This window comes from Camelus ferus, chromosome 19, assembly GCF_009834535.1.
Source record: "Camelus ferus isolate YT-003-E chromosome 19, BCGSAC_Cfer_1.0, whole genome shotgun sequence".
Classification (NCBI taxonomy): Eukaryota; Metazoa; Chordata; class Mammalia; order Artiodactyla; family Camelidae; genus Camelus; species Camelus ferus.
The window spans coordinates 43563500-43635588 of record NC_045714.1 but is presented as its reverse complement, the minus strand read 5'-3'; positions in this window follow the sequence as shown (position 1 = coordinate 43635588).

Here is a 72089-nt window from a genome sequence, read left to right as displayed (position 1 = left end):
GCAATAATGGAACGGGTTGCAGGAGAAACTTTTACTCTGGTTTCTCACAATGATTCCTAGTGCCGGTTTGAAGTTCCTGCAGTTTTCAGTGTAAAACCGAGTTGGATGTAGAAACCTCCCATATATATGTATGGAGTGTAGTTTGCAACTTAATAGAAACTATTTTTTCCCAACAAGCTAGGTGAAGGACGGCTTTCCACACACACTTATCTCTCAGAACTGAGCTTGTGGACAGACGTTCGTTCATCTAGCACAAAAGGAACTTTGGAAAGATGACTTATACTCTGGGGTAGAATTCTGTTTCCTATTGCCGGTTGGAATTTCCTGCAGTTTTCACTGTAAAACAGATTTGGATCTAGTACTTCCCCATATATATGTATGGAGTGAATTTGTAACTTAATAGAAACTGTGGTGTCCCAACAAGCAAGTTGAAGGAAGGCTTTCACACACAATTATCTCTCAGAACTGAGCATGTGGAGAAAAGTTCGTTCATCTAGCACAAGTGGAACGGGTTGCAAGGAGAAACTTTTACACTGGTTTCTCAGTCTGTTTCCTAGTGCGGGTTTGAATTTCTGAAGTTTTCACTGTAAAAACCGAGTTGGAGCTTAGTACCTCCCCATATATATGTATGGGTGTAGTTTGTAACTGAAAAGAAAAACTTTGTGATCCCAACAGGATAGGTGAAGGAAGGCTTTCACACACAATTATCCCTCTGAACTGAGCATGTGGAGAGAAGTTCGTTCATCTAGCACAAGTTGAACCAGTTGCAGGAGAAAACTTTTACTGGTTTCTCAGTGTTTCCTCTGCCGGTTTGAGTTCCTGCAGTTTTCAAAGTGAAAAAAGAGTGGAGCTAGTACCAACCCATATATACGTATGGGCGTAGTTTGCAACTGAAAAAAAACTTTGTTTCCCAACAAGCTAGGTGAATGACGGCTTTCACACACACTTATCTCTCAGAACTGAGCATGTGGAGAGACGTTCGTTCATCAAGCAATAATGGAACGGGTTGGCAGGAGAAACTTTTACTCTGGTTTCTCACAATGATTCCTAGTGCGGTTGAAGTTCCTGCAGTTTTCAGTGTAAACCGAGTTGGATGTAGAACCTTCCCATATATGTATGGAGTGTAGTTTGCAACTTAATAGAAACTATTTTTTCCCAACAAGCTAGGTGAAGGACGGCTTTCACACACACTTATCTCTCAGAACTGTGCATGTGAAGTGAGGTTCATTCATCTAGCACAAATGGAACGATTGGCAAAGAAGAAACTTTTACTCTGGTCTCTCAGTCGTTTCCTAGAGCCGGTATGAAGTTCCTGAAGTTTTCAGTGAAAACCGAGTTGGATCTAGTACCTCCCCTTATTATGTATGGAGTGTAGTTTGTAACTAAAAAGAAAAACTTTGTTATCCCAACAAGATATGTGAGAACGGCTTTCACTCACACTTATCTCTCTGAACTGAGCATGTGGAGAGACGTTTCGCTCATCTAGCAAAAAAGAACGGGTTGCAGGAGACATTTTACTCTGGTTTCTCAGGCTGTTTCTACTGCCGTTTTGATCTTCCTGCAGTTTTCTCTGTAAAACCGATTTGGAGCTTTTACCAACCCATATATATTTATGGATTGTAGTTTGCAACTGAAAAGAACTATGTGTTCCCAAAACAAGATACGTGAAGGACGGCTTTCACAATGAGCATGTGGAGAGACGTTTGTTCATCTAGCACAAAGTGAACGGGTTGCAGGAGAAACTTCTTCTCTGGTTTCTCAGTCGGCTTCCTAGTACCGGTTTGATGTTCCTGCAGTTTTCACTGTTAAAACCGAGTTGAAGCTAGTACCAACCCATATATATATATGGATTCTAGTTTGCAACTGAAAAGAAACATTTTGTTCCCAACAAGCCTAGGTGAAGGACGGTTTTCACACACAACTATCCCTCAGAACTGAGCATGTGGAGAGACGTTCGTTCATCTAGCACAAAAGGAACGTTGGGAAGATGACTTATACTCTGGGGTAGATGTCTGTTTCTTATTGCCGGTTGGAATTTCCTGCAGTTTTCACTGTAAAACAGATTTCGATCTAGTACTTCCCAATATATATATATGGAGTGAAGTTTGTAACTTAATAGAAACTGTGTGTTCCCAACAAGCAAGTTGAAGGAAGGCTTTCAAACACAATTATCTCTCAGAACTGAGCATGTGGAGAGAAGTTCGTTCATCTAGCATAAGTGGAAAGGGTTGCAGGGGAAACTTTTACACTGGTTTCTCAGTCTGTTTCCTAGTGCGGTTTGAAGTTTCTGAAGTTTCCACTGTAAAACCTAGTTGGAGATAGTACCTCCCCATATATGTATGGAGTGTAGTTTGTAACTGAAAGAAAAACTTTGTGATACCAACATGATAGGTGATGGAAGGCTTTCACACACACTTATCTCTCTGAACTGAGCATGTGGAGAAGTTCGTTCATCTAGCACAAGTGGAACGAGTTGCAGGAGAACTTTACACTGGTTTCTCAGTCTGTTTCCTACTGCCGGTTTGATGTTCCTGCAGTTTCACCGTAATACAGAGTTGGAGCTAGTACCAACCCATATATATGTATGGAGCGTAGTTGCAACTGAAAAAAAGTTTGTGTTCCCAACAAGCTAGGTGAAAGACGGCTTTCACACACACTTACTCTCAGAACTGAGCATGTGGAGAGACGTTCGTTCATCAAGCACTAATGGAACGGGATGCAGGGGAAACTTTTACTCTGGTTTCTCACAATGATTCCTAGTGCCGGTTTGAAGTTCCTGCAGTTTTCAGTGAAAAAACGAGTTGGATGTAGAACCTTCCCATATATATGTATGGAGTGTAGTTTGCAACTAATAGAAACTTTTTCCCAACAAGCTAGGTGAAGGACGGCTTTCACACACACTTATCTCTCAGAACTGAGCTTGTGGACAGACGTTCGTTCATCTAGCACAAAAGGAACGTTGGAAAGATGACTTATACTCTGGGGTAGAATTCTGTTTCCTATTGCCGGTTGGAATTTCCTGCAGTTTTCACTGTAAAACAGATTTGGATCTAGTACTTCCCCATATATATGTATGGAGTGAATTTGTAACTTAATAGAAACTGTGTGTTCCCAACAAGCAAGTTGAAGGACGGCTTTCACACACAATTATCTCTCAGAACTGAGCATGTGGAGAAAAGTTCGTTCATCTAGCACAAGTGGAACGGGTTGCAGGAGAAACTTTTACACTGGTTTCTCAGTCTGTTTCCTAGTGCGGGTTTGAATTTTCTGAAGTTTTCACTGTAAAACCGAGTTGGAGCTAGTACCTCCCCATATATATGTATGGAGTGTAGTTTGTAACTGAAAAGAAAAAACTTTGTGATCCCAACAGGATAGGTGAAGGAAGGCTTTCACACACACTTATCCCTCTGAACTGAGCATGTGGAGAGAAGTTCGTTCATCTAGCACAAGTGCAACCAGTTGCAGGAGAAACTTTTCCACTGGTTCCTCAGTCTGTTTCCTTCTGCCGGTTTGATGTTCCTGCAGTTTTCAAAGTAAAACAGAGTTGGAGCTAGTACCAACCCATATATGTATGGAGCGTAGTTTGCAACTGAAAAGAAACTTTGTGTTCCCAACAAGCTAGGTGAATGACGGCTTTCACACACACTTATCTCTCAGAACTGAGCATGTGGAGAGACGTTCGTTCATCAAGCAATAATGGAACGGGTTGCAGGAGAAACTTTTACTCTGGTTTCTCACAATGTTCCTAGTGCCGGTTTGAAGTTCCTGCAGTTTTCAGTGTAAAACCGAGTTGGATGTAGAACCTTCCCATATATATGTATGGAGTGTAGTTTGCAACTTAATAGAAACTATTTTTTCCCAACAAGCTAGGTGAAGGACGGCTTTCACACACACTTATCTCTCAGAACTGAGCTTGTGGACAGACGTTCGTTCATCTAGCACAAAAGGAACTTTGGAAAGATGACTTATACTCTGGGGTAGAATTCTGTTTCCTATTGCCGGTTGGAATTTCCTGCAGTTTTCACTGTAAAACAGATTTGGATCTAGTACTTCCCCATATATATGTATGGAGTGAATTTGTACTTAATAGAAACTGTGTGTTCCCAACAAGCAAGTTGAAGGAAGGCTTTCACACACAATTATCTCTCAGAACTGAGCATGTGGAGAAAAGTTCGTTCATCTAGCACAAGTGGAACGGGTTGCGGAGAAACTTTTACACTGGTTTCTCAGTCTGTTTCCTAGTGCGGGTTTGAATTTTCTGAAGTTTTCACTGTAAAAACCGAGTTGGAGCTAGTACCTCCCCATATATATGTATGGAGTGTAGTTTGTAACTGAAAAGAAAAACTTTGTGATCCCAACAGGATAGGTGAAGGAAGGCTTTCACACACAATTATCCTCTGAACTGAGCATGTGGAGAGAAGTCGTTCATCTAGCACAAGTGCAACCAGTTGCAGGAGAAACTTTTCCACTGGTTTCTCAGTCTGTTCCTTCTGCGGTTTGATGTTCCTGCAGTTTTCAAAGTAAAACAGAGTTGGAGCTAGTACCAACCCATATATACGTATGGAGCGTAGTTTGCAACTGAAAATAAACTTTGTGTTCCCAACAAGCTAGGTGAATGACGGCTTTCACACACACTTATCTCTCAGAACTGAGCATGTGGAGAGACGTTCGTTCATCAAGCAATAATGGAACGGGTTGCAGGAGAAACTTTTACTCTGGTTTCTCACAATGATTCCTAGTGCTGGTTTGAAGTTCCTGCAGTTTTCAGTGTAAAACCGAGTTGGATGTAGAACCTCCATATATATGTATGGAGTGTAGTTTGCAACTTAATAGAAACTATTTTTTCCCAACAAGCTAGGTGAAGGACGGCTTTCACACACACTTATCTCTCAGAACTGTGCATGTGAAGTGAGGTTCATTCATCTAGCACAAATGGAACGATTGGCAAGAGAAACTTTTACTCTGGTCTCTCAGTCTGTTTCCTAGAGCCGGTATGAAGTTCCTGAAGTTTTCAGTGTAAAACCGAGTTGGATCTAGTACCTCCCCTTATATATGTATGGAGTGTAGTTTGTAACTAAAAAGAAAAACTTTGTTATCCCAACAAGATATGTGAAGAACGGCTTTCACTCACACTTATCTCTCTGAACTGAGCATGTGGAGAGACGTTCGCTCATCTAGCAAAAAAGAACGGGTTGCAGGAGACAATTTTACTCTGGTTTCTCAGGCTGTTTCCTACTGCCGTTTTGATCTTCCTGCAGTTTTCTCTGTAAAACCGATTTGGAGCTTTTACCAACCCATATATATTTATGGATTGTAGTTTGCAACTGAAAAGAACCTATGTGTTCCCAACAAGATACGTGAAGGACGGCTTTCACAATTGAGCATGTGGAGAGACGTTTGTTCATCTAGCACAAAGTGAACGGTTGCAGGAGAAACTTCTTCTCTGGTTTCTCAGTCGGCTTCCTAGTACCGGTTTGATGTTCCTGCAGTTTTCACTGTAAAACCGAGTTGAAGCTAGTACCAACCCATATATATATATGGATTCTAGTTTGCAACTGAAAAGAAACATTTTGTTCCCAACAACCTAGGTGAAGGACGGTTTTCACAACAAACTATCCCTCAGAACTGAGCATGTGGAGAGACGTTCGTTCATCTAGCACAAAAGGAACGTTGGGAAGATGACTTATACTCTGGGGTAGATGTCTGTTTCTTATTGCCGGTTGGAATTTCCTGCAGTTTTCACTGTAAAACAGATTTCGATCTAGTACTTCCCAATATATATATATGGAGTGAAGTTTGTAACTTAATAGAAACTGTGTGTTCCCAACAAGCAAGTTGAAGGAAGGCTTTCAAACACAATTATCTCTCAGAACTGAGCATGTGGAGAGAAGTTCGTTCATCTAGCATAAGTGGAAAGGGTTGCAGGGGAAACTTTTACACTGGTTTCTCAGTCTGTTTCCTAGTGCCGGTTTGAAGTTTCTGAAGTTTCCACTGTAAAACCTAGTTGGAGATAGTACCTCCCCCATATATGTATGGAGTGTAGTTTGTAACTGAAAAGAAAAACTTTGTGATACCAACATGATAGGTGATGGAAGGCTTTCACACACTATCTCTCTGAACTGAGCATGTGGAGAGAAGTTCGTTCATCTAGCACAAGTGGAACGAGTTGCAGGAGAAACTTTACACTGGTTTCTCAGTCTGTTTCCTACTGCCGGTTTGATGTTCCTGCAGTTTTCACCGTAATACAGAGTTGGAGCTAGTACCAACCCATATATATGTATGGAGCGTAGGTTGCAACTGAAAAAAAGTTTGTGTTCCCAACAAGCTAGGTGAAAGACGGCTTTCACACACACTTATCTCTCAGAACTGAGCATGTGGAGAGAAGTTCGTTCATCAAGCACTAATGGAACGGGATGCAGGGGAAACTTTTACTCTGGTTTCTCACAATGATTCCTAGTGCCCGGTTTGAAGTTCCTGCAGTTTTCAGTGAAAAAACCGAGTTGGATGTAGAACCTTCCCATATATATGTATGGAGTGTAGTTTGCAACTTAATAGAAAACTATTTTTTCCCAACAAGCTAGGTGAGGACGGCTTTCACACACACTTATCTCTCAGAACTGAGCTTGTGGACAGACGTTCGTTCATCTAGCACAAAAGGAACGTTGGAAAGATGACTTATACTCTGGGTAGAATTCTGTTTCCTATTGCCGGTTGGAATTTCCTGCAGTTTTCACTGTAAAACAGATTTGGATCTAGTACTTCCCCATATATATGTATGGAGTGAATTTGTAACTTAATAGAAACTGTGTGTTCCCAACAAGCAAGTTGAAGGACGGCTTTCACACACAATTATCTCTCAGAACTGAGCATGTGGAGAAAAGTTTCATCTAGCACAAGTGGAACGGGTTGCAGGAGAAAACTTTTACACTGGTTTCTCAGTCTTTTCCTAGTGCGGGTTTGAATTTTCTGAAGTTTTCACTGTAAAACCGAGTTGGAGCTAGTACCTCCCCATATATATGTATGGAGTGTAGTTTGTAACTGAAAAGAAAAACTTTGTGATCCCAACAGGATAGGTGAAGGAAGGCTTTCACACACACTTATCCCTCTGAACTGAGCATGTGGAGAGAAGTTCGTTCATCTAGCACAAGTGCAACCAGTTGCAGGAGAAACTTTTCCACTGGTTCCTCAGTCTGTTTCCTTCTGCCGGTTTGATGTTCTGCAGTTTTCAAAGTAAAACAGAGTTGGAGCTAGTACCAACCCATATATATGTATGGAGCGTAGTTTGCAACTGAAAAGAAACTTTGTGTTCCCAACAAGCTAGGTGAATGACGGCTTTCACACACACTTATCTCTCAGAACTGAGCATGTGGAGAGACGTTCGTTCATCAAGCAATAATGGAACGGGTTGCAGGAGAAACTTTTACTCTGGTTTCTCACAATGATTCCTAGTGCCGGTTTGAAGTTCCTGCAGTTTTCAGTGTAAAATCGAGTTGGATGTAGAACCTTCCCATATATATTTATGGAGTGTAGTTTGCAACTTAATAGAAACTATTTTTTCCCAACAAGCTAGGTGAAGGACGGCTTTCACACACACTTATCTCTCAGAACTGAGCATGTGGACAGACGTTCGTTCATCAAGCACTAAGGAACGGGTTGCAGGAGAAACTTTACTCTGGTTCTCACATGATTCCTAGTGCCGGTTTGAAGTTCCTGCAGTTTTCAGTGTAAAACCGAGTTGGATGTAGAACCTTCCCACATATATGTATGGAGTGTAGTTTGTAACTTAATAGAAACTATTTTTTCCAACAAGCAAGGTGAAGGAGGCTTTCACACACAATTACTCTCAGAATTCAGACGTGGAGAACGTTCGTTATCTAGCACAAGTGAGTGGGATGCAGGAGAACACTTTACTGTGGTTTCTCATGCTTAGTAGTGCCGGGTTTGAAGTTCTGCAAGTTTCACTGTAAAACCGAGTTGGAGCTAGTACCAACCCATATATATATGGAGTGTAGTTTGACTAATAAAGAAACTTTGTGTTCCCAACATGCTAGGTGAAGGTCAGCTTCACACAGTCAATATCTCAGAACTGAGCTTGTGTAGAGACGTTCGTTCATCTAGCACAAAGGGAACGGTTTGGAGGAGAAATTTCCTCTGGTTTCTCAGTCAGTTTCCTGTGACTGGGTTTGATGTTCCTGTTCAGTTTTAAAGTAAAAACAGAGTTGGACCTGGACCCAACCCATATATATTTATGGATTGTAGTTTGCAACTGCAAAAAACTTTGTATGTTCCCAACAAGCTAGGTGAAGGCGACGCTTCACACACACTTATCTCTCAGAACTGAGCATGTGGAGAGACTTTCCGTTCATCAAGCACTAATGGAACGGTGCAGGAGAAACTTTATACTCTGGTAGAAGTCTGTTTCCTAGTGCCGGTTTGAATTTCCTGCGTTTTCACTGTAAAACCGAGTTTGACTAGTACTTCCCATATATATGTATGGAGTGTAGTTTCTTATTAATCGAAACTTTTTCCCAACAAGCTAGGTGAAGGACGGCTTTCACACACACTTATCTCTCAGAACTGTGCATGTGAAGTGAGGTTCATTCATCTAGCACAAATGGAACGATTGGCAAGAGAAACTTTTACTCTGGTCTCTCAGTCTGTTTCCTAGAGCCCGGTATGAAGTTCCTGAAGTTTTCAGTGTAAAACCGAGTTGGATCTAGTACCTCCCCTTATATATGTATGGAGTGTAGTTTGTAACTAAAAAGAAAACTTTGTTATCCCAACAAGATGTGAGAACGGCTTTCACTCACACTTATCTCTCTGAACTGAGCATGTGGAGAGACGTTTCGCTCATCTAGCAAAAAGAACGGGTTGCAGGAGACAATTTTACTCTGGTTTCTCAGGCTGTTTCCTTACTGCCGTTTTGATCTTCCTGCAGTTTTCTCCTGTATAAAACCGATTTGGAGCTTTTACCCAACCCATATATATTTATGGATTGTAGTTTGCAACTGAAAAGAACCTATGTGTTCCCAACAATATACGTGAAGGACGGCTTTCACAATTGAGCATGTGGAGAGACGTTAGTTCATCTCGCACAAAGTGAACGGGTTGCAGGAGAAACTTGTTCTCTGGTTTCTCAGTCGGCTTCCTAGTACCGGTTTGATGTTCCTGCAGTTTCACTGTAAAACCGAGTGAAGCTAGTACCAACCCATATATATATATGGATTCTAGTTTGCAACTGAAAAGAAACATTTTGTTCCCAACAACCTAGGTGAAGGACGGTTTTCACACACAACTATCCCTCAGAACTGAGCATGTGGAGAGACGTTCGTTCATCTAGCACAAAAGGAACGTTGGGAAGATGACTTATACTCTGGGGGTAGATGTCTGTTTCTTATTGCCGGTTGGAATTTCCTGCAGTTTTCACTGTAAAAAGATTTCGATCTAGTACTTCCCAATATATATATATGGAGTGAAGTTTGTAACTTAATAGAAACTGTGTGTTCCCAACAAGCAAGTTGAAGGAAGGCTTTCAAACACAATTATCTCTCAGAACTGAGCATGTGGAGAGAAGTTCGTTCATCTAGCATAAGTGGAAAGGGTTTGCAGGGGAAACTTTTACACTGGTTTCTCAGTCTGTTTCCTAGTGCCGGTTTGAAGTTTCTGAAGTTTCCACTGTACAACCTAGTTGGAGATAGTACCTCCCCATATATATGTATGGAGGTGTAGTTTGTAACTGAAAGAAAAACTTTGTGATACCAACATGATAGGTGATGGAAGGCTTTCACACAACTTATCTCTCTGAACTGAGCATGTGGAGAGAAGTTCGTTCATCTAGCACAAGTGGAACGAGTTGCAGGAGGAGAAACTTTTACACTGGTTTCTCAGTCTGTTTCCTACTGCCGGTTTGATGTTCCTGCAGTTTTCACCGTAATACAGAGTTGGAGCTAGTACCAACCCATATATATGTATGGAGCGTAGGTTGCAACTGAAAAAAAGTTTGTGTTCCCAACAGCTAGGTGAAAGACGGCTTTCACACACACTTATCTCTCAGAACTGAGCATGTGGAGAGACGTTCGTTCATCAAGCACTAATGGAACGGGATGCAGGGGAAACTTTTACTCTGGTTTCTCACAATGATTCCTAGTGCCGGTTTGAAGTTCCTGCAGTTTTCAGTGAAAAACCGAGTTGGATGTAGAACCTTCCCATATATATGTATGGAGTGTAGTTTGCAACTTAATAGAAACTATTTTTTCCCAACAAGCTAGGTGAAGGACGGCTTTCACACACACTTATCTCTCAGAACTGAGCTTGTGGACAGACGTTCGTTCATCTAGCACAAAAGGAACGTTGGAAAGATGACTTATACTCTGGGGTAGAATTCTGTTTCCTATTGCCGGTTGGAATTTCCTGCAGTTTTCACTGTAAAACAGATTTGGATCTAGTACTTCCCCATATATATGTATGGAGTGAATTTGTAACTTAATAGAACTGTGTGTTCCCAACAAGCAAGTTGAAGGACGGCTTTCACACACAATTATCTCTCAGAACTGAGCATGTGGAGAAAAGTTCGTTCATCTAGCACAAGTGGAACGGGTTGCAGGAGAAACTTTTACACTGGTTTCTCAGTCTGTTTCCTAGTGCGGGTTTGAATTTTCTGAAGTTTTCACTGTAAAACCGAGTTGGAGCTAGTACCCTCCCCATATATATGTATGGAGTGTAGTTTGTAACTGAAAAGAAAAACTTTGTGATCCCAACAGGATAGGTGAAGGAAGGCTTTCACACACACTTATCCCTCTGAACTGAGCATGTGGAGAGAAGTTCGTTCATCTAGCACAAGTGCAACCAGTTGCAGGAGAAACTTTTCCACTGGTTCCTCAGTCTGTTTCCTTCTGCCGGTTTGATGTTCCTGCAGTTTTCAAAGTAAAACAGAGTTGGAGCTAGTACCACCCATATATATGTATGGAGCGTAGTTGCAACTGAAAGGAAACTTTGTGTTCCCAACAAGCTAGGTGAATGACGGCTTTCACACACACTTATCTCTCAGAACTGAGCATGTGGAGAGACGTTCGTTCATCAAGCAATAATGGAACGGGTTGCAGGAGAAACTTTTACTCTGGTTTCTCACAATGATTCCTAGTGCCGGTTTGAAGTTCCTGCAGTTTTCAGTGTAAAACCGAGTTGGATGTAGAACCTTCCCATATATATGTATGGAGTGTAGTTTGCAACTTAATAGAAACTATTTTTTCCCAACAAGCTAGGTGAAGGACGGCTTTCACACACACTATCTCTCAGAACTGAGCTTGTGGACAGACGTTCGTTCATCTAGCACAAAAGGAACTTTGGAAAGATGACTTATACTCTGGGGTAGAATTCTGTTTCCTATTGCCGGTTGGAATTTCCTGCAGTTTTCACTGTAAAACAGATTTGGATCTAGTACTTCCCATATATATGTATGGAGTGAATTTGTAACTTAATAGAAACTGTGTGTTCCCAACAAGCAAGTTGAAGGAAGGCTTTCACACACAATTATCTCTCAGAACTGAGCATGTGGAGAAAAGTTCGTTCATCTAGCACAAGTGGAACGGGTTGCAGGAGAAACTTTTACACTGGTTTCTCAGTCTGTTTCCTAGTGCGGGTTTGAATTTTCTGAAGTTTTCACTGTAAAACCGAGTTGGAGCTAGTACCTCCCCATAATATGTATGGAGTGTAGTTTGTAACTGAAAAGAAAAACTTTGTGATCCCAACAGGATAGGTGAAGGAAGGCTTTCACACACAATTATCCCTCTGAACTGAGCATGTGGAGAGAAGTTCGTTCATCTAGCACAAGTGCAACCAGTTGCAGGAGAAACTTTTCCACTGGTTTCTCAGTCTGTTTCCTTTCTGCCGGTTTGATGTTCCTGCAGTTTTCAAAGTAAAACAGAGTTGGAGCTAGTACCAACCCATATATACGTATGGAGCGTAGTTTGCAACTGAAAATAAACTTTGTGTTCCCAACAAGCTAGGTGAATGACGGCTTTCACACACACTTATCTCTCAGAACTGAGCATGTGGAGAGACGTTCGTTCATCAAGCAATAATGGAACGGGTTGCAGGAGAAACTTTTACTCTGGTTTCTCACAATGATTCCTAGTGCTGGTTTGAAGTTCCTGCAGTTTTCAGTGTAAAACCGAGTTGGATGTAGAACCTTCCCATATATATGTATGGAGTGTAGTTTGCAACTTAATAGAAACTATTTTTTTCCCAACAAGCTAGGTGAAGGACGGCTTTCACACACACTTATCTCTCAGAACTGTGCATGTGAAGTGAGGTTCATTCATCTAGCACAAATGGAACGATTGGCAAGAGAAACTTTTTACTCTGGTCTCTCAGTCTGTTTCCTAGAGCCGGTATGAAGTTCCTGAAGTTTTCAGTTGTAAAACCGAGTTGGATCTAGTACCTCCCCTATATTATGTATGGAGTGTAGTTTGTAACTAAAAGAAAAACTTTGTTATCCCAACAAGATATGTGAGAACGGCTTTCACTCACACTTCTCTCTGAACTGAGCATGTGGAGAGACGTTCGCTCATCTAGCAAAAAAGAACGGGTTTGCAGGAGGACAATTTTACTCTGGTTTCTCAGGCTGTTCCTACTGCCGTTTTGATCTTCCTGCAGTTTTTCTCTGTAAAACCGATTTGGAGCTTTACCAACCCCATATATATTTATGGATTGTAGTTTGCAACTGAAAAGAACCTATGTGTTCCCAACAAGATATGTGAAGGACGGCTTTCACAATTGAGCATGTGGAGAGACGTTTGTTCATCTAGCACAAAGTGAACGGGTTGCAGGAGAAAACTCTTCTCTGGTTTCTCAGTCGGCTTCCTAGTACCGGTTTGATGTTCCTGCCAGTTTTCACTGTATAAACCGAGTTGAAGCTAGTACCAACCCATATATATATATGGATTCTAGTTTGCAACTGAAAAGAAACATTTTGTTCCCAACAACCTAGGTGAAGGACGGTTTTTCACACACAACTATCCCTCAGAACTGAGCATGTGGAGAGACGTTCGTTCATCTAGCACAAAAGGAACGTTGGGAAGATGACTTATACTCTGGGGTAGATGTCTGTTTCTTATTGCCGGTTGGAATTTCCTGCAGTTTTCACTGTAAAACAGATTTCGATCTAGTACTTCCCAATATATATATATGGAGTGAAGTTTGTAACTTAATAGAAACTGTGTGTTCCCAACAAGCAAGTTGAAGGAAGGCTTTCAAACACAATTATCTCTCAGAACTGAGCATGTGGAGAGAAGTTCGTTCATCTAGCATAAGTGGAAAGGGTTGCAGGGGAAACTTTTACACTGGTTTCTCAGTCTGTTTCCTAGTGCCGGTTTGAAGTTTCTGAAGTTTCCACTGTAAAACCTAGTTGGAGATAGTACCTCCCCATATATATGTATGGAGTGTAGTTTGTAACTGAAAAGAAAAACTTTGTGATACCAACATGATAGGTGATGGAAGGCTTTCACACACACTTATCTCTCTGAACTGAGCATGTGGAGAGAAGTTCGTTCATCTAGCACAAGTGGAACGAGTTGCAGGAGAAACTTTTACACTGGTTCTCAGTCTGTTCCTACTGCCGGTTTGATGTTCCTGCAGTTTTCACCGTAATACAGAGTTGGAGCTAGTACCAACCCATATATATGTATGGAGCGTAGGTTGCAACTGAAAAAAAGTTTTGTGTTCCCAACAAGCTAGGTGAAAGACGGCTTTCACACACACTTATCTCTCAGAACTGAGCATGTGGAGAGACGTTCGTTCATCAAGCACTAATGGAACGGGATGCAGGGGAAACTTTTACTCTGGTTTCTCACAATGATTCCTAGTGCCGGTTTGAAGTTCCTGCAGTTTTCAGTGAAAAACCGAGTTGGATGTAGAACCTTCCCATATATATGTATGGAGTGTAGTTTGCAACTTAATAGAAACTATTTTTTCCCAACAAGCTAGGTGAAGGACGGCTTTCACACACACTTATCTCTCAGAACTGAGCTTGTGGACAGACGTTCGTTCATCTAGCACAAAAGGAACGTTGGAAAGATGACTTATACTCTGGGGTAGAATTCTGTTTCCTATTGCCGGTTGGAATTTCCTGCAGTTTTCACTGTAAAACAGATTTGGATCTAGTACTTCCCCATATATATGTATGGAGTGAATTTGTAACTTAATAGAAACTGTGTGTTCCCAACAAGCAAGTTGAAGGACGGCTTTCACACACAATTATCTCTCAGAACTGAGCATGTGGAGAAAAGTTCGTTCATCTAGCACAAGTGGAACGGGTTGCAGGAGAAACTTTTACACTGGTTTCTCAGTCTGTTTCCTAGTGCGGGTTTGAATTTTCTGAAGTTTTCACTGTAAAACCGAGTTGGAGCTAGTACCTCCCCATATATATGTATGGAGTGTAGTTTGTAACTGAAAAGAAAAACTTTGTGATCCCAACAGGATAGGTGAAGGAAGGCTTTCACACACACTTATCCCTCTGAACTGAGCATGTGGAGAGAAGTTCGTTCATCTAGCACAAGTGCAACCAGTTGCAGGAGAAACTTTTCCACTGGTTCCTCAGTCTGTTTCCTTCTGCCGGTTTGATGTTCCTGCAGTTTTCAAAGTAAAACAGAGTTGGAGCTAGTACCAACCCATATATATGTATGGAGCGTAGTTTGCAACTGAAAAGAAACTTTGTGTTCCCAACAAGCTAGGTGAATGACGGCTTTCACACACACTTATCTCTCAGAACTGAGCATGTGGAGAGACGTTCGTTCATCAAGCAATAATGGAACGGGTTTGCAGGAGAAACTTTTACTCTGGTTTCTCACAATGATTCCTAGTGCCGGTTTGAAGTTCCTGCAGTTTTCAGTGTAAAACCGAGTTGGATGTAGAACCTTCCCATATATATGTATGGAGTGTAGTTTGCAACTTAATAGAAACTATTTTTTCCCAACAAGCTAGGTGAAGGACGGCTTTCACACACACTTATCTCTCAGAACTGAGCTTGTGGACAGACGTTCGTTCATCTAGCACAAAAGGAACTTTGGAAAGATGACTTATACTCTGGGGTAGAATTCTGTTTCCTATTGCCGGTTGGAATTTCCTGCAGTTTTCACTGTAAAACAGATTTGGATCTAGTACTTCCCCATATATATGTATGGAGTGAATTTGTAACTTAATAGAAACTGTGTGTTCCCAACAAGCAAGTTGAAGGAAGGCTTTCACACACAATTATCTCTCAGAACTGAGCATGTGGAGAAAAGTTCGTTCATCTAGCACAAGTGGAACGGGTTGCAGGAGAAACTTTTACACTGGTTTCTCAGTCTGTTTCCTAGTGCGGGTTTGAATTTTCTGAAGTTTTCACTGTAAAACCGAGTTGGAGCTAGTACCTCCCCATATATATGTATGGAGTGTAGTTTGTAACTGAAAAGAAAAACTTTGTGATCCCAACAGGATAGGTGAAGGAAGGCTTTCACACACAATTATCCCTCTGAACTGAGCATGTGGAGAGAAGTTCGTTCATCTAGCACAAGTGCAACCAGTTGCAGGAGAAACTTTTCCACTGGTTTCTCAGTCTGTTTCCTTCTGCCGGTTTGATGTTCCTGCAGTTTTCAAAGTAAAACAGAGTTGGAGCTAGTACCAACCCATATATACGTATGGAGCGTAGTTTGCAACTGAAAATAAACTTTGTGTTCCCAACAAGCTAGGTGAATGACGGCTTTCACACACACTTATCTCTCAGAACTGAGCATGTGGAGAGACGTTCGTTCATCAAGCAATAATGGAACGGGTTGCAGGAGAAACTTTTACTCTGGTTTCTCACAATGATTCCTAGTGCTGGTTTGAAGTTCCTGCAGTTTTCAGTGTAAAACCGAGTTGGATGTAGAACCTTCCCATATATATGTATGGAGTGTAGTTTGCAACTTAATAGAAACTATTTTTTTCCCAACAAGCTAGGTGAAGGACGGCTTTCACACACACTTATCCCTCAGAACTGTGCATGTGAAGTGAGGTTCATTCATCTAGCACAAATGGAACGATTGGCAAGAGAAACTTTTACTCTGGTCTCTCAGTCTGTTTCCTAGAGCCGGTATGAAGTTCCTGAAGTTTTCAGTGTAAAACCGAGTTGGATCTAGTACCTCCCCTTATATATGTATGGAGTGTAGTTTGTAACTAAAAAGAAAAACTTTGTTATCCCAACAAGATATGTGAAGAACGGCTTTCACTCACACTTATCTCTCTGAACTGAGCATGTGGAGAGACGTTCGCTCATCTAGCAAAAAAGAACGGGTTGCAGGAGACAATTTTACTCTGGTTTCTCAGGCTGTTTCCTACTGCCGTTTTGATCTTCCTGCAGTTTTCTCTGTAAAACCGATTTGGAGCTTTTACCAACCCATATATATTTATGGATTGTAGTTTGCAACTGAAAAGAACCTATGTGTTCCCAACAAGATACGTGAAGGACGGCTTTCACAATTGAGCATGTGGAGAGACGTTTGTTCATCTAGCACAAAGTGAACGGGTTGCAGGAGAAACTTCTTCTCTGGTTTCTCAGTCGGCTTCCTAGTACCGGTTTGATGTTCCTGCAGTTTTCACTGTAAAACCGAGTTGAAGCTAGTACCAACCCATATATATATATGGATTCTAGTTTGCAACTGAAAAGAAACATTTTGTTCCCAACAACCTAGGTGAAGGACGGTTTTCACACACAACTATCCCTCAGAACTGAGCATGTGGAGAGACGTTCGTTCATCTAGCACAAAAGGAACGTTGGGAAGATGACTTATACTCTGGGGTAGATGTCTGTTTCTTATTGCCGGTTGGAATTTCCTGCAGTTTTCACTGTAAAACAGATTTCGATCTAGTACTTCCCAATATATATATATGGAGTGAAGTTTGTAACTTAATAGAAACTGTGTGTTCCCAACAAGCAAGTTGAAGGAAGGCTTTCAAACACAATTATCTCTCAGAACTGAGCATGTGGAGAGAAGTTCGTTCATCTAGCATAAGTGGAAAGGGTTGCAGGGGAAACTTTTACACTGGTTTCTCAGTCTGTTTCCTAGTGCCGGTTTGAAGTTTCTGAAGTTTCCACTGTAAAACCTAGTTGGAGATAGTACCTCCCCATATATATGTATGGAGTGTAGTTTGTAACTGAAAAGAAAAACTTTGTGATACCAACATGATAGGTGATGGAAGGCTTTCACACACACTTATCTCTCTGAACTGAGCATGTGGAGAGAAGTTCGTTCATCTAGCACAAGTGGAACGAGTTGCAGGAGAAACTTTTACACTGGTTTCTCAGTCTGTTTCCTACTGCCGGTTTGATGTTCCTGCAGTTTTCACCGTAATACAGAGTTGGAGCTAGTACCAACCCATATATATGTATGGAGCGTAGGTTGCAACTGAAAAAAAGTTTGTGTTCCCAACAAGCTAGGTGAAAGACGGCTTTCACACACACTTATCTCTCAGAACTGAGCATGTGGAGAGACGTTCGTTCATCAAGCACTAATGGAACGGGATGCAGGGGAAACTTTTACTCTGGTTTCTCACAATGATTCCTAGTGCCGGTTTGAAGTTCCTGCAGTTTTCAGTGAAAAAACCGAGTTGGATGTAGAACCTTCCCATATATATGTATGGAGTGTAGTTTGCAACTTAATAGAAACTATTTTTTCCCAACAAGCTAGGTGAAGGACGGCTTTCACACACACTTATCTCTCAGAACTGAGCTTGTGGACAGACGTTCGTTCATCTAGCACAAAAGGAACGTTGGAAAGATGACTTATACTCTGGGGTAGAATTCTGTTTCCTATTGCCGGTTGGAATTTCATGCAGTTTTCACTGTAAAACAGATTTGGATCTAGTACTTCCCCATATATATGTATGGAGTGAATTTGTAACTTAATAGAAACTGTGTGTTCCCAACAAGCAAGTTGAAGGACGGCTTTCACACACAATTATCTCTCAGAACTGAGCATGTGGAGAAAAGTTCGTTCATCTAGCACAAGTGGAACGGGTTGCAGGAGAAACTTTTACACTGGTTTCTCAGTCTGTTTCCTAGTGCGGGTTTGAATTTTCTGAAGTTTTCACTGTAAAACCGAGTTGGAGCTAGTACCTCCCCATATATATGTATGGAGTGTAGTTTGTAACTGAAAAGAAAAACTTTGTGATCCCAACAGGATAGGTGAAGGAAGGCTTTCACACACACTTATCCCTCTGAACTGAGCATGTGGAGAGAAGTTCGTTCATCTAGCACAAGTGCAACCAGTTGCAGGAGAAACTTTTCCACTGGTTCCTCAGTCTGTTTCCTTCTGCCGGTTTGATGTTCCTGCAGTTTTCAAAGTAAAACAGAGTTGGAGCTAGTACCAACCCATATATATGTATGGAGCGTAGTTTGCAACTGAAAAGAAACTTTGTGTTCCCAACAAGCTAGGTGAATGACGGCTTTCACACACACTTATCTCTCAGAACTGAGCATGTGGAGAGACGTTCGTTCATCAAGCAATAATGGAACGGGTTGCAGGAGAAACTTTTACTCTGGTTTCTCACAATGATTCCTAGTGCCGGTTTGAAGTTCCTGCAGTTTTCAGTGTAAAATCGAGTTGGATGTAGAACCTTCCCATATATATGTATGGAGTGTAGTTTGCAACTTAATAGAAACTATTTTTTCCCAACAAGCTAGGTGAAGGACGGCTTTCACACACACTTATCTCTCAGAACTGAGCATGTGGAGAGACGTTCGTTCATCAAGCACTAATGGAACGGGTTGCAGGAGAAACTTTTACTCTGGTTTCTCACACTGATTCCTAGTGCCGGTTTGAAGTTCCTGCAGTTTTCAGTGTAAAACCGAGTTGGATGTAGAACCTTCCCATATATATGTATGGAGTGTAGTTTGCAACTTAATAGAAACTATTTTTTCCCAACAAGCTAGGTGAAGGACGGCTTTCACACACACTTATCTCTCAGAACTGTGCATGTGAAGTGAGGTTCATTCATCTAGCACAAATGGAACGATTGGCAAGAGAAACTTTTACTCTGGTCTCTCAGTCTGTTTCCTAGAGCCGGTATGAAGTTCCTGAAGTTTTCAGTGTAAAACCGAGTTGGATCTAGTACCTCCCCTTATATATGTATGGAGTGTAGTTTGTAACTAAAAAGAAAAACTTTGTTATCCCAACAAGATATGTGAAGAACGGCTTTCACTCACACTTATCTCTCTGAACTGAGCATGTGGAGAGACGTTCGCTCATCTAGCAAAAAAGAACGGGTTGCAGGAGACAATTTTACTCTGGTTTCTCAGGCTGTTTCCTACTGCCGTTTTGATCTTCCTGCAGTTTTCTCTGTAAAACCGATTTGGAGCTTTTACCAACCCATATATATTTATGGATTGTAGTTTGCAACTGAAAAGAACCTATGTGTTCCCAACAAGATACGTGAAGGACGGCTTTCACAATTGAGCATGTGGAGAGACGTTTGTTCATCTAGCACAAAGTGAACGGGTTGCAGGAGAAACTTCTTCTCTGGTTTCTCAGTCGGCTTCCTAGTACCGGTTTGATGTTCCTGCAGTTTTCACTGTAAAACCGAGTTGAAGCTAGTACCAACCCATATATATATATGGATTCTAGTTTGCAACTGAAAAGAAACATTTTGTTCCCAACAACCTAGGTGAAGGACGGTTTTCACACACAACTATCCCTCAGAACTGAGCATGTGGAGAGACGTTCGTTCATCTAGCACAAAAGGAACGTTGGGAAGATGACTTATACTCTGGGGTAGATGTCTGTTTCTTATTGCCGGTTGGAATTTCCTGCAGTTTTCACTGTAAAACAGATTTCGATCTAGTACTTCCCAATATATATATATGGAGTGAAGTTTGTAACTTAATAGAAACTGTGTGTTCCCAACAAGCAAGTTGAAGGAAGGCTTTCAAACACAATTATCTCTCAGAACTGAGCATGTGGAGAGAAGTTCGTTCATCTAGCATAAGTGGAAAGGGTTGCAGGGGAAACTTTTACACTGGTTTCTCAGTCTGTTTCCTAGTGCCGGTTTGAAGTTTCTGAAGTTTCCACTGTAAAACCTAGTTGGAGATAGTACCTCCCCATATATATGTATGGAGTGTAGTTTGTAACTGAAAAGAAAAACTTTGTGATACCAACATGATAGGTGATGGAAGGCTTTCACACACACTTATCTCTCTGAACTGAGCATGTGGAGAGAAGTTCGTTCATCTAGCACAAGTGGAACGAGTTGCAGGAGAAACTTTTACACTGGTTTCTCAGTCTGTTTCCTACTGCCGGTTTGATGTTCCTGCAGTTTTCACCGTAATACAGAGTTGGAGCTAGTACCAACCCATATATATGTATGGAGCGTAGGTTGCAACTGAAAAAAGTTTGTGTTCCCAACAAGCTAGGTGAAAGACGGCTTTCACACACACTTATCTCTCAGAACTGAGCATGTGGAGAGACGTTCGTTCATCAAGCACTAATGGAACGGGATGCAGGGGAAACTTTTACTCTGGTTTCTCACAATGATTCCTAGTGCCGGTTTGAAGTTCCTGCAGTTTTCAGTGAAAAACCGAGTTGGATGTAGAACCTTCCCATATATATGTATGGAGTGTAGTTTGCAACTTAATAGAAACTATTTTTTCCCAACAAGCTAGGTGAAGGACGGCTTTCACACACACTTATCTCTCAGAACTGAGCTTGTGGACAGACGTTCGTTCATCTAGCACAAAAGGAACGTTGGAAAGATGACTTATACTCTGGGGTAGAATTCTGTTTCCTATTGCCGGTTGGAATTTCCTGCAGTTTTCACTGTAAACAGATTTGGATCTAGTACTTCCCCATATATATGTATGGAGTGAATTTGTAACTTAATAGAAACTGTGTGTTCCCAACAAGCAAGTTGAAGGACGGCTTTCACACACAATTATCTCTCAGAACTGAGCATGTGGAGAAAAGTTCGTTCATCTAGCACAAGTGGAACGGGTTGCAGGAGAAACTTTTACACTGGTTTCTCAGTCTGTTTCCTAGTGCGGGTTTGAATTTTCTGAAGTTTTCACTGTAAAACCGAGTTGGAGCTAGTACCTCCCCATATATATGTATGGAGTGTAGTTTGTAACTGAAAAGAAAAACTTTGTGATCCCAACAGGATAGGTGAAGGAAGGCTTTCACACACACTTATCCCTCTGAACTGAGCATGTGGAGAGAAGTTCGTTCATCTAGCACAAGTGCAACCAGTTGCAGGAGAAACTTTTCCACTGGTTCCTCAGTCTGTTTCCTTCTGCCGGTTTGATGTTCCTGCAGTTTTCAAAGTAAAACAGAGTTGGAGCTAGTACCAACCCATATATATGTATGGAGCGTAGTTTGCAACTGAAAAGAAACTTTGTGTTCCCAACAAGCTAGGTGAATGACGGCTTTCACACACACTTATCTCTCAGAACTGAGCATGTGGAGAGACGTTCGTTCATCAAGCAATAATGGAACGGGTTGCAGGAGAAACTTTTACTCTGGTTTCTCACAATGATTCCTAGTGCCGGTTTGAAGTTCCTGCAGTTTTCAGTGTAAAACCGAGTTGGATGTAGAACCTTCCCATATATATGTATGGAGTGTAGTTTGCAACTTAATAGAAACTATTTTTTCCCAACAAGCTAGGTGAAGGACGGCTTTCACACACACTTATCTCTCAGAACTGAGCTTGTGGACAGACGTTCGTTCATCTAGCACAAAAGGAACTTTGGAAAGATGACTTATACTCTGGGGTAGAATTCTGTTTCCTATTGCCGGTTGGAATTTCCTGCAGTTTTCACTGTAAAACAGATTTGGATCTAGTACTTCCCCATATATATGTATGGAGTGAATTTGTAACTTAATAGAAACTGTGTGTTCCCAACAAGCAAGTTGAAGGAAGGCTTTCACACACAATTATCTCTCAGAACTGAGCATGTGGAGAAAAGTTCGTTCATCTAGCACAAGTGGAACGGGTTGCAGGAGAAACTTTTACACTGGTTTCTCAGTCTGTTTCCTAGTGCGGGTTTGAATTTTCTGAAGTTTTCACTGTAAAACCGAGTTGGAGCTAGTACCTCCCCATATATATGTATGGAGTGTAGTTTGTAACTGAAAAGAAAAACTTTGTGATCCCAACAGGATAGGTGAAGGAAGGCTTTCACACACAATTATCCCTCTGAACTGAGCATGTGGAGAGAAGTTCGTTCATCTAGCACAAGTGCAACCAGTTGCAGGAGAAACTTTTCCACTGGTTTCTCAGTCTGTTTCCTTCTGCCGGTTTGATGTTCCTGCAGTTTTCAAAGTAAAACAGAGTTGGAGCTAGTACCAACCCATATATACGTATGGAGCGTAGTTTGCAACTGAAAATAAACTTTGTGTTCCCAACAAGCTAGGTGAATGACGGCTTTCACACACACTTATCTCTCAGAACTGAGCATGTGGAGAGACGTTCGTTCATCAAGCAATAATGGAACGGGTTGCAGGAGAAACTTTTACTCTGGTTTCTCACAATGATTCCTAGTGCTGGTTTGAAGTTCCTGCAGTTTTCAGTGTAAAACCGAGTTGGATGTAGAACCTTCCCATATATATGTATGGAGTGTAGTTTGCAACTTAATAGAAACTATTTTTTCCCAACAAGCTAGGTGAAGGACGGCTTTCACACACACTTATCTCTCAGAACTGTGCATGTGAAGTGAGGTTCATTCATCTAGCACAAATGGAACGATTGGCAAGAGAAACTTTTACTCTGGTCTCTCAGTCTGTTTCCTAGAGCCGGTATGAAGTTCCTGAAGTTTTCAGTGTAAAACCGAGTTGGATCTAGTACCTCCCCTTATATATGTATGGAGTGTAGTTTGTAACTAAAAAGAAAAACTTTGTTATCCCAACAAGATATGTGAAGAACGGCTTTCACTCACACTTATCTCTCTGAACTGAGCATGTGGAGAGACGTTCGCTCATCTAGCAAAAAAGAACGGGTTGCAGGAGACAATTTTACTCTGGTTTCTCAGGCTGTTTCCTACTGCCGTTTTGATCTTCCTGCAGTTTTCTCTGTAAAACCGATTTGGAGCTTTTACCAACCCATATATATTTATGGATTGTAGTTTGCAACTGAAAAGAACCTATGTGTTCCCAACAAGATACGTGAAGGACGGCTTTCACAATTGAGCATGTGGAGAGACGTTTGTTCATCTAGCACAAAGTGAACGGGTTGCAGGAGAAACTTCTTCTCTGGTTTCTCAGTCGGCTTCCTAGTACCGGTTTGATGTTCCTGCAGTTTTCACTGTAAAACCGAGTTGAAGCTAGTACCAACCCATATATATATATGGATTCTAGTTTGCAACTGAAAAGAAACATTTTGTTCCCAACAACCTAGGTGAAGGACGGTTTTCACACACAACTATCCCTCAGAACTGAGCATGTGGAGAGACGTTCGTTCATCTAGCACAAAAGGAACGTTGGGAAGATGACTTATACTCTGGGGTAGATGTCTGTTTCTTATTGCCGGTTGGAATTTCCTGCAGTTTTCACTGTAAAACAGATTTCGATCTAGTACTTCCCAATATATATATATGGAGTGAAGTTTGTAACTTAATAGAAACTGTGTGTTCCCAACAAGCAAGTTGAAGGAAGGCTTTCAAACACAATTATCTCTCAGAACTGAGCATGTGGAGAGAAGTTCGTTCATCTAGCATAAGTGGAAAGGGTTGCAGGGGAAACTTTTACACTGGTTTCTCAGTCTGTTTCCTAGTGCCGGTTTGAAGTTTCTGAAGTTTCCACTGTAAAACCTAGTTGGAGATAGTACCTCCCCATATATATGTATGGAGTGTAGTTTGTAACTGAAAAGAAAAACTTTGTGATACCAACATGATAGGTGATGGAAGGCTTTCACACACACTTATCTCTCTGAACTGAGCATGTGGAGAGAAGTTCGTTCATCTAGCACAAGTGGAACGAGTTGCAGGAGAAACTTTTACACTGGTTTCTCAGTCTGTTTCCTACTGCCGGTTTGATGTTCCTGCAGTTTTCACCGTAATACAGAGTTGGAGCTAGTACCAACCCATATATATGTATGGAGCGTAGGTTGCAACTGAAAAAAAGTTTGTGTTCCCAACAAGCTAGGTGAAAGACGGCTTTCACACACACTTATCTCTCAGAACTGAGCATGTGGAGAGACGTTCGTTCATCAAGCACTAATGGAACGGGATGCAGGGGAAACTTTTACTCTGGTTTCTCACAATGATTCCTAGTGCCGGTTTGAAGTTCCTGCAGTTTTCAGTGAAAAACCGAGTTGGATGTAGAACCTTCCCATATATATGTATGGAGTGTAGTTTGCAACTTAATAGAAACTATTTTTTCCCAACAAGCTAGGTGAAGGACGGCTTTCACACACACTTATCTCTCAGAACTGAGCTTGTGGACAGACGTTCGTTCATCTAGCACAAAAGGAACGTTGGAAAGATGACTTATACTCTGGGGTAGAATTCTGTTTCCTATTGCCGGTTGGAATTTCATGCAGTTTTCACTGTAAAACAGATTTGGATCTAGTACTTCCCCATATATATGTATGGAGTGAATTTGTAACTTAATAGAAACTGTGTGTTCCCAACAAGCAAGTTGAAGGACGGCTTTCACACACAATTATCTCTCAGAACTGAGCATGTGGAGAAAAGTTCGTTCATCTAGCACAAGTGGAACGGGTTGCAGGAGAAACTTTTACACTGGTTTCTCAGTCTGTTTCCTAGTGCGGGTTTGAATTTTCTGAAGTTTTCACTGTAAAACCGAGTTGGAGCTAGTACCTCCCCATATATATGTATGGAGTGTAGTTTGTAACTGAAAAGAAAAACTTTGTGATCCCAACAGGATAGGTGAAGGAAGGCTTTCACACACACTTATCCCTCTGAACTGAGCATGTGGAGAGAAGTTCGTTCATCTAGCACAAGTGCAACCAGTTGCAGGAGAAACTTTTCCACTGGTTCCTCAGTCTGTTTCCTTCTGCCGGTTTGATGTTCCTGCAGTTTTCAAAGTAAAACAGAGTTGGAGCTAGTACCAACCCATATATATGTATGGAGCGTAGTTTGCAACTGAAAAGAAACTTTGTGTTCCCAACAAGCTAGGTGAATGACGGCTTTCACACACACTTATCTCTCAGAACTGAGCATGTGGAGAGACGTTCGTTCATCAAGCAATAATGGAACGGGTTGCAGGAGAAACTTTTACTCTGGTTTCTCACAATGATTCCTAGTGCCGGTTTGAAGTTCCTGCAGTTTTCAGTGTAAAATCGAGTTGGATGTAGAACCTTCCCATATATATGTATGGAGTGTAGTTTGCAACTTAATAGAAACTATTTTTTCCCAACAAGCTAGGTGAAGGACGGCTTTCACACACACTTATCTCTCAGAACTGAGCATGTGGAGAGACGTTCGTTCATCAAGCACTAATGGAACGGGTTGCAGGAGAAACTTTTACTCTGGTTTCTCACACTGATTCCTAGTGCCGGTTTGAAGTTCCTGCAGTTTTCAGTGTAAAACCGAGTTGGATGTAGAACCTTCCCACATATATGTATGGTGTGTAGTTTGCAACTTAATAGAAACTATTTTTTCCCAACAAGCTAGGTGAAGGACGGCTTTCACACACACTTAACTCTCAGAATTCAGCACGTGGAGAGACGTTCGTTTATCTAGCACAAAGTGAGTGGGATGCAGCAGACACTTTTACTGTGGTTTCTCAATATGCTTAGTAGTGCCGGTTTGAAGTTCCTGCAGTATTCACTGTAAAACCGAGTTGGAGCTAGTACCAACCCATATATATATATGGAGTGTAGTTTGCAACTAATAAGAAGCTTTGTGTTCCCAACATGCTAGGTGAAGGTCAGCTTTCACACAGTCTTATCTCTCAGAACTGAGCTTGTGTAGAGACGTTCGTTCATCTAGCACAAAGGGAACGGTTTGGAGGAGAAACTTTTACTCTGGTTTCTCAGTCAGCTACCTAGTGACGGGTTGATGTTCCTGTTCTTTTAATTATAAAACTGAACTGGACCTGGTACCACCCCATATATATATTTATGGATTGTAGTTGCAACTGCAAAGGAACTTTGTATTCCCAACAAGCTAGGTGAAGGACGGCTTTCACACACACTTATCTCTCAGAACTGAGCATGTGGAGAGACTTTCGTTCATCTAGCACAAAATGAACGGTGGCAAGATGAACTTATACTCTGTGGTAGAAGTCTGTTTCCTATTGCCGGTTGGAAATTCCTGCCGTTTTCACTGTAAAACAGAGTTGGAACTAGTACTTCCCCATATATATGTATGGAGAGAAGTTTCTATCTTAATCGAAACTGTGTGTTCCCAACAAGCAAGGTGAAGGACGGCTTTCACACACACTTATCTCTCAGAACTGAGCATGTGAAGTGAGGTTCATTCATCTAGCACAAATGGAACGATTGGCAAGAGAAACTTTTACTCTGGTCTCTCAGTCTGTTTCCTAGAGCCGGTATGAAGTTCCTGAAGTTTTCAGTGTAAAACCGAGTTGGATCTAGTACCTCCCCTTATATATGTATGGAGTGTAGTTTGTAACTAAAAAGAAAAACTTTGTTATCCCAACAAGATATGTGAAGAACGGCTTTCACTCACACTTATCTCTCTGAACTGAGCATGTGGAGAGACGTTCGCTCATCTAGCAAAAATGAACGGGTTGCAGGAGACAATTTTACTCTGGTTTCTCAGGCTGTTTCCTACTGCCGTTTTGATCTTCCTGCAGTTTTCTCTGTAAAACCGATTTGGAGCTTTTACCAACCCATATATATTTATGGATTGTAGTTTGCAACTGAAAAGAACCTATGTGTTCCCAACAAGATACGTGAAGGACGGCTTTCACAATTGAGCATGTGGAGAGACGTTAGTTCATCTAGCACAAAGTGAACGGGTTGCAGGAGAAACTTGTTCTCTGGTTTCTCAGTCGGCTTCCTAGTACCGGTTTGATGTTCCTGCAGTTTTCACTGTAAAACCGACTTGAAGCTAGTACCAACCCATATATATATATGGATTCTAGTTTGCAACTGAAAAGAAACATTTTGTTCCCAACAAGCTAGGTGAAGGACGGTTTTCACACACAACTATCCCTCAGAACTGAGCATGTGGAGAGACGTTCGTTCATCTAGCACAAAAGGAACGTTGGGAAGATGACTTATACTCTGGGGTAGATGTCTGTTTCTTATTGCCGGTTGGAATTTCCTGCAGTTTTCACTGTAAAACAGATTTCGATCTAGTACTTCCCAATATATATATATGGAGTGAAGTTTGTAACTTAATAGAAACAGTGTGTTCCCAACAAGCAAGTTGAAGGAAGGCTTTCAAACACAATTATCTCTCAGAACTGAGCATGTGGAGAGAAGTTCGTTCATCTAGCATAAGTGGAAAGGGTTGCAGGAGAAACTTTTACACTGGTTTCTCAGTCTGTTTCCTAGTGCCGGTTTGAAGTTTCTGAAGTTTCCACTGTAAAACCTAGTTGGAGATAGTACCTCCCCATATATATGTATGGAGTGTAGTTTGTAACTGAAAAGAAAAACTTTGTGATACCAACATGATAGGTGATGGAAGGCTTTCACACACACTTATCTCTCTGAACTGAGCATGTGGAGAGAAGTTCGTTCATCTAGCACAAGTGGAACGAGGTGCAGGAGAAACTTTTACACTGGTTTCTCAGTCTGTTTCCTACTGCCGGTTTGATGTTCCTGCAGTTTTCACCGTAATACAGAGTTGGAGCTAGTACCAACCCATATATATGTATGGAGCGTAGGTTGCAACTGAAAAAAAGTTTGTGTTCCCAACAAGCTATGTGAAAGACGGCTTTCACACACACTTATCTCTCAGAACTGAGCATGTGGAGAGACGTTCGTTCATCAAGCACTAATGGAACGGGATGCAGGGGAAACTTTTACTCTGGTTTCTCACAATGATTCCTAGTGCCGGTTTGAAGTTCCTGCAGTTTTCAGTGTAAAACCGAGTTGGATGTAGAACCTTCCCATATATATGTATGGAGTGTAGTTTGCAACTTAATAGAAACTATTTTTTCCCAAAAAGCTAGGTGAAGGACGACTTTCACACACACTTATCTCTCAGAATTGAGCATGTGGAGAGACATTCGTTTATCTAGCACAAAGTGAGCGGGATGCAGCAGACACTTTTACTGTGGTTTCTCACTCTGCTTCGTAGTGCCGGTTTGAAGTTCCTGCAGTATTCACTGCAAAATCGAGTTGGAGCTAGTACCACCCCATGTATATATATGGATTGTAGTTTGCAACTGAAAAGAAACTTTGTGTTCCCAAAATGCTATGTGAAGGAAGGCTTTCACACACACTTATCTCTCAGAACTGAGCATGTGGAGTGACGTTCGTTCATCTAGCACAAAAGGAACGGTGGCAAGATGAACTTATACTCTGTGGTAGAAGTCTGTTTCCTATTGCCGGTTGGAAATTCCTGCCGTTTTCACTGTAAAACAGAGTTGGAACTAGTACTTCCCCATATATATGTATGGAGTGAAGTTTCTATCTTAATCGAATCTGTGTGTTCCCAACAAGCTAGATGAAGCACGGCTTTCACACACACTTATCTCTCAGAACTGAGCATGTGAAGAGAGGTTCATTCATCTAGCACAAATGGAACGATTGGCAAGAGAAACTTTTACTCTGGTGTCTCAGTCTGTTTCCTAGAGCCGGTATGAAGTTCCTGAAGTTTTCACTGTAAAACCGTGTTGGAGCTAGTACATCCCCATATATATGTATGGAGTGTAGTTTGTAACTAAAAAGAAAAACTTTGTTATCCCAACAAGATAGGTGAAGAACGGCTTTCACTCACACTTATCTCTCTGAACTGAGCATGTGGAGAGACGTTCGCTCATCTAGCAAAAAAAGAACGGGTTGCAGGAGACAATTTTACTCTGGTTTCTCAGGCTGTTTCCTACTGCCGTTTTGATCTTCCTGCAGTTTTCTCTGTAAAACCGATTTGGAGCTTGTACCAACCCATATATATGTATGGATTGTAGTTTGAAACTGAAAAGAACCTATGTGTTCCCAACAAGATAAGTGAAGTACGGCTTTCACAATTGAGCATGTGGAGAGACGTTAGTTCATCTAGCACAAAGTGAACGGGTTGCAGGAGAAACTTGTTCTCTGGTTTCTCAGTCGGCTTCCTAGTACCGGTTTGATGTTCCTGCAGTTTTCACTGTAAAACCGAGTTGAAGCTAGTACCAACCCATATATATATATGGATTGTAGTTTGCAACTGAAAAGAAACATTTTGTTCCCAACAAGCTAGGTGAAGGACGGCTTTCACACACACTTATCTCTCAGAACTGAGCATGTGTAGAGACTTTCGTTCATCTAGCACAAAGGGAACGCTGGCAGGATGAACTTATACTCTGGGGTAGCAGTCTGTTTCCTATTGCCGGTTTGAATTTCCTGCAGTTTTCACTGTAAAACAGATTTGGAACTAGTACCTCCCATTATATATGTATGGAGTGAAGTTTGTAACTTATTAGAAACTGTGTGTTCCCAACAAGCTAGTTGAAGGACGGCTTTCACACCCTCTTGTCTCTCAGAACTGAGCATGTGTAGAGACGTTCGTTCATCTAGCACAAAGGGAAAAGTGGCAGAATGAACTTATACTCTGTGTTAGCTGTCTGTTTCCTATTGCCGGTTGGAAATTCTTGCAGTTTTCACTGTAAAACACAGTTGGAGCTAGTACGTCCCAATATATATGTATGGAGTGTAGTTTGCAACTGAAAACAAACTTCGGGTTCCCAACAAGCTAGGTGACGGAAGGCATTAACACACACTTATCTCTCAGAAATGAGCATGTGGAGAGACGTTCGTTCATCTAGCGCAAAGGGAACGGGTTGCAGGGGAAACTTTTACTCTGGATTCTCAGTCGGCTTCCTAGTGCCGGTTTGATGTTCCTGTTGTTTTATTAATAAAACCGAATTGGAGCTGATACTTCCCCATATATATATTTATGGAGTGTAGTTTACAAGTGAAAAGAACCTTTGTGTTCCCAACAAGCTAGGTGCAGGACGACTTTCACACACACTTATCTCTCAGAACTGATCATGTGGACAGACGTTCGTTCATCTAGCACAAAGGGAACGGGTTGCAGGAGAAACATTTACTCTGGTTTCTCATTCGGCTTCCTAGTTCCGGTTTGATGTTCCTGCTGTTTTATCTGTAAAACCGGGTTGGAGTTTGTACATCCCCATAAATATGTATGGAGTGTAGTTTGTAACTGAAAAGAAAAACTTTGTGATCCCAACAAGATAGGTGATGGAAGGCTTTCACACACACTTATCTCTCTGAACTGAGCATGTGGAAAGAAGTTCGTTCATCTAGCACAGGTGGAACGAGTTGCATGGGAAACTTTTACACTGGTTTCTCAGTCTGTTTCCTACTGCCGGTTTGATGTTCCTGCAGTTTTTCACCGTAATACAGAGTTTGAGCTAGTACCAACCCATATATATGTATGGAGCGTAGTTTGCAACTGAAAAGAAAGTTTGTGTTCCCAACAAGCTAGGTGAAAGACGGCTTTCACACACACTTATCTCTCAGAACTGAGCATGTGGAGAGACGTTCGTTCATCAAGCACTAATGGAACGGGTTGCAGGAGAAACTTTTACTCTGGTTTCTCACACTGTTTCCTAGTGCCGTTTTGAAGTTCCTGCAGTTTTCAGTGTAAAACCGAGTTGGATGTAGAACCTTCCCATATATATGTATGGAGTGTAGTTTGCAACTTAATAGAAACTATTATTTCCCAAAAAGCTAGGTGAAGGACGACTTTCACACACACTTATCTCTCAGAATTGAGCATGTGGAGAGACGTTCGTTTATCTAGCACAAAGTGAGCGGGATGCAGCAGACACTTTACTGTGGTTTCTCACTCTGCTTCGTAGTGCCGGTTTGAAGTTCCTGCAGTATTCACTGCAAAAACGAGTTGGAGCTAGTACCACCCCATATATATGTATGGATTGTAGTTTGCAACTGAAAAGAAACTTTGTGTTCCCAAAATGCTATGTGAAGTAAGGCTTTCACACACACTTATCTCTCAGAACTGAGCATGTGGAGAGACGTTCGTTCATCTAGCACAAAAGGAACTGTGGCAAGATGAACTTATACTCTGTGGTAGAAGTCTGTTTCCTATTGCCGGTTGGAAATTCCTGCCGTTTTCACTGTAAAACAGAGTTGGAACTAGTACTTCCCCATATATATGTATGGAGTGAAGTTTCTATCTTAATCGAAACTGTGTGTTCCCAACAAGCAAGGTGAAGGACGGCTTTCACACACACTTATCTCTCAGAACTGAGCATGTGAAGAGAGGTTCATTCATCTAGCACAAATGGAACGATTGGCAAGAGAAACTTTTACTCTGGTGTCTCAGTCTGTTTCCTAGAGCCGGTATGAAGTTCCTGAAGTTTTCACTGTAAAACCGTGGTGGAGCTAGTACATCCCCATATATATGTATGGAGTGTAGTTTGTAACTAAAAAGAAAAACTTTGTTATCCCAACAAGATAGGTGAAGAACGGCTTTCACTCACACTTATCTCTCTGAACTGAGCATGTGGAGAGACGTTCGCTCATCTAGCAAAAAAAGAACGGGTTGCAGGAGACAATTTTACTCTGGTTTCTCAGGCTGTTTCCTACTGCCGTTTTGATCTTCCTGCAGTTTTCTCTGTAAAACCGATTTGGAGCTTGTACCAACCCATATATATGTATGGATTGTAGTTTGCAACTGAAAAGAACCTATGTGTTCCCAACAAGATAGGTGAAGGACGGCTTTCACAATTGAGCATGTGGAGAGACGTTAGTTCATCTAGCACAAAGTGAACGGGTTGCAGGAGAAACTTGTTCTCTGGTTTCTCAGTCGGCTTCCTAGTACCGGTTTGATGTTCCTGCAGTTTTCACTGTAAAACCGAGTTGAAGCTAGTACCAACCCATATATATATATGGATTGTAGTTTGCAACTGAAAAGAAACATTTTGTTCCCAACAAGCTAGGTGAAGGACGGCTTTCACACACACTTATCTCTCAGAACTGAGCATGTGTAGAGACTTTCGTTCATCTAGCACAAAGGGAACGCTGGCAGGATGAACTTATACTCTGGGGTAGCAGTCTGTTTCCTATTGCCGGTTTGAATTTCCTGCAGTTTTCACTGTAAAACAGATTTGGAACTAGTACCTCCCATTATATATGTATGGAGTGAAGTTTGTAACTTATTAGAAACTGTGTGTTCCCAACAAGCTAGTTGAAGGACGGCTTTCACACCCTCTTGTCTCTCAGAACTGAGCATGTGTAGAGACGTTCGTTCATCTAGCACAAAGGGAAAAGTGGCAGAATGAACTTATACTCTGTGTTAGCTGTCTGTTTCCTATTGCCGGTTGGAAATTCTTGCAGTTTTCACTGTAAAACACAGTTGGAGCTAGTACGTCCCAATATATATGTATGGAGTGTAGTTTGCAACTGAAAACAAACTTCGGGTTCCCAACAAGCTAGGTGACGGAAGGCATTAACACACACTTATCTCTCAGAAATGAGCATGTGGAGAGACGTTCGTTCATCTAGCGCAAAGGGAACGGGTTGCAGGGGAAACTTTTACTCTGGATTCTCAGTCGGCTTCCTAGTGCCGGTTTGATGTTCCTGTTGTTTTATTAATAAAACCGAATTGGAGCTGATACTTCCCCATATATATATTTATGGAGTGTAGTTTACAAGTGAAAAGAACCTTTGTGTTCCCAACAAGCTAGGTGCAGGACGACTTTCACACACACTTATCTCTCAGAACTGATCATGTGGACAGACGTTCGTTCATCTAGCACAAAGGGAACGGGTTGCAGGAGAAACATTTACTCTGGTTTCTCATTCGGCTTCCTAGTTCCGGTTTGATGTTCCTGCTGTTTTATCTGTAAAACCGGGTTGGAGTTTGTACATCCCCATAAATATGTATGGAGTGTAGTTGTAACTGAAAAGAAAAACTTTGTGATCCCAACAAGATAGGTGATGGAAGGCTTTCACACACACTTATCTCTCTGAACTGAGCATGTGGAAAGAAGTTCGTTCATCTAGCACAGGTGGAACGAGTTGCATGGGAAACTTTTACACTGGTTTCTCAGTCTGTTTCCTACTGCCGGTTTGATGTTCCTGCAGTTTTCACCGTAATACAGAGTTTGAGCTAGTACCAACCCATATATATGTATGGAGCGTAGTTTGCAACTGAAAAGAAAGTTTGTGTTCCCAACAAGCTAGGTGAAAGACGGCTTTCACACACACTTATCTCTCAGAACTGAGCATGTGGAGAGACGTTCGTTCATCAAGCACTAATGGAACGGGTTGCAGGAGAAACTTTTACTCTGGTTTCTCACACTGTTTCCTAGTGCCGTTTTGAAGTTCCTGCAGTTTTCAGTGTAAAACCGAGTTGGATGTAGAACCTTCCCATATATATGTATGGAGTGTAGTTTGCAACTTAATAGAAACTATTATTTCCCAAAAAGCTAGGTGAAGGACGACTTTCACACACACTTATCTCTCAGAATTGAGCATGTGGAGAGACGTTCGTTTATCTAGCACAAAGTGAGCGGGATGCAGCAGACACTTTTACTGTGGTTTCTCACTCTGCTTCGTAGTGCCGGTTTGAAGTTCCTGCAGTATTCACTGCAAAAACGAGTTGGAGCTAGTACCACCCCATATATATGTATGGATTGTAGTTTGCAACTGAAAAGAAACTTTGTGTTCCCAAAATGCTATGTGAAGGAAGGCTTTCACACACACTTATCTCTCAGAACTGAGCATGTGGAGAGACGTTCGTTCATCTAGCACAAAAGGAACTGTGGCAAGATGAACTTATACTCTGTGGTAGAAGTCTGTTTCCTATTGCCGGTTGGAAATTCCTGCCGTTTTCACTGTAAAACAGAGTTGGAACTAGTACTTCCCCATATATATGTATGGAGTGAAGTTTCTATCTTAATCGAAACTGTGTGTTCCCAACAAGCAAGGTGAAGGACGGCTTTCACACACACTTATCTCTCAGAACTGAGCATGTGAAGAGAGGTTCATTCATCTAGCACAAATGGAACGATTGGCAAGAGAAACTTTTACTCTGGTGTCTCAGTCTGTTTCCTAGAGCCGGTATGAAGTTCCTGAAGTTTTCACTGTAAAACCGTGGTGGAGCTAGTACATCCCCATATATATGTATGGAGTGTAGTTTGTAACTAAAAAGAAAAACTTTGTTATCCCAACAAGATAGGTGAAGAACGGCTTTCACTCACACTTATCTCTCTGAACTGAGCATGTGGAGAGACGTTCGCTCATCTAGCAAAAAAAGAACGGGTTGCAGGAGACAATTTTACTCTGGTTTCTCAGGCTGTTTCCTACTGCCGTTTTGATCTTCCTGCAGTTTTCTCTGTAAAACCGATTTGGAGCTTGTACCAACCCATATATATGTATGGATTGTAGTTTGCAACTGAAAAGAACCTATGTGTTCCCAACAAGATAGGTGAAGGACGGCTTTCACAATTGAGCATGTGGAGAGACGTTAGTTCATCTAGCACAAAGTGAACGGGTTGCAGGAGAAACTTGTTCTCTGGTTTCTCAGTCGGCTTCCTAGTACCGGTTTGATGTTCCTGCAGTTTTCACTGTAAAACCGAGTTGAAGCTAGTACCAACCCATATATATATATGGATTGTAGTTTGCAACTGAAAAGAAACATTTTGTTCCCAACAAGCTAGGTGAAGGACGGCTTTCACACACACTTATCTCTCAGAACTGAGCATGTGTAGAGACTTTCGTTCATCTAGCACAAAGGGAACGCTGGCAGGATGAACTTATACTCTGGGGTAGCAGTCTGTTTCCTATTGCCGGTTTGAATTTCCTGCAGTTTTCACTGTAAAACAGATTTGGAACTAGTACCTCCCATTATATATGTATGGAGTGAAGTTTGTAACTTATTAGAAACTGTGTGTTCCCAACAAGCTAGTTGAAGGACGGCTTTCACACCCTCTTGTCTCTCAGAACTGAGCATGTGTAGAGACGTTCGTTCATCTAGCACAAAGGGAAAAGTGGCAGAATGAACTTATACTCTGTGTTAGCTGTCTGTTTCCTATTGCCGGTTGGAAATTCTTGCAGTTTTCACTGTAAAACACAGTTGGAGCTAGTACGTCCCAATATATATGTATGGAGTGTAGTTTGCAACTGAAAACAAACTTCGGGTTCCCAACAAGCTAGGTGACGGAAGGCATTAACACACACTTATCTCTCAGAAATGAGCATGTGGAGAGACGTTCGTTCATCTAGCGCAAAGGGAACGGGTTGCAGGGGAAACTTTTACTCTGGATTCTCAGTCGGCTTCCTAGTGCCGGTTTGATGTTCCTGTTGTTTTATTTATAAAACCGAATTGGAGCTGATACTTCCCCATATATATATTTATGGAGTGTAGTTTACAAGTGAAAAGAACCTTTGTGTTCCCAACAAGCTAGGTGCAGGACGACTTTCACACACACTTATCTCTCAGAACTGATCATGTGGACAGACGTTCGTTCATCTAGCACAAAGGGAACGGGTTGCAGGAGAAACATTTACTCTGGTTTCTCATTCGGCTTCCTAGTTCCGGTTTGATGTTCCTGCTGTTTTATCTGTAAAACCGAGTTGGAGTTTGTACATCCCCATAAATATGTATGGAGTGTAGTTTGTAACTGAAAAGAAAAACTTTGTGATCCCAACAAGATAGGTGATGGAAGGCTTTCACACACACTTATCTCTCTGAACTGAGCATGTGGAAAGAAGTTCGTTCATCTAGCACAGGTGGAACGAGTTGCATGGGAAACTTTTACACTGGTTTCTCAGTCTGTTTCCTACTGCCGGTTTGATGTTCCTGCAGTTTTCACCGTAATACAGAGTTTGAGCTAGTACCAACCCATATATATGTATGGAGCGTAGTTTGCAACTGAAAAGAAAGTTTGTGTTCCCAACAAGCTAGGTGAAAGACGGCTTTCACACACACTTATCTCTCAGAACTGAGCATGTGGAGAGACGTTCGTTCATCAAGCACTAATGGAACGGGTTGCAGGAGAAACTTTTACTCTGGTTTCTCACACTGTTTCCTAGTGCCGTTTTGAAGTTCCTGCAGTTTTCAGTGTAAAACCGAGTTGGATGTAGAACCTTCCCATATATATGTATGGAGTGTAGTTTGCAACTTAATAGAAACTATTATTTCCCAAAAAGCTAGGTGAAGGACGACTTTCACACACACTTATCTCTCAGAATTGAGCATGTGGAGAGACGTTCGTTTATCTAACACAAAGTGAGCGGGATGCAGCAGACACTTTTACTGTGGTTTCTCACTCTGCTTCGTAGTGCCGGTTTGAAGTTCCTGCAGTATTCACTGCAAAAACGAGTTGGAGCTAGTACCACCCCATATATATGTATGGATTGTAGTTTGCAACTGAAAAGAAACTTTGTGTTCCCAAAATGCTATGTGAAGGAAGGCTTTCACACACACTTATCTCTCAGAACTGAGCATGTGGAGAGACGTTCGTTCATCTAGCACAAAAGGAACGGTGGCAAGATGAACTTATACTCTGTGGTAGAAGTCTGTTTCCTATTGCCGGTTGGAAATTCCTGCCGTTTTCACTGTAAAACAGAGTTGGAACTAGTACTTCCCCATATATATGTATGGAGTGAAGTTTCTATCTTAATCGAAACTGTGTGTTCCCAACAAGCAAGGTGAAGGACGGCTTTCACACACACTTATCTCTCAGAACTGAGCATGTGAAGAGAGGTTCATTCATCTAGCACAAATGGAACGATTGGCAAGAGAAACTTTTACTCTGGTGTCTCAGTCTGTTTCCTAGAGCCGGTATGAAGTTCCTGAAGTTTTCACTGTAAAACCGTGGTGGAGCTAGTACATCCCCATATATATGTATGGAGTGTAGTTTGTAACTAAAAAGAAAAACTTTGTTATCCCAACAAGATAGGTGAAGAACGGCTTTCACTCACACTTATCTCTCTGAACTGAGCATGTGGAGAGACGTTCGCTCATCTAGCAAAAAAAGAACGGGTTGCAGGAGACACTTTTACTCTGGTTTCTCAGGCTGTTTCCTACTGCCGGATTGATGTTCCTGCAGTTTTCACAGTAAAACTGATTTGGAGATAGTACCAACCCATATATATTTATGGATTGTAGTTTGCAACTGAAAAGAAACTATGGGTTCCCATCAAGCTAGTGGGAGGACGGTTTTCACTACAGAACATGTGGAGAGGCGTTCGTTCATCTAGCACAAAGAGAACGGGTTGCAGGAGAAATTATTAGTTTTGTTTCTCAGTCTGTTTATTAGTGCCTGTTTGAAGTTTCTGCAGTTTTCACTGTAAATCCAAGTTGGAGCTTGTACTAACCCATATATATTTATGGAGTGTAGTTTGCAACTTAAATTAACTACTCATTTCCAACAAGCAAGGTGAAGAACGGCTTTCACACACACTTATCTCTCCAAACTGAGCATATGGGGAGACGTTCGTTCATCTAGCACAAAGGGAACGGGTTGCAGGAGAAACTTTTACTCCGGTTTCTCAGTCGGCTTCCAAGTGCCGGCTTGATGTTCCTGTTATTTTATTTATAAAACCGAATTTGAGCTGATACCTCCCCATATATATATGTATGGAGTGTAGTTTCCAACTGAAAAGAAACTCTGTGCTCCCAAAAAGCTAGATGCAGTACGACTTTCACACACACTTATCTCTCAGTACTGATCATGTGGACAGACGTTCGTTAATGTAGCAAAAAGGGAACGGATTGCAGGAGAAACTTTTCTCTGGTTTCACAGTCTGTTTCCTAGTGCTGGCTTTAAGTTCCTGCAGTTTCATTGTAAAACAGATTTGGAGATAGTACTTCCCAATATATATGTATGGAGTGTATTTTGCAACTAAAAAGAAACTTTGTGTTCCCAAAAAGCTAGTTGAAGGACGGCTTTCACACACACTTATCTCTCAGAACTGAGCATGTGGAGAGACGTTCGTTCATCTAGCACAATGGGAAAAGTTTGCAGAATAAACTTTTACTCTGGTTTCCCAGTCTGTTTACTAGTGCCAGTTTGATGTTCCTGCAGATTTCACTGTAAAGCAGAGTTGGATCTAATACAATCCCATATATATTTATGGATTATAGTTTGCAACTGAAAAGAATCTATGTGTTCCCAACAAGCTAGATGAAGGACGGCTTTCACACACACTTATCTCTCAGTACTGAGCATGAGGATGGAAGTTCGTTCATCTAGTAAAAAGGGAACGGGTTGTAGGAGACACTTTTACTCTGGTTTCTCATTCGGCTTCCTAGTGCATGTTTGATGTTCCTGCTGTTTTATCTGTAAAACAGTTTTGGAGCTAGTACCTCCCCATCTATATTTATGGAGTGTAGTTTGCAACTGAAAAGAAACTTTGTGTTCCCAAAAAGCTAGGTGAAGGACGGCTTTCACACACACTTCTCTCTCAGAACTGAGCATGTGGAGAGACGTTCGTTCATCTAGCACAAAGGGAACGGGTTGCAGGAGAAATTTTACTCTGGTTTCTCAGTCTGTTTCCTAGTGCCGTTTTGAAATTCCTGCAGTTTTGATTGCAAAAACGAATTGGAGCTAGTACCAACACATATATATGTATGGAGTGTAGTTTGCAACTGAAAAGAAACTTTGTGTTCCCAACAAGGTAGGTGAAGGACGCCTTTCACACACACTTATCTCTCAGAACTGAACATGTGTAGAGACGTTCGTTCATCTAGCAAAAAGTTAAAGGTTGCAGGATGAAATTATACTCTGGGATAGCAGTGTGTTTCCTATTTTCGGTTAGAATTTCTTGCAGTTTTCACTGTAAAAGAGAGTTGAAGCTAGTACCTCCCAATATATATGTATGGATTGTAGTTTGCAACTGAAAAGAATCTTTGGGTTCCCAAAAAGCTAGGTGAAGGACAGCTTACACACACACATATCTCTCAGAACTGAGCATGTGGAGAGACGTTCGTTCATCTAGCACAAAGGGAACGGGTTGCAAAGAAACTTTTACTCTGCTTTCTCAGTCGGCTGCCTATTGCCGGTTTGATGTTCCTGTTGTTTTATCTGTAAAACCGAATTGGAGCTTGTACCTCCCCATAAATGTTTATGGAGTGTTGTTTGTAACTGAAAAGAAACTTTGTGTTCAAAACAAGCTAGGTCAAGGAAGACTATAACACACAATTAACTCTCAGAATTGAGCATGTGGAGAGAAGTTCGTTCATCTAGCACAAAGGGAACGGGTTGCTGGAGAAAATTTTACTCTGGGTTCTCAGTCGGCTTCCTACTGCTGGTTAGATGTTCCTGCAGTTTTCACTCTAAATCCAAGGTGTATCTAGTACCAACCCATATATATATATGGATAGTAGTTTGCAACTGAAAAGAAACTATGTGTTCCCAACAATCTAAGTCTAGGTCGGATTTCACAACTGAGCATGTGGAGAGACGTTTATTCATCTAGCACAAACAGAATGGGTTGAAGGAGAAACTTTTACTCTGGTTTCTCACTCTGCTTCGTAGTGCCGGTATGGAGATCCTGCAGTATTCATTTTAATAACTTTTTGGGGCTAGTACCGGCCATATATATGTATGGAGTATAGTTTTCAAACTGAAAAGAAACTTTGTGTTCCCAACAAGCTAGGTGAAGTACGGCTTTCACACAGAATTATCACTCAGAACTGAGCATGTGGAGAGACGTTCGTTCATCTAGCACAAAGGGAACGGGTTGCAGGAGAAAATTTTCTCTGATTTCTCAGTCTGTTTCCTAGTGCCGGTTTGAAGTTCCTGCATTTTTCAATGTAAAACCAAGTTGGAGCTAGTACCTCCCAATATATATGTATGGAGTATAGTTTGCAACTGAAAAGAAACTTTATGTTCCCAATAAGCTAGGTGAAGTACTCTTTCACACACACTTATCTCTCAAAACTGAGCATGAGAGGAGACTTTCGTTCATCTAGCACATAGGGAAAGGGTTGCAGGAAAAATTTTATTGTGGTTTCTTTGTCTGCTTCCTAGTGCAGGGTTGAAGTTCCTGCAGTTTTCAATGTAAAACCGAGTTGGTGCTAGTACCTCCCATATATATGTATGGAGTGTAGTTTGAAACTGAAAAGTAAAACTTTGTGTTCCCAACAAGCTAGGTGAATGACGGCTTTCACACACAATTATCTCTCTGAACTGAGCATGTGGAGGGACGTTCGTTCATCTAGCAAAAAGGGAAAGGTGGCAGGATGAAATTATACCATGTGTTAGCAGTGTGTTTCCTATTTTCGGTTAGAATTTCTTGCAGATTTCACTGTAAAAGAGAGTTGGAGCTAGTACCTCCCAATATATTTGTATGGATTGTAGTTTGCAACTGAAAAGAATCTTTGGGTTCCCAACAAGTTAGGTGAAGTACAGCTTTCACACAAACATATCTCTCATAACTGAGCATGTGGAGAGACGTTCGTTCATCTAGCACAAAGGGAACGGGTTGCAAGGGAAACTTTTTTTCTGCTTTCTCAGTCGGATTCTTAGTGCCGGTTTGATGTTCCTGTTGTTTTATTTGTAAAACCGAATTGGAGCTTGTACCTCCCCATAAATATTTATGGAGTGTTGTTTGCAACTTAAAAGAAACTTTGTGTTCCCAACAAGCTAGGTGAAGGAAGACTATAACACACACTTAAATCTCAGAATTGAGCATGTGGAGAGACGTTCGTTCATCTAGCACAAAGGGAACGTGTTGCTGGAGAAAATTTTACTCTGGGTTCTAAGTCGGCTTCCTACTGCCGGTTAGATATTCCTGCATTTTTCACCCTAAAACCGAGTTGAATCTAGTACAAACCCATATATATATATGGATAGTAGTTTGCAACTGAAAAGAAACTATGTGTTCAAAACAATTTAGTTGAAGGTCGGCTTAAACAACTGAGCATGTGGATAGACGTTCGTTCATCTAGCACAATGGGAAAGGGTTGCAGTTGACACTTTTACTCTGGTTTCACATTCGGCTTCCTAGTGCCTGTTTGATGTTCCTCATTTTTTTATCTGTAAAACCGAGTTGGAGTTAGTACCTCCCCATATATATGTATGGAGTGAAGTTTGCAACTGTAAAGTATCTTTGTGTTCCCATCAACCTAGGTGAAGGACGGCTTTCACACACACATACCTCTCAGACCTGAGCATGTGGAGAGAATTTCGTTCATCTAGCACAAAGGGAACATTTTGAAAGGGAAACTTTTACTCTAGTTTCTCACACTGCTTCGAGGTGCCGGTTTGAAGTTCCTGCATTTTTCACTGTAAAACCTAGTTGGAGCAAGTACCTCCCCATATATGTGTATGGAGTATAGTTTGCAACTGAAAAGAAACTTTATTTTCCCAACAAGCTAGGTGAAGGTCTCTTTCACACACACTTATCTCTCAGAACTGAGCATGTGAGGAGAATTTCGTTCCTCTAGCACATAGGGAACGGGTTGCAGGAGAAACTTTTATTGTGGTTTCTTAGTCTGCTTCCTAGTGCAGGGTTGAAGTTCCTGCAGTTTTCACTGTAAAACCGAGTTGGTGCTAGTACTTCCCATATATATGTATGAAATGTAGTTTGAAACTTAAAAGTAAAACTTTGTGTTCCCAACAAGCTAGGTGAATGACGGCTTTCACACACAATTATCTCTCTGAACTGAGCATGTGGAGAGACGTTCGTTCATCTAGCAAAAAGGGAAAGGTGGCAGGATGAAATTATACTATGGGTTAGCAGTGTGTTTCCTATTTTCGGTTAGAATTTCTTTCAGATTTCACTGTAAAAGAGAGTTGGAGCTAGTACCTCCCAATATATTTGTATGGATTGTAGTTTGCAACTGAAAAGAATCTTTGGGTTCCCAACAAGCTAGGTGAATGACGGCTTTCACACACAATTACCTCTCTGAACTGAATATGTGGAGAGACGTTCATTCATCTAGCACAAACGGAACGGGTTGCAGGAGAAACTTGTACTCTGGTTTCTCAGTCGGCTTCCTAGTGCCGGTTTGATGTTCCTGCAGTTTTCACTGTAAAACCGTGTTGGAGATAGTACCAACCCATATATTTGTATGAATTGTTGTATGCAATTGAAAAGAAACTCTTTGTTCCAACAAGCTAGGTGAAGGAAGGCCTTCACACACACATATTTCTCAGAACTGAGCATGTGGATAGACGTTCGTTCATCTAGCAAAAAGGGAAAGGTGGCAGGTTGAAATTATACTCTGGGGTAGCAGTGTGTTTCCGATTTTCGTTTAGAATTTCTTGCAGTTTTCACTGTAAAAGAGAGTTGGAGCTAGTACCTCCCAATATATATGTATTGACTGTAGTTTGCAACTGAAAAGAATCTTTGCGTTCCCAACAAGCTAGGTGAAGGACAGCATTCACACACACATATATCTCAGAACTCAGCATGTGGAGAGACGTTCGTTCATCTAGCACAAAGGGAACGGGTTGCAAAAGAAACTTTTACTCTGCTTTCTCAGTCGGCTTCCTAGTGCCGGTTTGATGTTCCTGTTGTTTTATCTGTAAAACCGAATTGGAGCTTATACCTCCCCATAAATGTTTATGGAGTGTTGTTTGCAACTGAAAAGAAACTTTGTGTTCAAAACAAGCTAGGTGAAGGAAGACTATAACACACACTTAACTCTCAGTATTGAGCATGTGGAGAGACGTTCGTTCATCTAGCACAAAGGGAACGGTTTACTGGAGAAAATTTTACTCTGGGTTCTCAGTCGGCTTCCTACTGCTGGTTAGATGTTCCTGCAGTTTTCAGTCTAAATCCAAGGTGGATCTAGTACAAACCCATATATATATATGAATAGTAGTTTGCAACTGAAAAGAAACTATGTGTTCTCAACAATCTAGGTGTAGGTCGGATTTCACAACTGAGCATGTGGAGAGACGTTCATTCATCTAGCACAAACAGAATGGGTTGAAGGAGATATTTTACTCTGGTTTCTCACTCTGCTTCGTAGTGCCGGTATGGAGATCCTGCAGTATTCACTTTAATAACTTTTTGGGGCTAGTACCGGCCATATATATGTATGGAGTTTAGTTTTCAAACTGAAAAGAAACTTTGTGTTCCCAACAAGTTAGTTGAAGTACGGCTTTCACACAGACTTATCACTCAGAACTGAGCATGTGGAGAGACGTTCGTTCATCTAGCACAAAGGGAACGGGTTGCAGGAGAAAATTTTCTCTGGTTTCTCAGTCTGTTTCCTAGTGCCGGTTTGAATTTCCTGCAGTTTTCACTGTAAAACCTAGTTGGAGCTAGTACCTCCCCATACAAATGTATGGAGTATAGTTTGCAACTGAAAAGAAACTTTATGTTCCCAACAAGCTAGTTGAAGTACTCTTTCACACACACTTATCTATCAGAACTGAGAATCTGAGGAGACGGTCGATCATCTAACACATAAGTAACGGGTTGCAGGAGAAACTTTTATTCTGGTTTCTTAGTCTGCTTCCTAGTGCAGGGTTGAATATCCTGCAGTTTTCAATGTAAAACCGAGTTGGTGCTAGTACCTCCCATATATATGTATGGAGTGTAGTTTGCAACTGAAAAGTAAAACTTTGTGTTCTCAACAAGCTAGGTGAATGATGGCTTTCACACACAATTATCTCTCTGAACTGAGCATATGGAGAGACGTTCGTTCATGTAGCACAAAGGGAAAGGTGGCAGGATGAACTTATACCCTGTGGTAGCAGTCTGTTTCCTCATGCCCGTTGGAATTTCCTGCAGTTTTCACTATAAAACCGAGTTGGAACTAGTACTTCCCCATATATATGTATGGAGTGAAATTTGTCTCTTAATAGAAACTGTGTGTTCCCAAAAAGCATGGTGAAGAACGGATTTCACACACAATTATCTCTCAGAAAAGAGCATGTGGATAGACGTTCGTTCATCTAGCACAAGGGAACGGGTTGCAGGAGAAACTTTTACTCTGGTTTCTCATTCGGCTTCTTAGTGACGGTTTTAAGTTCCTGGAATTTTCACTGTATAACCGAGTTCGAGCTAGTATCAACCCATATATATTTCTGGATTGTAGTTTGCAACTGAAGAAAAATATATGTGTTCCCAACGAGCTAGGTGAACACGGCTTTCACACACACTTATCTCTCACAACTGAGTATGTGGAGAGACGTTCGTTCATCTAGCACAAAGGGAACGGTTTGCAGGATAAAGTTACTTCTGGTTTTCTCAGTCTGTTTCCTACTGCCGGTTTGAAGTTCCTGCAGTTTTCACTGCAAAACAGGGTTGGAATAGTACCTCCCCATATATATGTATTTAGTGTAGTTTGCAATTGAAAGAAACTATGTGTTTCCCAACAAGCTATGTGAAGACTGTTTCACCACACTTATCTCTCAGATCTGAGCATGTGGAGAGAAGTTCGTTCATCTAGCACAAAGGGACGGGTTGCAGGAGAAACTTTACTCTGGTTTCTCATTCGGCTTCTTAGTGACGGGTTGAATTTCCTGCAGTTTTCACTGTAAAACCGAGTTGGAGCTAGTGCCTCCCCATATATATGTATGGAGTGTAGATTGCAAAACTGAAAAGAAACTTGGGTTCCAACAAGCTAGGTGAAGGACGGCTTTCACACACACTATCTCTCAGATCTGAGCATGTGAGGAGACATTCGTTCATCTAGCACATAGGGAACGGGTTTGCAGGAAAAGTTTTATTGTGGTTTCTTAGTCTGCTTCCTAGTGCAGGGTTGAAGTTCCTGCAGTTTTCACTGTAAAACCGAGTTGGTGCTAGTACCTCCCATATATACGTATGGAGTGTAGTTTTGAAACTGAAAAGTAAAACTTTGTGTTCTCAACAAGCTAGGTGAATGACGGCTTTCACACACAATTATCTCTCTGAACTGAGCATGTGGAGAGACGTTCATTCAGCCAGCACAAACGGAACGGTTGTAGGAGAAACTTGTACTCTGGTTTCTCAGTCGGCTTCCTAGTGCCGGTTTGATGTTCCTGCAGTTTTCACTGTAAAACCGAGTTGGAGCTAGTACCAACCCATATATATGTATGGATTGTTGTATGCAACTGAAAAGAAACTCTTTGTTCCCAACAAGCTAGATGAAGGAAGGCCTTCACACACACATATCTCTCAGAATTGAGCATGTGGAGAGACGTTCGTTTATCTAGCACAAAGGGACCGGGATGCAGGATACAATTTTATTCTGGTTCTCACTCTGCTTCGTAGTTCCGGTTTGAAGTTCCTGCAGTTTTCACTGTAAAACAGAGTTGGAATAGTACCTCCACATATATATGTATTTAGTGTAGTTTGCAACTGAAAGAAACTTTGTGTTCCCAACAAACTAGGTGAAGGACTGCATTCACACACAATTATCTCTCAGAACTGAGCATGTGGAGAGACGTTCGTTCATCTAGCACAAAAGAAACAGTTTGCAGGGGAAACTGTTACTCAGGATTCTCACACTGCTTCCTAGTGCCGGTTTGAAGTTCCTGCAGAATTCACTGTAAAACCGAGTTGGAGCTAGTGCCTCCCATATATATGTATGGAGTGTAGATTGCAACTGAAAAGAAACTTTGGTTCCCAACAAGCTAGGTGAAGGACGGCTTTCACACACACTTATCTCTCAGAACTGAGAATGTGAGGAGACTTTCGTTCATCTAGCACAAAGGGAACGGGTTGCAGGAGAAACTTTTATTGTGGTTTCTTAGTCTGCTTCCTAGTGCAGGGTTGAAGTTCCTGCAGTTTTCACTGTAAATCCGAGTTGGTGCTAGTACCTCCCATATATATGTATGAAGTTTAGTTTGAAACTGAAAAGTAAAACTTTGTGTTCCCAACAAGCTAGGTGAATGACGGATTTCACACACAATTATCTCTCTGAACTGAGCATGTGGAGAGACGTTCGTTCATCTAGCAAAAAGAGAAAGGTGGCAGGATGAAATTATACTCTGGGTTAGCTGTGTGTTTCCTATTTTCGGTTAGAATTTCTTGCAGTTTTCACTGTAAAAGAGAGTTGGAGATAGTACCTCCCAATATATATGTATGGAGTGTAGTTTGCAACTGAAAAGAATCTTTGGGTTCCCAACAAGCTAGGTGAAGGACAGCTTTCACACACACATATCTCTCATAACTGAGCATGTGGAGAGACGTTCGTTCATCTAGCACAAAGGGAACGGGTTGCAAGAGAAAGTTTTACTCTGCTTTCTCAGTCGGCTTCTTAGTTCCGGTTTGATGTTCCAGGTGATTTATCTGTAAAACCGAATTGGAGCTTGTACATCCCCATAATTATTTATGGAGTGTTGTTTGCAACTGAAAAGAAACTTTGTGTTCCCAACAATCTAGGTGAAGGTCGGCTTTCACACACAATTATCTCTCAGACCTGAGCATGTGGAGAGACTTTCGTTCATCTAGCACAAAGGGAACAGTTTGAAAGGGAAACTTTTACTCTAGTTTCTCACACTGCTTCGAGGTGCCGGTTTGAAGTTCCTGCACTTTTCACTGTAAAAGCTAGTTGGAGCTAGTACCTCCCCATATATATGTATGGAGTATAGTTTGCAACTGAAAAGAATCTTTATGTTCCCAACAAGCTAGGTGAAGGCCTCTTTCACACACATTTATCTCTCAGAACTGAGCATGTGAGGAGAATTTCGTTCATCTAACACATAGGGAACGGGTTGCAAGAGAAACTTTTATTGTGGTTTCTTAGTCTGCTTCCTAGTGCAGGGTTGAAGTTCCTGCAGTTTTCACTGTAAACCGAGTTGGTACTAGTACCTCCCCATATATATGTATGGAGTGTAGTTTGCAACTGTAAAATATCTTTGTGTTCCCATCAACCTACGTGAAGGACGGCTTTCACACACACTTATCTCTCAGAACTGAGCATGTGGAGAGACTTTCGTTCATCTAGCACAAAGGGAACACGTTGAAAGGGATACTTTTACTCTAGTTTCTCACTCTGCTTCATAGTGCCGGTATGGAGTTCCTGCAGTATTCACTGTAATACCTATTTGGAGCTAGTACCGTCCATATAAATGTATGGAGTTTAGTTTGCAACTGAAAAGAAACTTTGTGTTCCCAACAATCTAGGTGAAGTACGGCTTTCACACAGACTTATCTCTCAGAACTGAGCATGTGGAGAGACTTTCGTTCATCTAGCACAAAGGGAACGGTTTCAGGATGAATTTATACTCTGGGATAGCAGTCTGTTTCCTATTGCCGGTTGTAATTTCCTTCAGTTTTCACTGTAAAACAAATTTGGAATTATTACTTCCTCATGTATATGTGTGGAGTGTAGTGTGTAACTCAATAAAATCTGTGTATTCCCTACAAGCAAGGTGAAGCACGGCTTTCACACACACATATCTTTCAGAACTGAGCATGTGGAGAGACGTTCGTTCACCTAGCACATAGGGAACGGGATGCAGGAGAAACTTTTATTCTGGTTTCTTAGTCTGCTTCCTAGTGCAGGGTTGAAGTTCCTGCAGTTTTCACATTAAAACGGACTTGGTGCTATTACCTCCCATATATATGTATGGAGTGTAGTTAGAAACTGAAAAGTAAAACTTTGTGTTCCTAACAAGCTAAGTGAATGACGGCTTTCACACACAATTATCTCTCTGAACTGAGCATGTGGAGAGACGTTCATTCATCTAGCACAAAGGGAACGGTTTGCAGGAGAAATTTGTACTCTGGTTTCTCAGTCGGCTTCCTGGTGCCTGTTTGATGTTCCTGCAGTTTTCACTGTAAAACCGATTTGGAGCTAGTACCAACCCATATATATGTATGGATTGTAGTTTGCAACTGAAAAGAAACTCTTTGTTCCCAACAAGCTAGGTGAAGGAAGGCCTTCACACACAGTTATCTCTCAGAATTGAGCATGTGGAGAGACGTTCGTTTATCTAGAACAAATGGAGCGGGATGCAGGAGACACTTTTATTCTGATTTCTCAGTCTGCTTCGTAGTGCCGGTTTGAAGTTCCTGCAGTATTCACTGTAAAACCGAGTTGGAGCTAGTATCTCCCCATATATATGTATGGAGGGTATTTTGCAACTTAAAAGAAAGTATGTGTTCCCAAATAGTTAGGTGAAGGACGGCTTTCACACACACTTATCTCTCAGAACTGAGCATGTGGAGAGTACATTCGTTCATCTAGCACAAAGGGAACGGTTTGCAGGAGAAAGTTTACTCTGGTTTCTCAGTCTGTATCCTACTGCCGGTTTGAATTTCCTGCAGATTTCATTGTAAAACAGAGTTGGAATAGTACCTCCCCATATATATGTATTTAGTGTAATTTGCAACTGAAAGAAACTTTGTGTTCCCAACAAGCTAGGTGAAGGATTGCTTTCAAACACACTTATCTCTCAGAAATGAGCATGTGGAGAGAAGTTCTTTCATCTAGCACAAAAGGAACGGGTTTCAGGTGAAACTGTTACTCTGGATTCTCACTCTGCTTCCTAGTGACGGTTTGAAGTTCCTGCAGTATTCACTGTAAAACCGAGTTGGAGCTATTGCGCCCAATATATATGTGTGGAGTGTAGTTTGCAACTGACAAGAAACTTGGGTTCCCAACAAGCTAGGATGAAGGACGGATTTCACACACACATATCTCTCAGAACTGGGCATGTGTACAGACGTTCGTTCATCTAGCAAAAAGTGAAAGGTGGCAGGATGAAATTATACTCTTGGTTAGAAGTGTGTTTCCTATTTTCGGTTAGAATTTCTTGCAGTTTTCACTGTAAAAGAGAGTTGGAGCTAGTACCTCCCAATATATTTGTATGGATTGTAGTTTGCAACTGAAAAGAATCTTTGGGTTCCCAACAAGCTAGGTGAAGGACAGCTTTCACACACGCATATCACTCATAACTGAGCATTTGGAGAGACGTTCGTTCATCTAGCACAAAGGGAACGGTTTGCAAGGGAAACTTTTATTCTGCTTTCTCAGTCGGCTTCTTAGTGCCGGTTTGATGTTCCTGTGGTTTTATCTGTAAAACCGAATTGGAGCTTGTACCTCCTCATAAATATTTATGGAATGTTATTTGCAAATTAATAGAAACTTTGTGTTCCCAACAAGCTATGTGAAGGAAGACTATAACACACACTTAACTCTCAAAATTGAGCATGTGGAGAGACGTTCTTTCATCTAGCACAAAGGGAACGGGTTGCTGGAGAAAATTTTACTTTGGGTTCTCAGTCGGCTTCCTACTGCCGGTTAGATATTCCTGCAATTTTCACCCTAAAACCGAGTTGAATCTAGTACCAACCAATATATATATATGGATAGTAGTTTGCAACTGAAAAGAATCTATGTGTTCAAAACAATCTAGGTGAAGGTCGGCTTAAACCACTTAGCATGTGGAGAGACGTTCGTTCATCTAGCACAAAGGGAACGGGTTGCAGGGGAAACTTGTACTCTGGTTTCTCAGTCGGCTTCCTAGTGCCGGATTGATGTTCCTGCAGTTTTCACTGTAAACCAGATTTGGAGCTATTACCAACCCATATATATGTATGGATTGTAATTTGCAACTGAAAAGAAACTTTGTGTTCCCAACAAGCTTGATGAAGGACGGCATTCACACACACTTATCTCTCAGAACTGAGCATGTGGAGAGACGTTCGTTCATCTAGCACAATGGGAAAGGGTTGCAGGTGACACTTTTACTCTGGTTTCACATTCGGCTTCCTAGAGCCTGTTTGATGTTCCTCATTTTTTTATCTGTAAAACCGAGTTGGAGCTAGTACCTCCCCATATATATGTATGGAGTGTAGTTTGCAAATGTAAAGTATCTTTGTGTTCCCATCAACCTAGGTGAAGGACGGCTTTCACACACACTTATCTCTCAGACCTGAGCATGTGGAGAGACTTTCGTTCATCTAGCACAAAGGGAACAGTTTGAAAGGGAAACTTTTACTCTAGTTTCTCACACTGCTTCGAGGTGCCGGTTTGAAGTTCCTGCATTATTCACTGTAAAACCGAGTTGGAGCTAGTACCTCCCCATATATATGTATGGAGTATAGTTTGCAACTGAAAAAAACTTTATGTTCCCAACAAGCTAGGTGAAGGACAGCTTTCACACACACATATCTCTCATAACTGAGCATGTGGAGAGACGTTCGTTCATCTAGCACAAATGGAACGGATTGCAAGAGAAACTTTTACTCTGCTTTCTCAGTCGGCCTTCTTAGTTCCGGTTTGATGTTCCTGTTGTTTTATCTGTAAAACCGAATTGGAGCTTGTACCTCCCCATAAATATTTATGGAGTGTTTTTTGCAACTGAAAAGAAACTTTGCGTTCCCAACAATCTAGGTGAAGGTCGGCTTTCACACACACTTATCTCTCAGACTTGAGCATGTGGAGAGACTTTCGTTCATCTAGCACAAAGGGATCAGGTTGAAAGGGAAACTTTTACTCTAGTTTCTCACACTGCTTCGAGGTGCCGGTTTGAAATTCCTGCACTTTTCACTGTAAAAGCTAGTTGGAGCTAGTACCTCCCCGTATATATGTATGGAGTATATTTTGCAACTGAAAAGAATCTTTATGTTCCCAACAAGCTAGGTGAAGGACTCTTTCACACACACTTATCTCTCAGAACTGATCATGTGAGGAGAATTTCGTTCATCTAGCACATAGGGAACGGGTTGCAGGAGAAACTTTTATTGTGGTTTCTTAGTCTGCTTCCTAGTGCAGGGTTGAAGTTCCTGCAGTTTTCACTGTAAACCGAGTTGATGCTAGTACCTCCCCATATATATATATGGAGTGTAGTTTGCAACTGTAAGTATCTTTGTGTTCCCATCAACCTAGGTGAAGGACGGCTTTCACACAAACTTATCTCTCAGAACTGAGCATGTGGAGAGACTTTCGTTCATCTAGCACAAAGGGAACACGTTGAAAGGGATACTTTTACTCTAGTTTCTCACTCTGCTTCATAGTGCCTGTATGGAGTTTCTGCAGTATTCACTGTAATACCTATTTGGAGCTAGTACCGGCCATATATATGTATGGAGTTTAGTTTGCCACTGAAAAGAAACTTTGTGTTCCCAACAAGCTAGGTGAAGTACGGCTTTCACACAGACTTATCTCTCAGAACTGAGCATGTGGAGAGACTTTCGTTCATCTAGCACAAAGGGAACGGTTTCAGGATGAATTTATACTCTGGGATAGCAGTCTGTTTCCTATTGCCGGTTGTAATTTCCTTCAGTTTTCACTGTAAAACAAATTTGGAATTATTACTTCCTCATATATATGTGTGGAGTGTATTTTGTAACTCAATAAAAACTGTGTATTCCCTACAAGCAAGGTGAAGCACGGCTTTCACACACACTTATCTCTCAGAACTGAGCATGTGGAGAGACGTTCGTTCACTTAGCACATAGGGAACGGGATGCAGGAGAAACTTTTATTCTGGTTTCTTAGTCTGCTTCCTAGTGCAGGGTTGAAGTTCCTCAGTTTTCACTTTAAAACGGACTTGGTGCTATTACCTCCCATATATATGTATGGAGTGTAGTTAGAAACTGAAAAGTAAAACTTTGTGTTCCTAACAAGCTAAGTGAATGACGGCTTTCACACACAATTATCTCTCTGAACTGAGCATGTGGAGAGACGTTCATTCATCTAGCACAAAGGGAACGGGTTGCAGGAGAAAGTTGTACTCTTTTTCTCAGTCGGCTACCTGGTGCCGGTTTGATGTTCCTGCAGTTTTCACTGTAAAACCGAGTTGGAGCTAGTACCAACCCATATATATGTATGGATTGTAGTTTGCAACTAAAAAGAAACTCTTTGTTCCCAAAAAGCTAGGTGAAGGAAGGCCTTCACACACAATTATCCCTCAGAATTGAGCATGTGGAGAGACGTTCGTTTATCTAGAAAAAATGGAGCGGGATGCAGGAGACACTTTTATTCTGGATTCTCAATCTGCTTCGTAGTGCCGGTTTGAAGTTCCTGCAGTATTCACTGTAAAACCGAGTTGGAGCTATTGCGCCCAATATATATGTATGGAGTGTAGTTTGCAACTGAGAAGAAACTTGGGTTCCCAACAAGCTAGTTGAAGGACGGCTTTCACACACACATATCTCTCAGAACTGGGCATGTGTACAGACGTTCGTTCACCTAGCAAAAACGGAAAGGTGGCAGGATGAAATAATACTCTGGGTTAGCAGTGTGTTTCCTATTTTCGGTTAGAATTTCTTGCAGTTTTCACTGTAAAAGAGAGTTGGAGATAGTACCTCCCAATATATATGTATGGAGTGTAGTTTGCAACTGAAAGGAATCTTTGGGTTCCCAACAAGCTAAGTGAAGGACAGCTTTCACACACACATATCTCTCAGAACTGAGCATGTGGAGAGACTTTCGTTCATCTAGCAAAAAGGGAACGGGTTGCAAGAGAAACTTTTACTCTGCTTTCTCAGTCGGCTTCCTAGTGCCGGTTATATGTTCCTGTTGTTTTATCTGTAAAACCGAGTTGGAACTCGTACCTCCCCATCTATATGTATGGAGTGTATTTTGCACCTGAAAAGAAACTTTGTGTTCCCAACAAGCTAGGAGAAGGATGGCTTTCACACACACTTATCTCTCAGATCTGAGCATGTGGAGAGACTTTCGTTCATCCAGCACAAACAGAATGGGTTGAAGGAGAAAATTTTACTCTGGATTCTCACTCTGCTTCGTAGTGCCGGTATGGAGTTCCTGCATTATTCACTGTAATAACTATTTGGGGCTAGTACCGGCCATATATATGTATGGAGTATAGTTTGCAAACTGAAAAGAAACTTTGTGTTCCCAACAAGCTAGGTGAAGTACGGCTTTCACACAGACTTATCACTCAGAACTTAGCATGAGGAGAGACCTTCGTTCATCTAGCACAAAGGGAACGGGTTGCAGGAGAAGCTTTTTCTTTGGTATCTCAGTCTGTTTCCTAGTGCCGGTTTGATGTTCCTGCAGTTTTCACTGTAAAACCGAGTTAGAGCTAGTAACCAACCCATATATATGTATGGATTGTAGTTTGCAAGTGAAAAGAAACTATTTGTTCCCAACAAGCTAGGTGAAGGAAGGCTTTCTCACACACTTATCTCTCAGAACTGAGCATGTGGAGAGACGTTCGTTCATCTAGCACAAAAGGAAACGGGTTGCAGGGAAACTGTTACTCTGGTTTCTCACTCTGTTTCCTAGTGCCGGTTTGAAGTTCCTGCAGTATTCACTGTAAAACCGAGTTGGAGCTAGTTCCTCCCCATATATATGTATGGATTGTAGTTTGCAACTGAAAAGAAACTTGGGTTCCCAACAAGCTATGTGAAGGACGGCTTTCACACACACTTATCTCTCAGAACTGAGCATTTTGTAGAGACGTTCGTTCATCTAGCAAAAAGGGAACGGGTTGCAAGAGAAACTTTTACTCTGCTTTCTCAGTCGGCTTCCTAGTGCCGGTTTGATGTTCCTATTGTTTTATCTGTAAAACCGAACTGGAGCTTGTACCTCCCCATAAATATTTATGGAGTGTTGTTTGCAAATGAAAAGAAACATTGTGTTCCCAACAAGCTTGGTGAAGGAAGACTATAACACACACTTAACTCTCAGAATTGAGCATGTGGAGAGACGTTCGTTGATCTAGCACAAAAGGAACGGGTTGCTGGAGAAAATTTTACTTTGGGTTCTCAGTCGGCTTCCTACTGCCGGTTAGATGTTCCTGCAGTTTTCACTCTAAAAACGAGTTGGATCTAGTACGATCCCATATATATATATATGGATTGTTGTTTGCAACTGAAAAGATACTATGTGTTGCCAACAATCTAGGTGAAGGACGGCTTTCACAACTGAGCATGTGTAGAGACGTTCGTTCATCTACCACATAGGGAACGAGTTGCAGGTGAAACTTTTATTCTGGTTTCACAGTCTGCTTCCTAGTGACGGGTTGAATTTCCTGCACTTTTCACTGTAAAATAGAGTTGGAGCTAATACCTCAACATATATATGTATGGAGTGTAGTTTGCAACTGAAAGAAAAATTTGTGTTACCAACAAGCTAGGTGAAAGACGGCTTTCACACACACTTATCTCTCAGAACTGAGCATGTGGAGAGAGGTTCGTTCATCTAGCACAAATGGAAATGTTTGCAGGAGAAACTTGTACTCTGGTTTCTCAGTCGGCTTCCTAGTTCCGTTTTGACGTTCCTGCAGTTTTCACTGTAAAACCAAGTTGGAGCTAGTACCAACCGATATATATATGTATAGATTGTAGTTTGCAACTGAAAAGAAACTATTTGTTTCCAACAAGCTAGATGAAGGACGGCTTTCACACACATCTATCTCTCAGAATTGAGCATGTGGAGGTACGTTCGTTCATCTAGAACACAGGGAACGTTTGCAGGATGTATTTATACTCTGTGGTAAAAGTATGTTTCCTTATGCCCGTTGGAATTTCCTGCAGTTTTCAGTGTAAAACAGAGTTGGAACTAGTAATTCCTAATATATATGTGTGGAGTGAATTTTGTCACTTAATAGTATCTGTGTACTCCCAACAAGCAAGGAGAAAAACGGCTTTCACACACAATTATCTCTCAGAACTGAGCATGTGGAGAGACGTTCGTTCATCTAGCACAAAGGGAACGGTTAGCAGGAGAAGATTTACACTGGTTTCTCAGTCTTTTTCCTACTGCCGATTTGAAGTTCCTGCAGTTTTCACTGTAAAACATAGTTGGAGGTAGTACCTCCCCATATATATGTAAGGAGTGTAGTTTGCAACTGAAAAGTAACTTTGTGTTCCCAACAAGCTAGGTGAAGTACGGCTTTCACACAGACTTAGCTCTTCGAACTGAGAATGTGGAGGGAATTTCGTTCATCTAGCACAAATGGAACGGGTTGCAGGAGACACTTTTACTCTTGTTTCTCATTCGGCTTCCTAGTGCCGTTTTGATGTTCCTGCGGTTTTATCTGTAAAACCGATTTGGAGCTAGTACCTCCCCATATATATGTATGGAGTGTAGTTTGCAACTGAAAAGTAACTTTGTGTTCCCAACAAGCTAGGTGAAGTACGGCTTTCACACAGACTTACCTCTTCGAACTGAGAATGTGGAGGGAATTTCGTTCATCTAGCACAAAGGGAACGGGTTGCAAGGAGACACTTTTACTCTTGTTTCTCATTCGGCTTCCTAGTGCCGTTTTGATGTTCCTGCGGTTTTATCTGTAAAACCGATTTGGAGCTAGTACCTCCCCATATATATGTATGGAGTGTAGTTTTCATCTGAAAAGAAACTTTGAGTTCCCAACAAGCTAGGTGAAGGAAGGCTTTCACACACACTTATCTCTCAGAACTGAGCATGTGAGGAGAAGTTCATTCATCTAGCACATAGGGAACGAGTTGCAGGAAAAACTTTTTCTCTGGTTTCTCACTCTGCTTCGTAGTGCCGGTATGGAGTTCCTGCAGTATTCACTGTAATACCTATTTGGAGCTAGTACCGGCCATATATATGTATGGAGTATACTTTGCAATTGAAAAGAAACTTTGTGTTCCCAACAATCTAGGTGAAGTACGGCTTTCACACAGACTTATCTCTCAGAACTGAGCATGTGGAGACATGTTCGTTCATGTACCACAAAGGGAACGGTGGCAGGATGTATTTATACTCTGGGTAGCAGTCTGTTTCCTATTGCCGGTTGTAATTTCCTGCAGTTTTCACTGTAAAACAGATTTGGAATTATTACTTCCCCATATATATGTGTGGAGTGAAGTTTTTAACTCAATAGAAACTGTGTATTCCCTACAAGCAAGGTGAAGCACGGCTTTCACACACACTTATCTCTCAGAAATGAGCATGTGGAGAGACGTTCGTTCACCTAGCACAAAGGGAACGGGTTGCAGGAGAAACTTTTACTCTGTTTTCTTAGTCTGTTTCCTAGTGCCGGTTTGAAGTTCCTGCAGTTTTCACTGTAAAACCGAGTTGGAGCTAGTACCAACCCATATATATGTATGGAGTGTAGATTTCAACTGAAAAGAAACTTTGTGTTCCCAACAAGCTAGGTGAAGGACAGCTTTCACACACAATTATCTCTCAGAACTGAGCATGTGAGGAGACGTTCGTTCATCTAGCACATATGGAATGATTTGCAGGATTAACTTTTATTCTGGTTTCTCATTCGGCTTCTTAGTGCCGATTTGAAATTCCTGAAGTTTTCACTGTAAAATCGAGTTGGAGCTAGTATCAACCCATATATATTTATGGATTGTAGTTTGCAACTGAAGAAAATCTATGTGTTCCCAACTAGCTAGGTGAACAACGGCTTCACACACACTTATCTCTCAGAACTGAGTATGTGGAGAGACGTTCGTTCATCTAAAACAAAGGGAACGGTTTGCAGGAGAAAGTTTACTCTGGTTTTTCAGTCTGTTTCCTACTGCCGGTTTGAAGTTCCCGCAATTTTCACTGTAAAACAGAGTTGGAATAGTACCTCCCCATATATATGTATTTAGTGTAATTTGCAACTGAAAGAAACTTTGTGTTCCCAACAAGCTAGGTGAAGGAAGGCTTTCACACACACTTATATCTCAGAACTGAGCATGTGGAGAGAAGTTTGTTCATCTAGCACAAAAGGAAAGTGTTGCAGGGGAAACTGTTTCTCTGGTTTCTCACTCTGCTTCCTAGTGCCGGTTTGAAATTCCTGCAGTATTCACTGTAAAACCGAGTTGGAGATAGAGCCTCCCCATATATATGCATGGATTGTAATTTGCAACTGAAAAGAAACTTGGGTTCCCAACAAGCTAGGTGAAGGACAGCTTTCACGCACAATTATCTCTAAGAACTGAGCATGTATAGAGACGTTCGTTCATCTAGAAAAAAGGGAAAGGTGGCAGGATGAAATTATACTCTGGGATAGCAGTGTGTTTCCTATTGCCGGTTAGAATTTCTTGCAGTTTTCACTATAAAAGAGAGTTGGAGATAGTACCTACCAATATATATATATCGAGTGTAGTTTGCACCTGAAAAGAATCTTTGGGTTCCCAACAAGCTAGGTGAAGGACGGGTTTCACACACAATTATCTCTCAGAACTGAGCATGTGTAGAGACGTTCGTTCATTTAGCAAAAAGGGAACGGGTTGCAGTGGAAACATATACTCTGGTTTCTCAGTCGGCTTCCTAGAGCCGGATTGATGTTCCTGCAGTTTTCACTGTAAAACCGAGTTGGAGCTTGTACCAACCCATATATATTTATGGATTGTATTTTGAAACTGAAAGAAACAATGTGTTCCAAACAACCCAAGTGAAGGACGTCTTTCACACACACTTATCTCTCAGAACTGAGCATGTGGAGAGACGTTCGTTCATCTACCACATAGGGAACGAGTTGCAGGTGAAACTTTTATTCTGGTTTCTCAGTCTGCTTCCTAGAGCCGGGTTGAATTTCCTGCATTATTCACTGTAATACCTATTTGGAGCTAGTACAGGCCATATATATGTATGGAGTTTAGTTTTCAACTGAAAAGTAACTTTGTGTTCCCAACAAGCTAGGTGAAGGACGGCTTTCACACAGACTTCTCTCTCAGAACTGAGCATGTGGAGAGACGTTCGTTCATCTATCACAAAAGGAACTGGTAGCAAGGGAAACTGTTACTCTGGTTTCTCACTCTTCTTCGTAGTGCCGGTTTGAATTTCCTGCAGTATTCACTGTAAAACCGAGTTGGAGCTAGTACCAACCGATATATATGTATGGATTGTAGTTTGCTACTGAAAACAAACTATTTGTTCCCAACAAGCTAGGTGAAGGACGGCATTCACACACACTTATCACTCAGAAATTAGCATGTGGAGAGACGTTCGTTTATTTAGCACAAAGTGAGCGGCATACAGGAGACACATTTACTCTGGTTTCACACTCTGCTTCCTAGTGCCGGTTTGAAGTTCCTGCAGTATTCATTGTAATACCGAGTTGGTGCTAGTACCACCCATATATAGGTATGGAGTGGAGTTTGCAACTGAAAAGTAAAATTTAGTGTTCCCAACAAGCTAGGTGAAGGACGGCTTTCACACACAATTATCTCTCTGAACTGAGCATGTGGAGAGACGTTCGTTCATCTAACACAAAGGGAACGGTTTGAAAGAGAAAGTTTACTCTGGTTTCTCAGTCTGTTTACTAATGCCGGTTTGATGTTCCTGCAGTTTTCACTGTAAAACAGAGTTGGAATAGTACCTCCCCATATATATGTATGGATAGTAGTTTGCAACTGAAAAGAAACTTTGGGTTCCCAACCAGCTAGGTCTAGGATGACTTTCACACACACTTATCTCTCAGAACTGAGCATGTGTAGAGACGTTCGTTCATCTAGCACAAAGGGAACGGGTTGCAGGAGAAACTTTTACTCTGGTTTCTCAGTCGGCTTACTAGTGCCGGATTGATGTTCCTGCAGTTTTCACTGTAAAACCGAGATGGAGCTAGTACCAACCCATATATATGTATGGATTGTAGTTTGAAACTGAAAAGAAACTATGTGTTCCCAACAAGCTAGGTGAAGGACGTCTTTCACACACACTTATCTCTCAGAACTGAGCATGTGGAGAGACGTTCGTTCATCTAGCACATAGGGAACGAGTTGCAGGAGAAACTTTTATTCTGGTTTCTCAGTCTGCTTCCTAGTGCCGGGTTGAATTTCCTGCAGTTTTCACTGTAAAACCGTGTTGGAGCTAGTACCTCCCCATATAAATATATGGAGTGTAGTTTGCAAATGAAAAGAAAAACTTTGTGATCCCAACACGCTATGTGAATTACGGCTTTCACACAGACTTATCTCTCAGAACTAATCATATGGAGAAACGTTCGTTCATCTAGTACAAATGGAACTGTTTGCAGGAGAAACTTGTACTCTGGTTTCTCAGTCGGCTTCCTAGTGCCGGTTTGAAGTTCCTGCAGTTTTCACTGTAAAACCGAGTTGGAGCTAGTACCAACCGATATATATGTATGGATTGTAGTCTGCAACTGTAAAGAAACTATTTGTTCCCAACAAGCTAGGTGAAGGACGGCTTTCACACACAACTATCTCTCAGAATTGAGCATGTGGAGAGAAGTTCGTTTACTTAGCACAAAGTGAGCGGGATGCAGGAGACACTATTACTCTGGTTTCTCACTCTGCTTTGTAGAGCCGGTTTGAAGTTCCAGCAGTATTCACTGAAAAACCGAGTTGGAGCTAGTACCTCCCCATATATATGTATGGAGTGTAGTTTGCAACTGAAAAGAAACTTTGTGTTCCCAAAAAGCTAGGTGAAGGACGGCTTTCCAATACACTTATCTCTCAGAACTGAGCATGTGGAGAGACGTTCGTTCATCTAGCACAAAGGGAAAGGTTTGCAGGAGAAACTTTTACTCTGGTTTCTCATTCGGCTTCCAAGTGCCGGTTTGAAGTTCCTGCAGTTTTCACTGTAAAACCGAGTTGGAGCTAGTACCAACCCATATATATGTATGGATTGTAATTTTCAACTGAAAAGAAACTATTTGTTCCCAACAAGCTAGGTGAAGGACGGCTTTCACACACAACTATCTCTCAGAATTCAGCATGTGGAGAGACGTTCGTTTATCTAGCACAAATTGAGCGGGATGCATGAGACACTTTTACTCTGGTTTCTCACTCTGCTTCGTAGTGCCGGTTTGAAGTTCCTGCAGTATCCAGTGTAAAACCGAGTTGGAGCTAGTACCACCCCATATATATGTATGGAGTGTAGTTTGCAACTTAAAAGAAACTTTGTGTTCCTAAAAAGCTAGGTGAAGGACGGCTTTCACACCCACTTATCTCTCTTAACTGAGCATGTGGAGAGACACTCGTTCATCTAGCACACAGGGAAATGTGGCAGGATGAACTTATACTCTGTGGTAGCAGTATATTTCCTTATGCCCGTTGGAATTTCCTGCAGTTTTCACTGTAAAACCGAGTTTCAGCTAGTACCCTCCCCATGTATATGTATGTGGTGTAGTTGGCAACTGAAAATAACTTTGGGTTCACAACAAGCTAGGTGAAGGATGGCTTTCACACCCACTTATCTCTCAGAACTGAGCATGTGAGGAGATGTTCGTTCATCCAGCACACAGGGAAGGGGTTGCAGGAGAAACTTTTACTCTGATTTCTCATTCGGCTTCCTAATGCCGTTTTGATGTTCCTGTTGTTTTATCTGTAAAACATAATTGGAGATGGTACCTCCCAATATATATTTAAGGAGTGTAGATAGCAACTGAAAAGAATCTTTGTGTTCCAAGCAAGCTAGTTACAGGACGAATTTCACACACATTTATCTCTCTGAACTGAGCATGTGGAGAGACGTCCGTTCATCTAGCACAAATGGAACGGGTTGCTGGAGGAAATTTTACTCTGGATTCTCAGACTGTTTCCTAGTGCCGGTTTTAAATTCCTGCAGTTTTCACTGTAAAACAGAGTTGGAGCTTGTACCAACCCATATATATGTATGGACCTTAGTTTGCAACTGAAAAGAATCTTTGTGTTCCCAACAAGCTAGGTGAAGCACGGCTTTCACACACACTTATCACTCAGAACTGAGTATGTGGAGAAACGTTCGTTCATCTAGCACAAAGTGAGCAGCATGCAGGAGACACTTGTACTCTGGTTTCTCACTCTGCTTCGTAGTGCCGGTTTGAAGTTCCGGCAGTATTCACTGTAAAACCGAGTTGGAGCTAGTACCTCCCCATATATATGTATGGAGTGTAGTTTGCGACTGAAAAGAAAATTTGTGTTCCCAAAAAGCTAGGTGAAGGACGGCTTTCACACACACTTACTCTCAGAACTGAGCATGTGGAGAGACTTTCGTTCCCCTAGAACAAAGGGAACGGTGGCAGGATGAACTTATACACTGTGGTAGCAGTATGTTTCATTATGCCCGTTGGAATTTCCTACAGTTTTCACTGTAAAGCAGAGGGGGAACTAGTACTTCCCCATATATATGTATGGAGTGAAGTTTGTCATTTGATAGAAACTGTGTGTTCCGTACAACCAAGGTGAAGAACGGCTTTCACACACACTTATCTCTCAGAACAGAGCATGTGGAGAGACGTTCGTTCATCTAGCACAAAAGGAACGGGTTGCAGGAGAAATTTTACTCTGGTTTCTCAGTCTGTTTCCTACTGCCGATATGAAGTTCCGGCAGTTTTCACTGTAAAAGGGAGTTGGAGTTAGTACCTCCCCATATATATGTATGGAATGTAGTTTGCAACTGAAAAGAAACTTTGTGTTCCCAACAAGATAGGTGAAGGACGGCTTTCACACACACTTCTCTCTCAGAACTGAGCATGTGGAGAGACGTTCGTTCATCTAGCACAAAGGGAACGGTGGCAAGATGAACTTATACTCTGGTGTAGAAGTCTGTTTCCTATTGCTGGTTGGAATTTCCTGCTGTTTTCATTGTAAAACAGATTTGGAACTAGTACTTCCCTATATATATGTATGGATTGTAGTTTGCAACTGAAAAGAAACTATTTGTTCCCAACAAGCTAGGTGAAGAACGGCTTTCACACACATTTATCCCTCAGAACTGAGCATGTGGAGAGACGTTCGCTCATCTAGCACAAAGGGAACGGGTTGCAGGAGAAACTTTTAATCTGGTTACTCAGTCTGTTTCCTAGTGCCGGTTTGAAGTTCCTGCAGTTTTCACTGCAAAACAGAGTTGGAATAGTACCTCCCCATATATATGTATGGAGTGTAGTTTGTAACTAAAAAGAAAAACTTTGTGATCCCAACAAGATATGTGAAGGACGGCTTTCACACACATTTATCTCTCAGAACAGAGCATGTGGAGAGACGTTCGTTCATATATCACAAAAGGAACGGGTTGCAGGGGAAACGGTTACTCTGGTTTCTCAGTCGGCTTTCAAGTGCCGGTTTGATGTTCTTGCAGTTTTCACTGTAAAACCGTGTTGGAGCTAGTACCTCCCCATATATATGTATGGAGTGTAGTTTGCACCTGAAAAGAAAATTTGTGTTCCCAAAAAGCTAGGTGAAGGACGGCTTTCAAACAAACTTATCTCTCAGAACTGAGCATGTGGAGAGACGTTCGTTCACCTACAACAAATTCAAAGTTGGCAGGATGAACTTATACTCTGTGGTAGCAGTATGTTTCCTTATGCCCGTTGGAATTTCCTGCAGTTTTCACTGTAAAACTGATTTGGAACTAGTTCTTCCCCATATATATGTATGGAGTGAAGTTTCACATTTGATAGAAACTGTGTGTTCCGTACAAGCAAGGTGAAGAACGGCTTTCAAACACACTTATCTCTCAGAACAGAGCATGTGGAGAGACGTTCGTTCATCTAGCACAAAGGGAACGGTTTGCAGGAGAAAGTTTACTCTGGTTTCTCAGTCTGTTTCCTAGTGCCGGTTTGAAGTTCCTGCAGTTTTAACTGTAAAACATAGTTGGAATAGTACGTCCCCATATATATTTATGGAGTGCAGTTTGCAACTGAAAGAAAGTTTGTGTTCCCAACAAGCTAGGTGAAGGACTGCTTTCACACACACTTATCTCTCAGAACTGAGCATGTGGAGAGATGTTCGTTCATCTATCACAAAAGGAACGGGTTGCAGCGGAAACTGTTACTCTGGTTTCTCAATCTGCTTCCTAGTGCCGGTTTGATGTTCCCGCAGTATTCAGTGTAAAACAGTGTTGCAGCTAGTGCCTCCCCATATATATGTTTGGAGTGTATTTTTCAACTGAAAAGAAATTATATGTTCCCAACAAGCTAGGTGAAGGACATGTTTCACACACACTTATCTCTCAGAACTGTGCATGTGAGGAGACGTTCGTTCATCTAGCACATAGGGAACGATTTGCAAGAGTAACTTTTATTCTGGTTTCGCACTCTGCTTCCTAGTGCCGGTTTGAAGTTCCTGCAGTATTCACTGTAAATCCGAGTTGGATCTAGTGCCTCCCCATACATTTGTATGGATTGTAGTTTGCAACTGAAAAGAAACTTTGGGTTCCAAACAAGCTAGGTCTAGGACGACTTTCACACACACTTATATCTCAGAACTGAGCATGTGTAGAGACGTTCGTTCATCTATCACAACGGGAACGGGTTGCAGGAGAAACTTTTACTGTGGTTTCTCAGTCGGCTTACTAGCGCCGGATTGATGTTCCTGCAGTTTTCACTGTAAAACCGAGATGGAGCTAGTACCAACCCATATATATGTATGGATTGTAGTTTGAAACTGAAAAGAAACTATGTGTTCCCAACAAGCTAGGTGAAGGACGTCTTTCACACACACTTATCTCTCAGAACTGAGCATGTGGAGAGACGTTCGTTCATCTAGCACATAGGGAACGAGTTGCAGGAGAAACTTTTATTCTGGTTTCTCAGTCTGCTTCCTAGTGCCGGGTTGAATTTCCTGCAGTTTTCACTGTAAAACCGTGTTGGAGCTAGTACCTCCCCATATAAATATATGGAGTGTAGTTTGCAAATAAAAAGAAAAACTTTGTGATCCCAACACGCTATGTGAATTACGGCTTTCAAACAGACTTATCTCTCAGAACTAATCATGTGGAGAAACGTTCGTTCATCTAGCACAAATGGAACTGTTTGCAGGAGAAACTTGTACTCTGGTTTCTCAGTCGGCTTCCTAGTGCCGGTTTGAAGTTCCTGCAGTTTTCACTGTAAAACCGAGTTGGAGCTAGTACCGACCGATATATATGTATGGATTGTAGTCTGCAACTGTAAAGAAACTATTTGTTCCCAACAAGCTAGGTGAAGGACGGCTTTCACACACAACTATCTCTCAGAATTGAGCATGTGGAGAGAAGTTCGTTTATTTAGCACAAAGTGAGCGGGATGCAGGAGACACTATTACTCTGGTTTCTCACTCTGCTTCGTAGAGCCGGTTTGAAGTTCCAGCAGTATTCACTGAAAAACCGAGTTGGAGCTAGTACCCCCCCATATATATGTATGGAGTGTAGTTTGCAACTGAAAAGAAACTTTGTGTTCCCAAAAAGCTAGGTGAAGGACGGCTTTCCAATACACTTATCTCTCAGAACTGAGCATGTGGAGAGACGTTCGTTCATCTAGCACAAAGGGAAAGGTTTGCAGGAGAAACTTTTACTCTGGTTTCTCATTCGGCTTCCTAGTGCCGGTTTGAAGTTCCTGCAGTTTTCACTGTAAAACCGAGTTGGAGCTAGTACCAACCCATATATATGTATGGATTGTAATTTGCAACTGAAAAGAAACTATTTGTTCCCAACAAGCTAGGTGAAGGACGGCTTTCACACACAACTATCTCTCAGAACAGAGCATGTGGAGAGACGTTCGTTCATCTAGCACAAAAGGAACGGGTTGCAGGAGAAATTTTACTCTGGTTTCTCAGTCTGTTTCCTACTGCCGATATGAAGTTCCGGCAGTTTTCACTGTAAAAGGGAGTTGGAGTTAGTACCTCCCCATATATATGTATGGAGTGTAGTTTGCAACTGAAAAGAAACTTTGTGTTCCCAACAAGATAGGTGAAGGACGGCTTTCACACACACTTCTCTCTCAGAACTGAGCATGTGGAGAGACGTTCGTTCATCTAGCACAAAGGGAACGGTGGCAAGATGAACTTATACTCTGGTGTAGAAGTCTGTTTCCTATTGCTGGTTGGAATTTCCTGCTGTTTTCATTGTAAAACAGATTTGGAACTAGTACTTCCCTATATATATGTATGGATTGTAGTTTGCAACTGAAAAGAAACTATTTGTTCCCAACAAGCTAGGTGAAGAACGGCTTTCACACACACTTATCCCTCAGAACTGAGCATGTGGAGAGACGTTCGCTCATCTAGCACAAAGGGAACGGGTTGCAGGAGAAACTTTTAATCTGGTTACTCAGTCTGTTTCCTAGTGCCGGTTTGAAGTTCCTGCAGTTTTCACTGTAAAACAGAGTTGGAATAGTACCTCCCCATATATATGTATGGAGTGTAGTTTGTAACTAAAAAGAAAAACTTTGTGATCCCAACAAGATATGTGAAGGACGGCTTTCACACACATTTATCTCTCAGAACAGAGCATGTGGAGAGACGTTCGTTCATATATCACAAAAGGAACGGGTTGCAGGGGAAACGGTTACTCTGGTTTCTCAGTCGGCTTTCAAGTGCCGGTTTGAAGTTCCTGCAGTTTTCACTGTAAAACCGAGTTGGAGCTAGTACCAACCCATATATATGTATGGATTGTAATTTGCAACTGAAAGAAACTATTTGTTCCCAACAAGCTAGGTGAAGGACGGCTTTCACACACAACTATCTCTCAGAATTCAGCATGTGGAGAGACGTTCGTTTATCTAGCACAAATTGAGCGGGATGCATGAGACCCTTTTACTCTGGTTTCTCACTCTGCTTCGTAGTGCCGGTTTGAAGTTCCTGCAGTATCCAGTGTAAAACCGATTTGGAGCTAGTACCACCCCATATATATGTATGGAGTGTAGTTTGCAACTTAAAAGAAACTTTGTGTTCCTAAAAAGCTAGGTGAAGGACGGCTTTCACACCCACTTATCTCTCTTAACTGAGCATGTGGAGAGACACTCGTTCATCTAGCACACAGGGAAATGTGGCAGGATGAACTTATACTCTGTGGTAGCAGTATATTTCCTTATGCCCGTTGGAATTTCCTGCAGTTTTCACTGTAAAACCGAGTTTCAGCTAGTACCTCCCCATGTATATGTATGTGGTGTAGTTGGCAACTGAAAATAACTTTGGGTTCACAACAAGCTAGGTGAAGGACGGCTTTCACACCCACTTATCTCTCAGAACTGAGCATGTGAGGAGATGTTCGTTCATCCAGCACACAGGGAAGGGGTTGCAAGAGAAACTTTTACTCTGGTTTCACATTCGGCTTCCTAATGCCGTTTTGATGTTCCTGTTGTTTTATCTGTAAAACATAATAGGAGCTGGTACCTCCCAATATATATTTAAGGAGTGTAGATAGCAACTGAAAAGAATCTTTGTGTTCCAAGCAAGCTAGTTACAGGACGAATTTCACACACATTTATCTCTCTGAACTGAGCATGTGGAGAGACGTCCGTTCATCTAGCACAAATGGAACGGGTTGCTGGAGGAAATTTTACTCTGGATTCTCAGACTGTTTCCTAGTGCCGGTTTTAAATTCCTGCAGTTTTCACTGTAAAACAGAGTTGGAGCTTGTACCAACCCATATATATGTATGGACCTTAGTTTGCAACTGAAAAGAATCTTTGTGTTCCCAACAAGCTAGGTGAAGCACGGCTTTCACACACACTTATCACTCAGAACTGAGTATGTGGAGAAACGTTCGTTCATCTAGCACAAAGTGAGCAGCATGCAGGAGACACTTTTACTCTGGTTTCTCACTCTGCTTCGTAGTGCCGGTTTGAAGTTCCGGCAGTATTCACTGTAAAACCGAGTTGGAGCTAGTACCTCCCCATATATATGTATGGAGTGTAGTTTGCGACTGAAAAGAAAATTTGTGTTCCCAAAAAGCTAGGTGAAGGACGGCTTTCACACACACTTACTCTCAGAACTGAGCATGTGGAGAGACTTTCGTTCCCCTAGAACAAAGGGAACGGTGGCAGGATGAACTTATACACTGTGGTAGCAGTATGTTTCCTTATGCCCGTTGGAATTTCCTACAGTTTTCACTGTAAAGCAGAGGGGGAACTAGTACTTCCCCATATATATGTATGGAGTGAAGTTTGTCATTTGATAGAAAACTGTGTGTTCCGTACAACCAAGGTGAAGAACGGCTTTCACACACACTTATCTCTCAGAACAGAGCATGTGGAGAGACGTTCGTTCATCTAGCACAAAAGGAACGGGTTGCAGGAGAAATTTTACTCTGGTTTCTCAGTCTGTTTCCTACTGCCGATATGAAGTTCCGGCAGTTTTCACTGTTAAAAGGGAGTTGGAGTTAGTACCTCCCCATATATATGTATGGAGTGTAGTTTGCAACTGAAAAGAAACTTTGTGTTCCCAACAAGATAGGTGAAGGACGGCTTTCACACACACTTCTCTCTCAGAACTGAGCATGTGGAGAGACGTTCGTTCATCTAGCACAAAGGGAACGGTGGCAAGATGAACTTATACTCTGGTGTAGAAGTCTGTTTCCTATTGCTGGTTGGAATTTCCTGCTGTTTTCATTGTAAAACAGATTTGGAACTAGTACTTCCCTATATATATGTATGGATTGTAGTTTGCAACTGAAAAGAAACTATTTGTTCCCAACAAGCTAGGTGAAGAACGGCTTTCACACACACTTATCCCTCAGAACTGAGCATGTGGAGAGACGTTCGTTCATATATCACAAAAGGAACGGGTTGCAGGGGAAACGGTTACTCTGGTTTCTCAGTCGGCTTTCAAGTGCCGGTTTGAAGTTCCTGCAGTTTTCACTGTAAAACAGAGTTGGAATAGTACCTCCCCATATATATGTATGGAGTGTAGTTTGTAACTAAAAAGAAAAACTTTGTGATCCCAACAAGATATGTGAAGGACGGCTTTCACACACATTTATCTCTCAGAACAGAGCATGTGGAGAGACGTTCGTTCATATATCACAAAAGGAACGGGTTGCAGGGGAAACGGTTACTCTGGTTTCTCAGTCGGCTTTCAAGTGCCGGTTTTGATGTTCTTGCAGTTTTCACTGTAAAACCGTGTTGGAGCTAGTACCTCCCCATATATATGTATGGAGTGTAGTTTGCACCTGAAAAGAAAATTTGTGTTCCCAAAAGCTAGGTGAAGGACGGCTTTCAAACAAACTTATCTCTCAGAACTGAGCATGTGGAAGAGACGTTCGTTCACCTACAACAAATTCAAAGTTGGCAGGATGAACTTATACTCTGTGGTAGCAGTATGTTTCCTTATGCCCGTTGGAATTTCCTGCAGTTTTCACTGTAAAACTGATTTGGAACTAGTTCTTCCCCATATATATGTATGGAGTGAAGTTTCACATTTGATAGAAACTGTGTGTTCCGTACAAGCAAGGTGAAGAACGGCTTTCAAACACACTTATCTCTCAGAACAGAGCATGTGGAGAGACGTTCGTTCATCTAGCACAAAGGGAACGGTTTGCAGGAGGAAAGTTTACTCTGGTTTCTCAGTCTGTTCCTAGTGCCGGTTTGAAGTTCCTGCAGTTTTAACTGTAAAACATTAGTTGGAATAGTACGTCCCCATATATATTTATGGAGTGCAGTTTGCAACTGAAAGAAAGTTTGTGTTCCCAACAAGCTAGGTGAAGGACTGCTTTCACACACACTTATCTCTCAGAACTGAGCATGTGGAGAGATGTTCGTTCATCTATCACAAAAGGAACGGGTTGCAGCGGAAACTGTTACTCTGGTTTCTCAATCTGCTTCCTAGTGCCGGTTTGATGTTCCCGCAGTATTCAGTGTAAACAGTGTTGCAGCTAGTGCCTCCCCATATATATGTTTGGAGTGTATTTTTCAACTGAAAAGAAATTATATGTTCCCAACAAGCTAGGTGAAGGACATCTTTCACACACACTTATCTCTCAGAACTGTGCATGTGAGGAGACGTTCGTTCATCTAGCACATAGGGAACGATTTGCAAGAGTAACTTTTATTCTGGTTTCGCACTCTGCTTCCTAGTGCCGGTTTGAAGTTCCTGCAGTATTCACTGTAAATCCGAGTTGGATCTAGTGCCTCCCCATACATTTGTATGGATTGTAGTTTGCAACTGAAAAGAAACTTTGGGTTCCAAACAAGCTAGGTCTAGGACGACTTTCACACACACCTTATATCTCAGAACTGAGCATGTGTAGAGACGTTCGTTCATCTATCACAACGGGAACGGGTTGCAGGAGAAACTTTTACTGTGGTTTCTCAGTCGGCTTACTAGCGCCGGATTGATGTTCCTGCAGTTTTCACTGTAAAACCGAGATGGAGCTAGTACCAACCCATATATATGTATGGATTGTAGTTTGAAACTGAAAAGAAACTATGTGTTCCCAACAAGCTAGGTGAAGGACGTCTTTCACACACACTTATCTCTCAGAACTGAGCATGTGGAGAGACGTTCGTTCATCTAGCCCAAAAGGAACGGTGGCAAGATGAACTTATACTCTGGTGTAGAAGTCTGTTTCCTATTGCCAGTTGGAATTTCCTGCAGTTTTCATTGTAAAACAGATTTGGAACTAGTACTTCCCTATATATATGTATGGATTGTAATTTGCAACTGAAAAGAAACTATTTGTTCCCAACAAGCTAGGTGAAGAATGGCTTTCACACACACTTATCCCTCAGAACTGAGCATGTGGAGAGACGTTCGCTCATCTAGCACAAAAAGAATGGCTTGAAGGAGAAACTTTTACTCTGGTTTCTAACTCTGCTTCATAGTGCCAGTATGAAATTCCTGCAGTATTCACTGTAATATCTATTTGAAGCTAGTACCGGCCATATGTATATATGGAGTGTAGTTTGCAACTGAAAAGAAACTTTGTGTTCCAAACAAGCTAGGTGAAGGATGGCTTTCACACAGACTTATCTCTCAGAACTGAGCATGTGGAAAGACGTTCGTTCATCTAGCACAAAGGAACGGTGGCTGGATGACTTATACTCTGGGGTAGCAGTCTGTTTCCTATTGCCGTTTGGAATTTCCTGCAGTTTTCAAATTAAAACAGATTTGGAACTATTACTTCCCATATATATGTGTGGAGTGAAGTTTGTAACTTAATACAAACTGTGTGATCCCAACAAGCAATGTGAAGGACTGCTTCACACACACATATCTCTCAAACTGAGCATTTGCAGAGATGTTCGTTCATCTAGCACAAAGGGAACGGGTTGCAGGGGAAACTTCTACTCTGGTAACTCACTCTGTTTCCTAGTGTCGGTAAGAAGTTCCTGCAGTTTTCACTGTAAACAGATTTTGGGCTAGTACATCACCATATATATGTATGGAGTGTAGTTTGCACTGGAAAGAAAGTATTTGTTCCCAACATGCTAGGTGAAGGACGGCTTCACACACACTTCCCTCTTAGAACTGAGCATGTGGAGAGACGTTCGTTCATGTAGCAGAAAGGGAACGGGTTGCAAGAGAAACTTTTACTCTGGTTTCTCAGTCGGCTTGCTAGTGCTGGTTTGATGTTCCTGTTGTTTTATCTATAAAATCGATTTGGAGCTGGTACCTCCCCATATATATGTATGATTGTAGTTTGAAACTGAAAAGAAACTTTGTGTTCCCAACAAGCTAGGTGCAGGACGACATTCATGCACAATTATCTCTCAGAACTGAGCATGTGGGGGGAAGTTCGTTCATCTAGCACAAAGGGAACGTGTTGCAGGAGAAACTTTTACTCTGGTTTCTCAGTCTGTTTCCTAGTGCCGGCTTTAATTTCCTGCAGTTTCACTGTAAAACAGAGTTGGAGCTAGTACTTCCCCATATATAATTATGGAGTGCAGTTTGCAACTAAAAAGAAACTTTGTGTTCCCAACAAGCTAGTTGAAGTGCGGGTTTCACACACACTTATCTCTCAGAACTGAGCATGTGGAGAGACGTTCCTTCATTTAGCACAAAGAGAACAGTTTGCAGGATAAACTTTTACTCTGGTTTCTCATTCTGTTTCCTAGTTCCGGTTTGATGTTCCTGCAGATTTCACTGTAAATCTGAGTTGGAGCTATTACCAACCCATATAAATGTATGGTGTGTACTTTGCAAGTGAAAAGAAAACTTTGTGTTCCCACAAGCTAGGTGAAGGACGGCTTTCATACACACTTATCTCTCAGAACAGAGCATGTGGAGAGACGTTCGTTCATCTAGCACAAAGGGAACTGGTTGCAGGAGAAACTTATACTCTGGTTTCTAATTCTGTTTCCTAGTTCCGGTTAGATGTTCCTTCAGTTTCACTGTAAAACCGAGTTGGAGATAGTACCATCCCATATTTATGTATGGATTATAGTTTGCAACTGAAAAAGAATCTATGTGTTCCCAACAAACTAAATGAAGGACGGCTTTCACACACACTTATCACTCAGAACTGAGCATATGGAGGTAAGTTCGTTCATCTAGCACAAAGGGAATGGGTTTGCAGGAGACACTTTTACTCTGGTTTCTCATTTGGGCTTCCTAGTGCCCGGTTTGATTTTCCTGCTGTTTTATCTATAAAACCGTGTTGGAGCTAGTACCTACCCATATGTGTTTATGGAGTGTAGTTGGCAACTGTAAAGAATCTTTGTGTTCCCAACAAGCTATGTGAAGGACGGCCTTTCAGACACACTTATCTCTCAGAACTGAGCATTTGGAAAGACTTTCGTTCATCTAGCACAAAAGGAACGTTGGCAGGATGAGCTTATACCCTGGGGTAGCAGTCTGTTTTCCTATTGCCGTTTGGAATTTCCTGCAGTTTTCAAAATTATAACAGATTTGGAACTATTACTTCCCATATATAGTTGTGGACTGAGTTTGTAACTTAATAGAAACTTTGTGATCCCAACTAGCAATGTGAAGGGGACGGCTTTAACACACACTTATCTCTCAGAACGGAGCATTTGGAGAGACGTTCGTTCATCTAGCACAAAGGGAACGGGTTGCAGGAGAAACTTCTACTGGTAACTCACTCTGTTCCTAGTGCCGGTAAGAAGTTCCTGCAGTTTTCACTGTAAAATAGACTTGGAGCTAGTACATCATCATATATATGTATGGAGTGTAGGTTGCAAATGAAAAGAAATTTTGTGTTCCCAAAAGCTAGGTGAAGGACGGCTTCACACATTATCTCTCAGAACTGAACATGTGGAGAGACGTTCGTTCAACTAGCACAAAGGAAGGGGTTGCAGAGACACTTTTACTCTGTTTTCTCATTCGGCTTCCTACTGCCGGTATTAATTTCCTGCAGTATTCTGTAAACAGAGTTGGAGCTTGTACCAACGCATATATATTTATGGACTGTAGTGTGCAACTGAAAAGAAACTTTGTGTTCCCAACGAGCTAGATGAAGGACGGCTTTCACACATACTTATATCTCAGAACTGAGCATGTGGAGAGACGTTGATTCATCTAGCACAAAAGGAACGGTGGCAAGATGAACTTATACTCTGGGGTAGAATTCTGTTTCCTATTGACGTTTG